We start from the raw sequence: 72,089 nt of genomic DNA on the forward strand, positions 1-72,089 counted from the left end.
CTCCATCTTTGGCTGCAGAGCACAGTTAATCTGATTTCTATGTTGACCGTCTGGTGATGTCCATGTGTAGAGCCGTCTCTTGGGTTGTTGGAAAAGAGTGTTTGTTATGACCATCGTATTCTCTTGACGAATTTCTATCAGCCTGTGCCCTGCTTCATTTTGTTCTCCAAGGCCAAACTTGCCTGTTATTCCGGTTAACTTTTGGCTTCCTACTTTAGCATTCCAATCCCCCATGATGATAAGGACATCATTTTTGGGTGTTAATTCTATAAGGTGCTGTAGGGCTTCATAGAACCAGTCAATTTCATCCTCTTCAGCACCAGTGGTTGGGGCATAGATTTGGACTACTGTGATATTGAAAGGTTTGCCTTGGATTCAAATTGAGATCATTCTGTCATTTTGGGGATTGTATCCCAGTATTGCTTTTCCTATTCTTTTATTGACTATACAGGCTACTCCATTTCTTCTGAGGGATTCTTGCCCGCAATAGTATACCTGATAGTCATCTGAGTTAAATTCACCCATTCCTGTCCATTTTAGTTCGCTGATTCCTAAGATGTCGATGTTCAGTCTTGTCATCTCTTGTTTGACTACGTCTAGCTTGCCTTGATTCATGGATCTTACATTCCAGGTTCCTATGGAGAAAATATCTTTACAGCATCGGACTTTCACCACCAGATATATCCACAGCTGAGCGTCCTTTCGGCTTTGGCCCAGTCGCTTCATTCTTTCTGGCGCTACTAGTACTAGCCCTCTGCTCTTCCCCAGTAGCATATTGGACACCTTCCGACCTGAGGGGCTCATCTTCCAGCGTCATATCTTTTTGCCTTTTAGTACTGTCCATGGGGTTTCATGGCAAAGATACTGGAGTGGTTTGCCATTTCCTTCTCCAGTGGATCACATTTTGTCAGAACTCTCTACTATGACCTGTCCGTCTTGGGTGGCCCTGCACAGCATAGCTCATAGCTTCATTGAGTTACGCAAGCCCCTTTGCCACGACAAGGCAGTAATCCATAAAGGGGCTTAATATGCCTACAGGATTTAAAGTCTAACTTCATCAAGGCATTATTATGCTTACTAGAATTTAAGCTTAACAGCACCTGAAAAACTAGACTATTTTAATCTTGACTTGCAACCTCCATTCCAGAATGAGATAAGCATATATGTGCAGATAGGAAATATATGTGATAGGAAAAAAAGGAGAGTGTTATATGTCATTGGCTGCTTTCTTTCACAATCAGTGGCAAAATTGCCTGACCAATAACCGGCCATAACACAGTGAAGATCTTGTTTCGTTTATTGTAATAAGCAGAGAGAAGCTATCATAGCTTGGTTCTCTCCAAAGTTTCAACTCAAACAATTCCCTTCTTTACACAACTCTGTCCTGGCAGCCACATCCCTCCTTGTTCCCCATTGGCTTAGGTACTATGAGGTTACATTCTCTCCGACCGCCACCTACATTTTCCCCAAGACCTTCCTTAAACCTACTACATCACATGTGCATTATGATTAAATTATATATGCAAGGCATGTCAATATTTTAAGTATGTGCTTTGCTTACTACTGTGACCCACTTTTTACTTCTTACAAAAACGACTTATTTTTCGGAATATTTGCCACAATTTATATGCCTCTCGCCTGTGGCTAAGCTAGCAATTTCTTGCAGCTATTTTTGCAGCTCAAATGTTTCCATGCCTCACTCTGAAGCCCCTTCTGGTGGTTATACTATGGGTTCTTGGAGTTGTTGGTACAGTACCTTCCTGTTGTTCTAATTACGAGAGCAGTTCGAAAATAAACCTTTGGTTGGTTATCAATGACATTCACAGATGCAGAACTTTTATTATACACATTTGAAAACTACAACATTACATTACTTTTCAACATAATCACCATTCAAATTGAGGCACTTGTCATAATGTCTTATAAGGTTTGAAATTCCTTAGTAGTAGTTGCTCGGCGCCAAATCTGGTCTATAGGGGGAGTGATCAAAAACATCCCAATGGAACTGCTTCAAAAGTTCTTGGGTATGTCTAGCGGTGTGCGGTGAGCATTATCGTGAATCAACACACCAGAAGTCAGCATGCCCTGATGCTTGTTATGGATGGCTCTTCTGTTTTCATAACGTTTCACAATAGACTTCTGAATTGATGTTCGAACCATGCTCCATGAACTTCACTAGCACTACTCCTTTGGCATCTTCACATTTGACAGGATTTTCTCTGGCACCATTTCCGGTAAGGTGTTGGTTCACGATAATGCTTGCCTGCACACCGCTAGATGCACTCAAGAACGTTTGAAGCAGTTCCATTGGGATGTTTTTGATCACTCCCCTTATAGACCAGATTTGGCGCTGAGCGTTATGACAAGTGCCTCAATTTGAATGGTGATTATGTTGAAAAGTAATGTTGTAGCCCAGATTTGCTACTGAGCGACTACTAAGAAATTTCAAACCTTGTAAGAAGTTATGACAAGTGCCTCAATTTGAATGGCAATTATGTTGAAAAGTAATATAATGTAGTTTTCTAATGCGTACAATAGAAGTTCTGTATCTGTGTCTGTCATTGATAACCAAACAGAGGTTTATTTCTGAACTGCCCTCGTATTTACTATTTCCTCTTGCAGCTTGGTACTTTCTGAAGCCCCATCATCACCTATTAAGAGGGAGCAAAAAGCCATTTTTTTCTACCATTATTTTACTCCCCTTTTTTCCTATCAAAAGATCGATTCACCTTTTTTATGTTCCTGCACATCTCATGTTGGCTAGGGAATTCTGCAACTTGGAAATCCACAAGTCTTAAAAAGTTGCCAAAGTTGGACACCTCTGGTCTAAATATTTCAGAATACAATCTCAATTAACCAGTGCCAGAATAGCTACAAATCTGGAGGACATGAAGCTGAGGGAAAAATGATGCACACAAAAGACTTTCCCAAGAAAAGCCAAGTTGCCTTAGCTTAACCTAAGCTCTAAGAAGATAAAAAAAGCAATGAAATCCTTGGATAGGTAAGGATCACATGAATGTCATGCGATGCTTGTGTTCAACCCCAACCTCTGCCATAGTTGCTTCTGTAATACTCATTGATAATTGAGATTTGTAATCCCATCCCACACTGGGCACGACGAGATAGGAAAACCTTTCTTACATAGTTTGGTAGAGAAGCCCTCGATATTATTCTTGGTCAGTTTTGCACAGGATACTCATTTTTTTTCTGCTTCCAACTAGCGCCTACCTTCTTTCCTAAAAACCATCAGCAACTACTTTTAGTTCATCAGTGAGAGTTTTTTTCTAAGAGGGCCACAAATTCTCGCTCGCATACATTGCGACGACCGCTAGGTAGCAGGAGAGCAACTCCAAATTTACTAATCTTAATTCGTAATGAATTTAAAATGTCCACTGCAAATTATTAAGGAGCAAAGCTTGATTTATACAACTGCATCCAGAACAACTCAAGGTTTCACAAAGAAACGCCTCACTGCTTTTTCGCGCCCAGTGAAAATGCTCGTTCCCGCCCTTTTTTTCTCACCATCCAATAGACATTGAGATCTTCCGAGCTTCCTCCCCGGCCGGTATGCGACAGAAAAAGAGGAAATGGTCTCCTATTTTCTTCTAACGGAAACACTCACGAGACGGAGGACTGTGGTAACCAATGACATACGCCGGCAGCCTAACGAGAGGTCAGAGCAACCAATGGGAAACGAGCGCGCACTGTCGCTTGCCTAGCCCTTAGAATTCACACTAGTTGTTGCAGGAGGCGGCAAAGATGGCGGCCTCTGCTAAGCGTAAATCTGAAGGAACTGAGGCGGGGAGCAGCGGGGGCAAGAATCGCCTCAGTAAACGAACCTCGAAGGAAAGCCAGCCGCGATCGGGCGATCGGCGAAGCGCCAATACATCGTTCGTCGAGGGCGCTATCGTGAAAATCTCCATGGAAAACTTCCTGTGAGTGGGAAAGACACATGGGCAGCGGCTGTACGGCTGGCCAATAACGGCGGGGGGAGAAGAATGAGGCGCGGTGGGCGTGGCCTCTTTCAAGGCCGAGAGGCGGGGTTTTCTATTTTGTCGGGAAACTTTTTTCCCCGCTACCAGAGGGCTCGCGGTGGCCCCCGCGGGTTCGGTGGGTTCCTCGGCATCCCTATATGGTGTTTTGCTCCCATTCTTGCTTCCCCTAAATCCAAGAAGGACCTTAATGACTTCTTTTATTATCAGCAGTAGTTGCCCCATCAGAAAATCAGGTTCATCTTTATACACTTTACCTCAGATCCTAAGAGCAGTCTAGACCAGGGGTCCTCAACCTTGGCAACTTTAAGACTTGTGGACTTCAACTCCCAGAATCCCTCAGCCAGCTTTGCTGGCTGAGGGATTCTGGGAGTTGAAGTCCACAAGTCTTAAAGTTGCCAAGGTTGAGGACCCCTGGTCTAGATGTTCTATTGCATTTAGACGGAGAGGGAGTCATTGAAGTCGCAAAGAGAGTCGTAGTGCCTAGTAGTGTCTATGTAGCCTACGGTTTCTGATTTCCCCTTGCCGCCTTTACAGTCATGCCCCCATTGGTCATCTATACAAAACTCTCAACTTCCCTCAGGAAGGGGGGAACAGGGAGTCAGTCAATCAGAATAAAGCTGGAAGGGACCTTAGAGATTTTCTAGTCCACCCCCCTGCTCAAGCAGGAGACCCTAAACCAGGGGTAGGCAACCTTGGCTCTTTTATGACTCGTGGACTTCAACTCCCAGAATTCCTGAGCCGGCATGGCTCAGCTTGGAAACCTCTCTCTTTTCCCTCAGCATGGCTGGCTCAGGAATTCTGGGAGTTGAAGTCCACCAGTCATAAAAGAGCCAAGGTTGCCTACCCCTGCCCTAAACCATTTCAGACAAGTGGCTGTCTTCTTAAAAAACCTCCAATGATGGAGCGCCCACGATTTCCGAAGGCAAAGCTGTTCCACTGGTTAATTGTTCTCACTGTTAGGAAGTTTCTCCTTGATTCCAGGTTGCTTCTCTCCTTGATTAGTTTCCATTCATTGTTTCTTGTGCTTTGCGTTCTGGTGCTTTGGAAAATAACTTGAACCCCCCCCCTCCCCTCTTCTTTGTGGCATTTAAACATTTTCATCCTCTACTAGCTAACCAAATATTCACTCTTAGTCTCTAATCAAAGCTAAATAATACCTATTTTCTGCTCCTATTTTTCAGTAATTGGTATTGAGAGGCATATTGCCCCTGGTACTGGAGCTAATAATTAGCCATAATGATTGACTAACAACCTTTATTAAAGTTATTAAAGTTGCCCAAGTGTGTGCCCAGTGTTATCCTATGAGAGTGAATTGACAAATGATTTGCAATGAAAAAGTTCTTGTTCACTTTATTCACACCATATAAGTATTACATCCCCCTACATTTATCTTTTCCCTTAAAAGATGTAGATATAACTCTCACCTACAAGGGAGGTGTTACAAACATTTGATGGTTAACAGATTGGCATTGAAAAGTTAGCTTTAGATGGGATTCTTGTTTCAGTTAAGACATTAATTTCTTTGTTCTTTGATAAACTTTGTAGGATAGGATTTTATTTTTCTCTGTTTCTGAGCTAAAATTTAAAAGTCAGATTATCTTAAATATTAGTTTCTTTCTTTGCTTTATACCCTGTCTCTACTTTGGTGAGCACTCAAAACAGTAATGAAAAAAAATGGGGGGGAAAATAGAACTATTGATAACATAAATTCTGCTTCTTTTTTATTTTTATAAATAACTTTCTTATAAACATTTCTTTTAAAAAAATTGATTTTCAGAACCTATGATAACTGTGTGGTGTTTCCAGGCCCTCATCTAAATATGATAGTGGGAGCTAATGGGTCAGGTAAATCAAGCATTGTATGTGCGATATGCCTTGGATTGGCAGGAAAACCTTCCTTTATAGGACGAGCTGACAAGGTGAGGATTTGGTTTGGTTCTGTTTGGAATCATATGATATAATTTGGACTTCTGTTAGGGTACATATCTTTAAGTTGTATAAAATAACTTCAATCTAATATATTGCAAATAAATGATGGTCCTTTGTATAATAAGTTTAATGCATTATGTTTCAGGCATAAGTTTTGACTGAAAAGATAGCATCATCGGGATGTAAAGTAACCCAACCCTTTTGCCACCAGCAGAAATAAAACAGATAAAAAGGATCCCTTCTCACTCTAAACCGAGGTCTGGTGGAAAAACCATGTTTTTAATGATCTGTAAAAGTCATTATATTAGGGGTCATCTGAACTTCAAGGGGAATGCTGTTCTCGGGGGTAGTTGCCACAACAAAGGCAACCTACTATCTAGTTCCTGCTAGAAGGCATTACTTGATTAACAAAACCAGGAGAGAGACTGGTTTATTTTGTGTAGTTCTTTTTCTAAATAACTTTCATCTCTGGAATGTTTGTTGTCCTAGATGTTACTCCTTAATTCTCCTCTCGCCTTTGTTATGCCAATACTGTATTGCATCTGCTGGATTGTTTTAACTGTAATGATTTCAAAGGGGACTAAATATTAAATTCTGGTCTTTTTACTTTTATGCCCTTTACTAAATAGCATATTTTGCTGTAAATACTGCACTGTACTGGCAATTATGATTTCTGCCATGAGTTAGAGAGCTAGGTGCTGCTCGATTGTATGTTGAGTTTAGGTAACCAAAAATGATACCTCATTATGCTTACTTTCCTCTGCATTCTTTTTTCATTTCACTAATATCCTGTCCCAATTTGTACTAAACAGCTCTACTGTTTAGGCATTTCATAATTGATATGCAATATTTATAAATTAAGGCTCTCTCTATGTATCTTTTCCTTTTCTTCAGGTTGGTCATTATGTGAAGCGAGGTTGCAGTAAAGGAATAGTTGAAATTGTGGTGTGAGTAATGAGACTTGTTTATATGCCTGTTTTCACAAGTGTACAGGTAGTCCTTGACTTACAACAGTTTAGTGACTTTTTGAAGTTACAATGGCACTGAAAAAAGTGACTTATGACTGTTTTTCACACTTATGACCATTGTAGCATCCACATGGTCACGTAATCAAAATTCAGAACCTTGGCAACTGACTCATATTTATGACGGTTGCAGTGTCCTGGGGTCATATGATCACCTTTTATGTCCGTCTGACTAGCAAAGTCAATAGGGAAGCCAGATTCACTTAACAGTAATGTTACTAACTTAACAACTGCAGTAATTCACTTAATAACTGTGGCAAGAAAGGTCATAAAATGAAGCAAAACTCACTTAATAAATGTCCCAATTAGCAACAGAAATTTTAAGCTCAGTTGTGGTTGTAAGTCAAGGACTACCTGTACTTGAAAAATAATGTTATTGAAACATTATTTTAATGTTTATTTTAATAGTCCGTATACAGTACTATTATACAATAGTACCATGGCCTAAGGTAATATGTAACAATTGTTTTCTGGTCATTAGGCATAAGAAGCCCAACAATATTACTATCACACGAGAAATTTCTGTAACAAACAACCAGTCAACTTGGTTTCTTAATAAAGCCCCCTGCACTCTCAAAATAGTGGAGGAACAAGTCTCAGCTTTAAATATTCAAGTGGGCAATCTGTGCCAGTTTCTTCCACAGGTACGAATACTTTTCATTTTAAAGAAAATATAAATATTAACAGTTTCAATAAATGAAATAATGAAGGATGTAATGATATGAAAAATCCTGTGCAAGATAAATGCTTACTTCCTGATATTAGCTATTAGATACAATAGGGTAAGTTATGAAAACAATAATCTTTATAGTACCACCACTTTCATTCCAATGTGTGCATGACATGATAATAGAATTAAAGGACAGGAAAGTGATTATGAATAAATGTTAGGAAAAATTGTCGTAATATAAAAGTAGCTTGACAGGGAAACCAGTTAGACAAACTAGTTGCTTCCCTTCACTGGGTGTTTTCAAGCAGAAATTGAATAGCCTTCTTTTTGAATTGTTTTAATTTGAATCCCTGCATCAGTAGGGAATTGAATAACATAAATGGCTCCTTCCAGCTTTATGGTTCTTTGATTTATTAGACTTCTCTCATTTATATTAGTATAATTGAAGTATTTTCTGTGAATGGTACTACCATAAATAGAAGATTTCTTGTATAACGAACTTCTGCAGTAGATATGTCTTGGGTTCAATCTAGTGCTCTGTGAGAAGTGTGAAATCATTCACAGAGCATCCTGTTATTTAACCTCAGCTGAGTGACTTACCTATGTGTGAAATATGCTGCTGCTATCTCACAGTGAAAACTATAGGACCATCTGTAGCAGCTGAAACAGCGTTCTGCCCACAACCTTTGCTGGTTTGTCTCTGATTCCAGCATCCCAAAGCTGCGTGGGAACTATATTTTGGCAATAGAATACCTTCTGCTGGCAAGGTGGAGAATCAGTGTTCAAAAGCCTTGTTTAGGGTAAATGTGTTAACATATAGATGCAAAGGTTGTTGCCCAGAGCCTACCAAAACTGCTGTGTGGTGGCTACTAGTCTGGAAGAACTAAAAATAGCTGGATATTTATATTAGTTCAAAGTTCGTGTCTTTTAATGTAAAATATAATTGAATGCATTTATACGCATAAAATACTGCACATCTGCTTTGCAGGATAAAGTTGGAGAATTTGCAAAATTGTCCAGAATTGAGTTGCTTGAAGCTACAGAGAAATCAATTGGTCCACCAGAGATGTACAAATTTCACTGTGATCTGAAAAACTTCAGGCAGAGGGAGCGAGAACTTGAAGTATGAGTCTGATATGTATTGTATAAGATAAATATTGGGTTTGTTAAGTTCTAAGAATGTACAAGATAAATTTCCTTCTTTTATTGAAAATGTTTTATGACTTTACTCGGAAGAGCAGGCATGGTATTATCTTGGCTTATTGGCTTTGTTTCTTGCAGCTTTTATTTATTCTTTGCTTATTGTGTATCTTCTTTCTAGCTTTATCTTTTTTTAACTATCTTAGATTAAAAAAAACCCAAAATAATTGACGTTTCTTTAATGATTGCTGATTCTGTCCTTGTTCCTCAGAAAAACTTTTCTTTCTTTTTCTTTTTTCCTGTTTATTGTATTTTATAACAAAAAAAAATCACAAAAAATACAGAAGAAATGAAACACAAAAGACAATAACACTAAAAATAACTGTATAGGATAAAGAATAAAATATACCCACAAAAAAGCAAATACTAAAATCTAAAGATATATAGTTGATGAGTAGAAATAATTAGTTTACAAAAAACTTGTAAATCTGTATTATTATCAAATAAGAAAAAAAACTGGTAAGTTTTCAGAAAGACTTAAATGTTTTCTTTCCTTTACATCTTAGTCCCTAGGAATAAGTAGTGAGTAAATGTCCAGGGATATATAGCAGCACTGTACTACTGTTTGTTTATAGTATTTTTGCTTTATGTTACAGTAACGCTTTCAAAATGTCTTGCAGTACAGCAAAACTGTATGACATTCATTTTAATTGTCAATATATATGGATCGATCTGTTATGTTTTGCAGTAATTTACTGGGAAGGTTTTCTAGAGATAACCATGATTACTTGAAGTTTGATGAGGGGGAATGCATAATCTCTGCAAATGAGTATGTTGCATTTTATTTAAACAAATATGTTGGATGGTTGGAAATCATGGTTATTAGATTTTATATTTTATATTAATTACAATTATTCTATTGAAATATCCTTTTGCTATTATTTTGATAATTATGAAACAGCTTGATATATTTTTAATGTTTTTCTACAATGTAAAAATTGTATTTATTTATTTAAGGTATTATTTATAGCTATCCACATCAATAGATTCTTGTAAAAACTATTTTGTATTTATTTACTATTTATTTCATAGATTTAAAAAATTAGTCATTTTACCCAACTTTTTTTTTAAAAAATAAGATGAAATTAAATTAAACACGCCATTTTTAAAAAGTAATCATAGTTCTTATTAGTAATGCTGCCAAGTAGAATCTCAATTATGTTAACATAACTATCAATATAGTATTTAAATATAGTTAAAGTTGGGGGTGAGAATTTGGTTGAGGGGATATCTTGTTAATTCAGTTATAAATTATTAAGATACAGAATTAAGAATTATGTTAATTTTTAATGGGAAAATAAAAAAGGAAATATAAATGTCCGTTAATAAATAGAAAATACAGGTAGTCCTTGGTTTGCAACCATTTGTTTAGTGATGGTTCAACAACAACACTGAAAAAAGTGACTTATGACTGGTTTTCCCACTTAGGACCGTTGCAGCATTTCCCTGGTCACATGTTCAAAATTCAGGCACTTGGCAACTGGCCTGTCCTTAACGACAATTGCACTGGCCCTGGTCATGCCATCACCCTTTGTAACTTTCCCAGCAGGCTTCCGACAAGCAAAGTCAATGGGGGAAGACAGATTTGCTTAACGATCGCATGATTCATTTAACAACTGTAGCAAAGTTCACTTAACAACTGCCTACTGAGCAATGAAAGTTTTGGGCTCAGTTGTGGTTGTAAGTTGAGGACTGCCTGCATATATAATATTATTGATTGAACGTTTTCATTCAGTAAATATTTGGCTTCTGTTAGCACATTTCTATGGATCTGAGCTGACTCAAAGCAAAGACCAGGAACTCTAGTTACAATGAATTTTTCTGCATTATATTCAACGGTATATTGGGTTGTATCAAGTGGTGTCCCTTTGCTGAATGTTCATTGGTCCAGTGAAGATTTCCCTCAATGCCAGTAGGGAATGGAGGACTCCTCCAAATAGAGGGAGAATTGTTAAAAATTGCCTCTCCCATTCAGCGGGTGGAAATTGAGAGCAAATAATTGACTACAATCTAGTGATAATTTCTGTGACTACAACCCCAGTGACATTTCTGTTTTTAACTTGCACACTGCAAAATAAGTTGTATTTTTGGAGATAAAATTCCCATTTGTATTAATACTAATACTAATTGAATGAAGTAGATGGTAGAACAATAACCTGAGAGTTAACTTGGTTAATTTAGTCATGTAAATAATTTAAAATATATGTGCTGGCAGAATTCATGCACGGAAAAAAATAGCAGTCTAGAAAAAATGAAGCAAAAGAATGAAAGATATAAGCAAGATGTGGAGCGATATCATGAACGTCAGCACCATATAGATTCAATTGCAATGCTTGAGAAAAAAAGGCCATGGGTGGTAAGTTCTTAATTTTTAAAAAAGATTTGAAAATGTATTTTTAAACACAGATACACAGAGATATGCACATGTACAAAAGCAAGGCTAATATAGCAAGAAAGAATTGGAGCGAAGTGGGGAAGCTGATCAAATGTCAACTATCTGTAATCTGTATTTTGTCTAACAAATGTCTGCCTAAGGTAACAAAAAGGGAGATTACAAGCTGTTGGTAAATGTTTTAAATATACCTTTTTGCTAATTTCCATGATTATCAAATCTAGAATAAATTATAAATTAGTAACATTTTCAAAATGAAATTATGAAAAATTCACTTTTTTCTCCCCTCCGCCATAATAAGTAGCTCCTAAAATTCTTCTTGTCTTGGAATTGAGTTAAGATTTTTTTTTCATCCTGCAACTTAATTTGAGCATTTTAAAACAGGGTAGGAAAAAAATTAAATTGTTTAATAAATCACACAAAGGTAAAGTTGAACTCAGTTTCATGGGCACTGGTAATTCTATAATAGTAATTTATGGAATTGTTTGACTACTGCCTTCTTTGATGATTTCTTATTAATGTTTTGGAAACCCTTCTACTCTCTCTATATAAGGATCTCTTTTCAGTCTATTTCATGACAGTGAATTGTAAGAACAGAAATAAACAGCCTAAATTCCTTGCTGAAGACAGAGGTTCCCCTTTCTTGTGATTTAGATTTACAATGTTCTTTACAATGTTCTTAGTATCGATTCTCACTTGTTTTCTCTAGAGCAGGGGTAGGCAACCATGGCTCTTTTATGACTCATGGACTTCAACTCCCAGAATTCCTGAGCCAGCATGGCTCAGCATGGAAACCTCCATTTCTCCTCAGCATGGCTGGCTCAGGAATTCTGGGAGTTGAAGTCCATGAGTCATAAAAGAGCCAAGGTTGCCTACCCCTGCTCTAGAGCCATATGTTGCAAAAGTGAGATGATTTTTCTGTTGTGGCAAGCCAAAACAGATTAACCCACCATCTGTTTCAATTCTCTGATTGTATTAGGGTTTTTTTTAATTCAAGAAAAACATTATGCTGCTCCCACTTTAAATAGCCTGAACACAAATTTAAAGTCATAGTGTTTCATTTTGTTGTAATATTTTAAAACTTGATTTCTATGATTCAACATTCATGCAAACTGAGATATGCCTATTTAAGTAAACATTATTGAATACTCCCCAAAAAAGTCTGAGAGCCCAGAATTTGATTAGCTACATTAAATTTAATCCTTGAATATGATTTGTATAGCATCAATCTGCTGTTCTTTTTTTTAAAAAGTAAGAAAAATACCTTTGAAATGATAATCCCCAAATTAAATTCATGATACTTTTAAAATGCTACATTGTTTCCTTCAGCTTGTTTGAGAAATGTATTGATATTTAATGCATCATCTTGACAGAAATAAACTGTTTTAAACATCAGAAAAAGGAAAGTTTCCAAGACATCCGTATTTGTTGTGTATATATACCAACAAGTGGTTCATGTTAAAAAGCAAACAATTGTGCAAGTATTACAAATAGCAGTCTCACTGTAAAATTGTTCAGGTGTTTAAATTTTGTGCAGCGTTGTAATTCTGATCATAATGTCAAATACAAATTTAGCTAATAGTGCAGTATAAAGCAGCATTCCTCCATCTGGTAGTCCCCTGATGTCAGTTGTGTTTTTCTTTTGCTAAGTAATGCCTGGTTAGGCTATTCTGGTTCAAACTAATGTATAGTAATTATATAAATATTAAATGTGAGCAAAGTAGCAAAATCAGCTAGCATCATCCTATAGTTTGTGCAGTGTCACTAATTACTTTGCATGCCTTGCTTTTTAGATATATGAAGAAACACGGAAGCTGTATGAAGAGGCTAAAAGAACCCGAGATAGACAGAAAGAAGAATTAAGAACATTGAGACAGACCCAGGCTCCTATGGTTCATGAGATCAGAGAAGCTGAGAAACAATGTGCAGAACTGGAAGACAAAATCCAGGAAAAGGCATGTTTTACATTTATTGTATCACTTTTGCATGAAATCTTATAGAAGTCAAAATGATTAATATACATAGAAAAGTTATAGGAATGTAGCCTGTTTGTCATGAAATTTAAAATTTAAAATTAAAAGCTTATAAAAAACTGTCAGGGTTAAAATAAAAGAAGCAAAGATTTCATGCAATTTAACTTTCCATCAAGTCCCCATTTCAAGACTAATGCACTATGGAAAAGCATTCTGGATCAGAGATTAATCCTACTTCCACTGGATGACATTGAAAATCTCTAATTAATCACAGTACTTGAACATTGCTAGGATAAAGCAATAACTATTTTTAGCAGAATTTAAACCACCAAATGTTCTCTACAGCCCTGGGACTTGGAAATCATAGATTGACTGAATTTTTAATTCAACAAACCAGAAGATCTGCTCTTTAAATAAGGTAGAAAGGCATAGGTTTTCTGTTCCGTACCAGTGTCCTTGTCCCATTCAGCATCTGGAGCAAATATAACTTAGGACAGCTAACTAATTCCAATTTTTAGTATTGAGAGTGCTGGTTGAAAGCTTAGAACCTTGAACAAATGCATGTAAACTTCTGCCAACCATTCTTTTAAAAGTGTTCAGTGTTATTTTCCTATTTGTGGAAGTCTATGATATCTCCGTGCAGTACTGAATGTGAAGAAAACAGAAACTTGGTTGCAGTCCAGTAACTGTAACTGTTACCAAAATAGAAATCATTTCTTAATAAATATTTCCAGTATATGTTGAATTCTTAAAATGGTTCCATAAGACTTCAGCTGTTCAAATTGCAGTTGATAAACTCTACAATAATAGTCTACAGTTTTGTATCAAGTGGCGATTATTCTCCATGAACTATAAAGAACTGTAAAGAACAAACTATATGCAGTCTGTTCACATTAAAAATGTGGCAAGCTCATGCTTTCTGGTGCTATACTAGTTGATAAATTCACTAACTAGAACACAGTGCTAAGTTAAAATTCTCTTATATATAGATTGCAGCCATCAAAGAAACATCTCAGAAATGTAAACAGCAACAAGATGCTTTGGAGAAAAAAGACAAACAGGTAAGTTTTTTTCTCCCTTAAAGATTTTGACTTTAAGGTCATTGCAGGTAGTCTCACTTAACACTGGTAATTGGGACTGGCAACTCCAATGTGACCACGCCAGCTTGTGGCAGTTGCGGTAGTTCCAGTTGCCATCATTAGGTGAATCTTGTGTAATTGCAGCATTCTGTGGTCATGTGATCACCATTTGTGATCACCCATTGATTTTGCTTGTTGGAAGCCAGCAGTGAAGATCACAAATGGCAATCTCATGACCACAGGATGCAGCAATTTTCATAAGTGTGAGTTGGTTACCAAGCACCTAAATTGTACTCACATAACTGGCAAGGATGCTGTGACAGGTGCAACCCTGTGGTAAGATGAGCAATCAAAAATTAATTAATTAATTAATTATACACACACACACATAACATAATTATGAGGAAGCATTGTAAGTCCCCTTGTTCAGCGCCATTGTAACTTTGAAAAATCACTGAATGGGTGGCTTTTAAAGAGAGACTAGTTGTAGTAGCATGGTTTTGCTGACAGACCTGACAAAATAGGTTCTTGTTCCTCTCCAATCTCACTTATCACCCAAACTTCAACCTCAGTGGAGTGAAGTGGGAAGAAGAGGAGTCCAATTTATGAATGGCAGTCTGCAGTATTAATCATTCAGTCTTGTCACAATATTCAAGAATATAAATGTTGAATTTTACTGTAATAATAATCACTGCAAATGTTACTTCAGGAGTCTTAAAGTGTAATACGGGCCCCCCTAAAATGATAGATGAGTTTATGTACATCACCCAGGCAAAGCACTTTTTAATTCTATCAACTTGCTCTAGTCTTTATTTCCCCTTGTCTGGGCAAGCTTACTGTGGGCTGGCGCAGACAGAGTTTGTACAGCACTTAGGATTTCCTGCTTCTCTAGACCAAGTCCACTGAAACTGCACCCTAACAAAGTTGGAGCAGGTTTTGATAATGCTGCTCCTTTTCCAGTTTAAGCCTGATTGGCCAAAAAGATGTTTGCATCCAGTCCTCCAGTTGTTTGACCCCTTGGATGATCACAGTTCACAATTTGAGAATCTCCAACTTAGGTGATTTTTATCAATCATTTTATTCCACACACAGTATCTATTGTAGAGTATATTGACTTATTTTTTTAAAAATATATATATTTTAGATAAGAAGTGGGCACCTTGGAATTATAAAATAGTGGTCCCCAATCCCCTGCCTGTGAACCGACACCAGTCCATAGCATGCTAGAAACCGGTCCACGCAAAAAAGTGAACCACCATCTGTGGGATGTAGGGAGCACACGAAACCACGACCCCTCCAGTCCACGGAACTGGTCCCTGGTGTCCAAAAGGTTGGGGGCCATTGTTATAGAAGACAGATGCTTGCTTTGAATATTTGGCTGTATCATTTCCCATAGTCATTGTTTACTGTACTTTAGTTTGCAAATAATAAGTTTGGGATCACCCATATTTGAAATTTTGGAATTGTGTGACATAGAACAACTTCCATTGTGGTAACAAGAGTAACTAAAATAACAAGTCTTTGCTATTTTATAATGGAAACTTACTTTTTTATTGGCATTTCTGGAAAGTGTTTCTATGCATTTTTTTTAGATTGAAGATATTAAACTAGCTTTAAGGATGAAAAGAGAGGCAGAAATGGATCGGCAGAAGAGAATACAAAACATTCGTAAGATGATAGAAGACTGGACCAATGAGCTTAGAAACACAGAGAATGCTGAGAACATTCAGCCTTTAATGAATTCTCTTAATGTCAACCTTAGACAGTTGGAAGAAGAGAAGGCAAATATTGATGGTGAATTAAATGATCTGCGCAGAGAAAGGGAGAACTTGCTAAAAGAAAGAAAAGGTAAAGGTGCTAAAGTATATTTTTGCTATTCATACAACCTGAGTTCCAAACAAATAAACAGATATTGATAATTAACAACTGGCCCACTCTGTCCAGAGGGAAAATATTATGTTCCTCTTACCTGTTCCATGGCAGGATCCAAGCAGTTTATTTACTAAACTTTGGATCCTGGTATCAACCAAGCATTTCTGTCTGAATATCTTTAATATTCATTTTTTCATATTATGATTCTTTATCGAACATTCGTAGAAATTCTAAGACTTGCTAGATGTTGGGGAATAGTTTTGGGGAACGAGATTTATATAAGCGTATAAATACACCTTTGGATTTTGTCTTATTCTCTAGTTATAATTTATACTAACAGAAAGATTGATGTTGAGGAAAAGGGTGGCTATTGCTATGAGAGCTACACATCTTTTGAATAGCACTTGCTATACGTTTGTTTTCTGGTGGAAATTCAGCAACTCTTGTTGGATGATCTCACAGGAATAGTTCATAAGTCTCCATTAAGTTCTTGTAAACAGTAGCCTCTGTTAGAAGAGCAGAAAAATACCCAATTAAGTATGTCTTCGCAGTCTATTAGTAAAATGGGAGGGGGGCTATATTTGTAATCATATATTACAGTAAATATTTCAGGGGTTATTAAAATTACAGGTATAGCAGACCGCATTGCTCAATTTGAAAATCTGATGAATATGAAGGAAGAAAAGCTCAGAGGGAGATTCCGAGATACACATGATGCTCTTATGTGGCTAAGACAGAATAGAGGGCAATTTAAAAGAAGCGTCTGTGACCCTGTGTTGCTTTCAGTAAGCTGATTCACTTTAATATTATTACTAAAATTTAATCATTACTTCCGTTATAATCTTATTTTTAAAACCTTTTCTAAGCAATCCATTATTTTATTATCAACGGGGATATGTGCATTTTGACGTCTTAGGTTAGCTATGTCAGTATAATTTGTCTCGTGAAACTTAAGTACAGAAAATATAGAACCAAAGATTTTTGTTCTGATGCTTTATTATATGCCTGTGTTATAAAGAGTATTCACAAAAATGTCAGAATTCGGATACATTAACATTTTTAATTATTTAATTTTGAGATGATATCATGCTTATTACGTGAAGGTAATAATAACAATATGCTCACAAATTGCAACCTGTTGAGTACTTGGGGAGAGGGCTTTGTTGCATTCGTGGTTGCAATATATACGAAGTATAACAATTTTCCTTAGTGGGTACTGTTCGGTATAGGTCTTGTTGGAGAACAGGTTGCTTTTCACAGTCATGAATGATTGCTCTATAGCAGCATATTATGTGGAGGGAATGGTGCACATTATTTTAAAAAAAAACGGGTTTTGGATTTTCTAAATGCAATTCTTTTTGTAACTGTAGTTTCTTTTCTACAGATCAATATGAAAGATAATAAACACGCTAAATATGTAGAAAATCACATTTCTGCTAATGACATGAAGGCCTTTGTCTTTGAAATGAAGGAAGATATGGAAATATTTTTAAAAGAGGTAAAAGTCTGTTCACATTATTAGAAACTGGTGGTGTAGGAGACTTAATAATAAGTAGGCTCTGTGGCATCCAGCACCATGTGTCATTACTGGCATTATAATAGCACTAAGAATACTTAATTAAATAGCATTCCCACCTATGCAATATAATTATATATTTTAGAAATTTATCTTGTTGGGCAAGTAGAATGGGGCAGGGGACTCTATTCTGTTCAACAGTAAAGATGAATATTTGAAGCTTCAGGCCTCTCTCTCTCTCTCTCTCTCTCTTTCTCTCTCTCTCTCAGGCCTCTCTCTCTCTCTCTCTCTCTCTCTCTCTCTCTCTCACACACACACACACACACACACACACACACACACACACNATTTCTTCTTTAGAATAATCATGCTTTGAGTGGCCAATAAATAATTCAAAGGACATAAGATAGACACTACCAGAATCACCAGCCAGGTGATCAGTAATGAGAGATACTTGGAACTATAGTGCAGCAATAGCCATTCAAACTATGTTCTGATAACAAACTCTTGCTTAGTGGAAGATATAGCTTCTTTTCAATAGTGTCAAAACACAATAATAGAGTCCACTGTCTCCAGAGTAACCTTCTTTATTTCTTTACACCTGTACAATGTTTGCAGTCAGAATTGGATGCATTTCTTGATATGATTCATTTAGCACAGAATAAAGTAGAACCTATTTCCTACATTATGTGCTTTTATTAATGGTTAGATTGCAGTAGATTTTTAAATGGATATTTAATCATTGCTGGCTTTTGTTCAAGTTACAAGCCATTTTATGAATACTGTTCTAAGGCAGGTCTCCAATCTTAATAGAACTCTCTCCTTAATAGACGTAAAAGTGCTCTTTCTGATATAGAGTTAATAGTAACTCTCAAATACTTGTGAACCATTTTTTGTTAATAATATTACCTTTTGAAAAGAAAGCAAAAATACCCATATAATTTAGCAATTTAATTATCTTACACAGGTAATCCTTGCTTCACGGCCACAATTGGTACCAGCAACTGTGTCACTAAGTGCCATGATTGCTACGTGAAATATCTCATGACCGTGATGTGCTTATGACCTCACTACTGCTTTGGTTGTTAAATGAATCCCCATGGTCGTTAAGCAAGACATTACATGACTGTGACTTAGATTTTACTTCCACATTCTTTATTAACTCTGCTTGTCAGAGATCAGGTGTGAAGCACATAAGTGGAAATCGTGCCTGCGAGGTGCTGCGATGGTCACAAATGCGAAGATTGGTCGCAAAACTTTTTTTTTTTTACATCAACACAACTTCAAATAGTTGCTAAATGAAGCAAGTGGTAATCGAGGACTGCCTGTATAGAGTGGCAATGCAGAAAGAATATCCTTAGTTAGATTCAGAAGGCAATATTATAATACACCCTAATAATAATCAAATTTATTATTTTAAGATAAATGAATTCACATTTTCGTTATTGGTGCAACCTATTGTAGATGCGGGATAATCGCAAACTAAGAGTGAATGCTGTATGTGCACCTAGTGAATCATTTGCTGAAAAAAGACCTTCAAAACCAATTGAAGAACTGTAGTAAGTAGTATACAGCCCTATGTTAAAATCAGACATTACTTAAATTAATGTGTGTGTGTAAAAATAATATATAGTGCTTAACTTGGTGGGGTTTTTTTTTATCTTTTTTATCTTTTTGTTTCTACTTGCTTGCTTATTTTTTAGCTTGTTTGTATCCCACCTTTATTATTTTTACAAGTAACATGGTGGCAAACATACACAACACACCTTCCTCCTCCTGTATTCCCCACAGCAACAACAGTGAGGTGGGTTATGCTGAGAGAGAGTGAATGGCCCAAGGTCATCCAGCTGGCTTTCTTCACTGTCTATAAATACTCCAAGAATGGCCTTATGCCTTCTTTTCTACTGTTGTTTTCTTTTGAAATTAAAGAGGTTTTTTTTTTACTTGTAAATAAAATCAACTTATTTGATTAGAAAAATCAACACAACTGCCTATGGTACAATTAAAATCTTTAAAAAGGTGCTCCCTTTGGTTTTTGTACTGCATACACCTAATTTTTATTTTAGTAAATGTAAAATGCTTCCTGCCACACATTTCTATCTCAGCTTCATTGCTTGGGGAATATGTTTATTATTAGTAACAGAAAAGCTGTCTACCTGTATCTCTTTCTTTCTTTCTTTCAGCCGATACGGATTTTTCTCTTACTTAAGAGAGTTATTCGATGCTCCCCTCCCTGTGATGAATTACCTGTGTCATCAGTATCATGTTTATGAGGTTCCTGTAGGAACAGAGAAGACTAGGAATATGATTGAAAGGGTGAGAAGTATTCCTGAACGGCTCTTTTGCCAGCTGAGAGAAAAAAAAACATGGTGAACCATGGTGAAATGCCCCCCCCCAAAAAAGATATTATTAACCAAACTTTAAGAGAGTAACAAAGAAAGATACACACCATCCACCGCCTTTCAGTCTGTCAGGAAGTTCCTCAGCTGGCAGCAGCTAGACTTCCTGGAAATAACTTCTCTACTTCCTGTTATATTCATCTTTTCACTTGTTTCATGTACAGGTAATAAAGGAAACAAAACTTAAACAAATCTACACAGCAGAAGAAAGGTACACAGTAAAAATATCGCGTTACACAAATCAGTCTGTTTCCACTAACACATCACTGAGGCCAGCACAGTATCTTACTGTTACAGTGGATGCAGATAAAAGAAGAGAGTTAGAAGATAAAAAAAATGTAAGTTAATTTCTGTAATGTTTCAAGAACGCGAGATTTCATTTTTATTTGAAGTTTTGGGTGTTTTTAATTTTAAAATGTCTTTGTCCTTAGCAATTTTTCTTTTCCTTTATATCTATGTCACGGAGCATTTCTGTTTTAAAAAAATAATAGTTTTATTAGCAGTATTAGTTAATTCTCTTCCTAATGGTAAATGTTTAATCTTTTCATATGTGGACTGAGTCTACAGTTTTTCTGAGCAGAGTTCCAGAAAATGCACCACTATAGAAAAAGCTATGTATATCTTGCTTCTGAAAATGGTGGCACATCCAGAATAGACGCAGTAACAAAACACACATATTCAATATAGAATGATATAAAATGACAAACCATAGGAAAGATGCATAAAATCTAACATATGATGATAAAATCATATGCTACAATGAAGAACAATAAAACAGATGCAACATACAAATTCTGTCAGGATATGAAAAAATATTTTCAGAATTGGATAACTTTAAACTAGCTTATTTTTCATCTTCAGTCATGCCTTTGTCCTGAAAATAGCAGAGAAACCTAACAACTGTCCAGGTTCAAATATTACTCACTCACTCACTCACTCACTCACTCACTCACTCACTCACTCACTCACTCACTCATAAACAAACAAATAAATAAATAAATGTGCTGATTTATTCACTTTCTCTTTTTGGAAAAGTGCTGTCACGCTTGATCTTTCATTCAGTTACTAGCAGTATGTCTTTCACCTTACTACAAATCAAATCATTACAACCTATGACTTCTAGTAGTCATTATTGTGTTGAAAATATATTGGCAATCTAGGTTATGAATTTTAGATTTTAAATCTGTTCTTTCTCACTAACTTATTAATGTACACCAATCTGTACTTCTTAAAAAGCTCAGGGTAGAATATCTTTTGAGAAATTTGGAGAGCATATAGATACAATAGAGGAGATATTGTGTGTATATCCATTTTAAAGCTAATGCAAGTTTTTAAAAGCAAGGAATGTCGATAGTTTGATAGTAAAAGAATTAAATGGATTGTACTAGAATGTATGTAGATCAAAGTTGATGATGTTATCTAGTTAGGTAATGAAACATCCTCAAACAACAACCAAGCTTAGAAAGCACCAAGGACTTCTTAAATAAATAGATTACAAAAATTCTTAATATTAACAAGAATATATAATAATTGAAGAATGATCTATCTTATTTGTTAGTAAGATAATATGTAGGAGAAAAAGTTTTAGTAGGTGGCTGAAATTTAAGTAACACATGTTCCAGAAGGTGCTTAATGCAGGAAGATAATTCACTAGGTTAATAAATGAATAGACTGAAGTTGCATTTCTGTACATTCTATACATCTTAGTTAGGATTCATTGAACTCAGTGGGACTTAATTTTGATTGACTATGCAATTGTATTGTTAATAGAAAACTCAAAGATGCTTTTTCTAGAGGCAATTGGACTTTCTTGTTTTTCTTTGAAGACGTTTCGCTTCTTATCCAAGAAGCTTCTTCAGCTCTGACTTGATGGTGGGGAATGGAAGGATTTATATTCCTTGCAGCAAGCTGATCATTTGCATTCTTTTAGAGAGTCATTGAGGCCACTTGGAAGTTTATCTGTGTCCTCAAGGTCACCTGAGTGGTGCAAATGGGTATGGAACCATCTTTGAACTGCTGAAAAGTGAAAAAGCACTTTTGGGACAACCATGACCTGGATCTCAGAATCTCCGTAGGCAGAGTTAATAGAAAAACTTCTGTCCAAAACACACATAGTTGTGTGTGTGTGTGTGTGTGTGTGTGTGTGTGTCTGAAAAGAACAGATCCGTTTACTTGAATCCAATAGTAACTTGTTACTTTATTGAACACGAGAGTAAAATATGTATAATTTAAAGCAGTCAGTACAAACATCCTTAATAAGATTGCACAGTAAAATGGGATTTTTCTTCTATGCTACTTATTTCAGGAAATTAACAGGCAGTTGCAATCATTGGATTCTCAAATGGCATTACTCTCTGAGAAGCAGAAATGCCTAGAATGCAAAGACAACCAACTCCGTCAACAGAAAAAGGAACTCTTGGAACGAAAAAATAAAAGGAAACAAATAGAATCAAAAATTAGTATGAAATGTGATAGGTATGGACTTTAAATATTATATAAAATCATTTAAAATCTATGTAGAAAAATAGAAGTTAGAAAGCAAAACCAAAACATCATCTAGTTCTTATGCAATGCAATATGCCTTTCAGGAAAAGAGGTGACTGCCACAACTTTATGATAATGAATAGATAGAACAGTAGTTCTGTTTCCTTTATGGGAAAACAAAATCTTACAAGAAAACTGTTAAAACTGAAAAACAAATATTACTAAGTTAGATTATACTTACATATTCATTTTCTCTTTAATTTTTGGATTCTCTTCAATTGTTTTCCCTTGATTGTTTCTTCCCTTCAGCAGCATTCACCTTATGGCTGTTATTTTTGCTTAAATCTTTTCTCTCTTCACCCAATCTTCCCCTCATAGTGCTTACAGATAGTCCTTGACTTACAAGCACAGTTGAGCTTGAAAATGTTGGTTGTTGACTAAAGTGGTCATTAAACGAGGCATCATGTCTCATAGAGCTACCTGCCGGAGGGACTCTGCCCTGCGCAGGGCCAAAATCCCAGCAGGCAGCCCTTTCACTCTGAAACAGGCTGGCTGAAAAAGGTCTGTCCCAAAATCCAAGCAAGATTTTGACATGGAGTATTTGCAACACAAGGCATTTGCAGCCCTGGTTTCTGGGGACTGGCTGCAAATTCCCTATCCTGCAATTTGTAGTTGCTTTGTTGTAAATCCAGGATACAATTTAGGAGCTGCTGCTGCCACCAAGACACTTGTGCAAAACTATAGGATCTCAAGTTTTTGTGTTTGTGTCTGGGAGGGATAATGGCATTATTTGAGATAGAGAAAAGGGGTGACGGTGTCAAATAGTTTAAGAACCACTGTTTCACAGATAGTTCTTGACCGCAATTGAGCCTCCAATTACTGTTGCTAAGTGAGGCAGTTGTTAAGTGAGTTTTGCCCCGTTTTACAGCCTTTTTTGCCACAGTTGTTAAGCGAATCACTGTCATTAAGTGAATCATGCGGTCATTAAACAATTCTGACTTCCCCCATTGATTTTTGCTTGTCGGAAGCCAACTGGGAAGGTTACAAATGGTGATCACATGATCCTGGGACAGTGCAACTGTCATAATTACATGCCAGTTGCCAAGTGTCCCAATTTTGATCATGTGACTGGTTATAAGTGTGAAAAATGGTCATACGTCACTTTTTTCAATGCCATTGTCACTTCAAATGGTTACTAAATGAATGGTGGTAAGTCGAGGACTATCTGTATGGCAACGATCCTTGGGATTTTAACTGTCAGGGTAATTAACATTGTAGGTAATACAATGTGTAATTTTATTTTTTTATAATGTCTTTGCTGTGATCCTGAGCCTACACATTGTGTAAACATTCAACTAAATACAGTTTGAGAAAACTGAGACAAGGATGTCTTATACTGTTGTGATGTCTAGGTGGAGAAACATGTGCTAGTTTTAAACAAGTTTCACTTAGTTGGTGGAAAGGTGATAGGGTAGATTTATTAAAGACATTAGTGAGAATTAGTGCTACTAGTGTGCAGTTAGCAAATGGTGTTAAACTAAACTTCAAAAGTTCAAGGTCATCTGTATAGCATGTTCCAATGACGATGATGATGATGATGATTTTCTACTTTCAAAGTAGCAATCTTGTTTTGTAATTTTCCACAATATTGCTGAAACATATTTTTGTAATGTTGAACTAAGAGTGTAATAATTATTCCCAAAATATTCCTCTTAAATCTTTTTTATACAGTTTAAGACAGATGGAACAGGATGGCATCAATCTGGAAGAAGAATCTGAGCAAGCAGATGCTAAAATTAAGAAACTTAACACTCAGAAAGTAAAACTTGTAATTGATTTTATGCAACTAATAAAGGTAAATATAGTTTCTAAAACAAAAGAGATACTCTTATTGCAATTGTATATTATAAAAATATTGAAACTATGAATTACTCTTTTTCATCCTCTGACCTTTTTCCTCCTCTGCTATTTTATATGGTGATTGGCACAACTTGGATAATATTTAACTGTTAATATTAACAGTTAATGTTTCATATCTTAAATTCTTGTCACTGACTGCTTTCCATTGAGAAGCATTACACTGAGTGACATTCAATAATACAAATGCTTTTGATTTAATGATGGACATTCAGTGTGTGATTCATCATGTTAATTGCCATGTGATAAGTATTGAGTTCAGTTTAAGTTAATAAATCCTGCTGTTGATCTGAACTCCAGTATTTGTATTACAACAGCACAGATGTTAAGTAATTTGCCCATTGAGACCTGTGTTGCAAGATGATGTTTGAGTAGTTTTGCAAATTGGTAAGAGAGAATTACTTTGCCCGGCCAAAATCTAAGTAACTGTCAGACTAAATATCCTCAGCAAATAAACAGTGTTCTGTTCTTGACACTGTTTTCAGCCTAGCACATGTGCTGTGATAAAACTAAAGGAGGCTGCCTTATAATGGCTTTCCTGTGGAAATTGTGGGTGCTCCGTCACTGGAGAATTTCAAGAAGAGACTGGACAGCCATTGGTCTGGAATAATATAGGATCACCTGCCATGGACAGGGGGTTGGACTAGAAGACCTCCAAGGTTCCTTCCAACTTTATTATTCTAGAACAGAAAATAATAACAGAGTTGGAAGAGACCTTGGAGGTCTTCTAGTCTAGGGGTCCCCAACCTCTGGGCTGCAGCCCACTGCTGAGCCTTGAGCCTTTCGGGATCGGGCTGCAGAAATGTCAGGTGAGCGTGTGTGCGCACTCCATTTGTGTGAGCAGCGGGTTGAGGAACTCTGTTCTAGTCCAATCCCTTGCTCAGGAAGGAAACCCTATACCAGGGGTAGGCAACCTTGGTTCTTTTATGACTAGTGGACTTCTGGCAGTTGAAGTCCACAAGTCATAAAAGAGTCAAGGTTGCCTACCCCTGCCCCATACCATTTCAGACAAATGGTTGTCCAGTCTCTTCTTAAAAACCTCCAGGGTTGGAGCATCACAACTTCTGGAGGCGATCATTCTATAATCTAATGAGCCAAACCATTTAACTCAATCTTGGCAGTGCTTTCTGACAGGCATTCTCCCTGATTGCAGGCTATAATTTTTGCAGCCTTGCCTGGAGAAGCTGGACATTCAACACTCATAGCATCTACTCTACAAATAATCTATGTCTGCCCCTTACAATTTGCAATGTAGAGTGTTGTAGAAAGAATGAGCCTTCCTGCCTCTCTTTCAAACTTCTTAAAAAGTTTATTGATTTTTTTTAAAATTCACAACAGACTTTATAACCTCAACTGCTCTCTCCTTTTCCTGATGCAACACGTTTCATTGGATGGGTAGGAATAATCAGTTATTGATATCTAAAAAGAGAATGACGGGGGGGGGAAGGAAAGCAAGATGAGTTCAGATATGAAGGTGAAGATAACATAGAAATGGTGTACTATTAGCAGGGTAAATAAAAACGGTGTCTTGTGATTTATAAAGAGGAAGGAAGGATTCCTAAATTTGTAGGAAATTCTTATATTTCTGTTTCTGGAGAAATGTAACTCATTCTTTAGAAATGTGTCCAAAAGTTAGCTCTGGTTCAAATTCAGTGGGAAGAGGCGTCTTAGCTTTCTAAAATTGCCAGAGAATTACATTACATCTGCTATAATTCATGGTACATATAAACTGAGAGCCAGTTTGGACTAGGCATCAGACTAGAACCTGGGAGATCATGAGTTCTAGTCCCATCTTAGCACAAAGCCAGTTGGGTGATCTTGGGCCAGTGCCCCCCCCTGTCTCAACCCTAGAAAGGAGGCAGTGGCAAACCACTTCCAAAAGACCTTGAGAAGAAACTGCAATATTAGTCCAGGCAGTTGACAGGAGTTACTGATACAAAGGCACAACAACAAATACCTCAAACTCCCCCAAATATTCTTTCTGGAAGTTTCCTTTCTGGAGCTCATTCTCCTTTTTCTGTTATTTGCACTCTTGCCCTTGACAAGTGTAATTGTGGGTTGGGGTCAGGAAATGAAAAACATTCTTTGATTTGCAGGTCATTGATTATGGAGGAAAATATTTTGCTTGATGATATTTGGATGCATTCATGAGGGGGAGAACATTTTACTTTTAAAGAAGTGTTAAGTGGGGCATACATTTTCAGTTGACAGAAGAAAAAAAGCAAGAGTTATATTTGTTTCAGTGATATGGTAGGTTCTAGATAATAGAAAATCATGAATACCTAATATAGATAACACTACATTGGATCAATTTTCATATGAAGTGGAGTAATATAATCAGAATACCTAAATTTCTGAAGCTTGAAACACTTGCAAACTTTTCTAAACAGCATTTGCATTTATTTTCTGCAGAGTTGCATGGCCCTTAATGAAGACAAAACAAATTTGGTGCTAGAGAACACAGTAGCTACTTTTCACAAGAGCAGGCTTGATGCTGAATATAGAACTGCAACTGTACAACTACGAGCTATGGATGTAAGCCTTCCATTTTGCTACTTGACAAATGAACTTGAAAATATATCTAATATATGTATAGTTATTTATAAGAGAGTTGCTCACATAGATTATAGTTCCTAGATAATATCTAGGTTAGCGTTTCCTTTCCTTTGTATGGACAAAATAATGAACATAAAAATAACTCCTATAATGGATTTCTTTGCTTCCTAAAAGAATNTAATAGTAAAGTTGGAAGGGACCTTGAAGGTCATCTAGTCCAACCCCCTGCTCAGGCAGGAAACCCTATACCATTTCGGACAAATGGCTGTCCAGTCTCTTCTTAAAAACTTCCAGTGTTGGAGCATTCACCGCTTCTGGAGGCAGGTTGTTCCACTGGTTAATTGTTCTCACTTGACTTGTCTTATGATAGTATTTTAATTAATAAAGATGAATATTTGTAGCTCAGGGTTGAAATGAGAGGTCCTTGGTGCTCTCTGAGGTTGGTTGTTTTCTTGCAGACGTTTCATTACCCAAACTGGGTAACATCATCAGTACTGTTAGTATTTTTGTGGGAATCAGATGCTGCAGACATGCCTTCTGCATATTTGTCAAGCTAGAAATGTATTCAAAAGTGCATGTTATCATACACATGATGTAAAAGTATCACATGAATATTAGCAGCTCTCCTACCTCTGGTTTTCAATGTGGGACTTTAGGTCATAAATTCTCATTTATTCATTGCCTATATGAACACTAAAATCGACTCAACATTGGCCAGGATGCAGAGCGACGAGTGAATTATCCACAAAGGCTATAATTTATGGGATTCCCATATGTTCTTTATGTTACCTTTGGGTCAGATATACAAAAATGAGGCCAATTATTTTTTTCAAATGAATGAATCTCATTTATAAACTTATTTATATATTATTGTACTATTTTGAAAGTTGGTGTAAGAGCATTGGGCCTTTGTAAGGATGATTTTTTATTTCCCTATGTTATTACTCCAAATTCATGGGAAAACGTTATTTTTTTTTGCTGTACAGTTTATCTTTAAGTAAGTCAAAATTCTTTGTGTTTTCCATATTCGGGAATACTATATATGAAGTTTAGTGAATGAGAATAATCTAAGATCATACTATGATTTTAACAAAGTATAGATACTCAGTTATTTGGGGACACAGCTACTAGATTAAAATTCAAGATCTCTACTTCAGGTTTTTTTCCGTATATATGGAAAAAGATCCCGGTTACAATTTATTAATATACAATAGTGTTAAATAATGTTTTGTTTACGTCTATACTAACCTAAACTGAGCTTGAAATAAATCATTTGTCATTGTCATCTATAGAGGCATTTTAATATTATTTTTTCTGGCAGCTCTTCATAATATATTTGAATCGATTCAAATAGATTGGCCTGATAATAGATAAACCAAATTGTTGGTTTATTAATTTATCTGTTGGCAATAAACAAATAGCTAAACTATTCTCTTTTGTCCACTAGAGGGCTCCTATTTATACTTCATTTATACAACGAAATTCTGTCACAATTTTCTTGACTCATGAAACCCAGAGTTAGAATGGATCAGCCATATGAAGACCATCTAGAACTCAAAAACTTTTCAGGATAATTGTTCTGTTGTCAAATTGTTTGTATTGTAGAACTAATGTTCAACCAAAATCTGACAGTTTCTAATGTAAGCCCTTTAATCAAAGCCTTTTCCTCCGTGCTGGCAGAGAGCACATCTGGGAGACAGCTGCTTGGTATTTGTCTTATTGTTATATTTTATACCAGGTTATCCGCATATCCTTCTTAAAATGTAGCATCCAGAATTGGGCAAGGTACTCGGGGGAACATCTGACTGATACGGCAAAAATAAAATAAATTCCTCAGTGACTTCTGAGGATTTGATTTTGGTTGGGTGCCAGTAAGTCAGTGCCAACTCTTAACAACCACACAGACCTGTTCCCGGATAATTTGTCTCCAACCTGACCCTTCAGGTCTTTCAGTGGTTCATCCATCACCCAGTGTAATTGATTTCTTGTTTCTGGTTGTCCTCTTTTTCACTTTCCTTTCACCTTAGCTAGCATTATAGGCTTTTCAAGAAAGTTAGGCCTTCGCACGTGTCCAAAATATGATAATTTGAGTCTGGTCACTTGTGCCTCAAGTGAGACCTTGCGATTGACTTGTTCTAAAGTTGTATTAGAAATTTTTCATTTAAAAATTTGCAGTTATAATCCCAGTGTCTTTTTCATGTGTGTGTGTGTGTGTGAGTGTAACTGCCAAGCATACAATCCTCACCTTTTATATGTGAGCTAGAATTTTCTAACTCCCAAATTAAAAACAAAAACAAAACTTGCATTAATTGCCTGCTTGTTTTAGCTTAGATAGTATAGTTTTCTGTTAAGCAAAAAAGTGGAAAAAAAACCAGAAAAGAAAGAAGAAAGATACAAATCAGTAGCCTCTGATCTTCTCTACAGCAATTAAAAGTAAAATTCTAAATTTGCCTCTTGCTCTATGGCAGTGTTTCTCAACCTTGACAATTTTAAGGCATGTGGACTTCAACTCCCAGAATTCCACAGCCAGCAATGCTGGCTGTGGAATTCTGGGAGTTGAAGTCCACATGCCTTAAAATTGTCAAGGTTGAGAAACACTGCTCTATGGTTACAACTCCTTTCTACAGTCTGTCCTATGTAATCATAAAAACTACAAATCATATGTTCATTTTGGGGGATGATGCAAAAAGTCCCAAAGGGGTTTCGATGTTAATGAAATTGGGTATTTCTTGTTATGTGTGTGTGGGCGGGGGAGGGAAGACGATGGTTTTAAAAGATGCCTAAAAGTTGATTTAGTAATAAGTTAGTTATCATTATCTCCCTGTAGCCTGAAAAAAATCATATGGTATGATCTGTTTTTAAAATATTAAATGGCCTATAGTTTTCCATACTGCTTTTTCAAAAAATTCATCCAAGACAAAAAATTTCAATGGATTGTCTGTTTTGAATGAAAGCTGAATGTGAGCCAGCCCATACAAACAAGAACTAAGTAGTGAGAAGCAGAGAATGTAGATTGCACTTCTACTTTTAATAGATGCATCTATACATTTTAAACTCGATTTAGTTGGTGGGCTTGGGGCTCCAGTGGGGCGTTCTTCACTGGAGATGGTTGGCAGGATAAGAAGACTTTGTCCCTATGCTGTCGGTCCCTTTGGTTTTAATTTTTATGTAACCCTTCTTAATTTAATTTAATTGTATTTATATTTAATTTAATTGTTTAATTAAATTTAATTGTTTTTATATTTATCTTTTTTACCATTTATTAAGCCGCCCACAGTTGCCTTATCAGTAAGCTAGAGGGCATATAAATTTAATAAATAAATGAATAAAAATAAAATACACCAGGAGGTGACATGGATCGAATAATCAGGTGACCAGGTTAACAGACCCAAGGATCCTGTCTACTGCATCAAGAGTTACAGGATCTAATTTTTTCCAACTAACTGAATAGTATTGTGATTCATTTGTGTTAAGTAGGCATGCCCAGTCGGAGTACAGCTCCTAGCAGTTTCAAATGATTTAATCTGTCATTCAAGAAAATTCTTCACCCAGCCTTTAGATGTTTTTGTGGTCCATCTCTTCCTAGAAGAGAATGGGGCATCTTAAAAAATACCGCTGGCATGTATCTGTCGAGGCAATAAGGCTGACCCCAGAGAACCACTGCCAATACATAAATGTTGGGCTAAGTGATCAAATAGCCTGCCTTGGCTTGAGGGAACTTCATCTGTAATTTCTATCGTTGAAGAATAGTCTGAATTATCAAATGTTTATCTTATATCACGGATATTGTAGTTTGTCAAGTGCTTGTCATCTCAGATTGATAACAAACTGACATGGCAGCCATCAGATGTTACTGCTGGACTTGTATCAATTGGTGTATTGTACATTCTGGAGGCTTAACTCTGATTAATGTTTTATTGGATTTTCTTGAAGCCAGTAAAGCTTTCATAAACACAGTTTAGCCTTTTGTTTTAATCTCTTTTATTTATTCCAGCAACAAATTTCTGACCTGGACGTAAAGAAGAATTCTCTTTTGATGAAGTGTAAAAGTTTACTGAGCACTGCTAAAAAAGTTTGTAACCTTGGTATGGATCAAAACCTTCCAGAAGATGTCTATAAGGTAAATATCACAGTAAAAAGATGATACACACACACATACACACACACAAACACACATATATATAAAGACACATATGCATAGTACTCTTCAACCTTTTTCTCCAGGTCACATGATCAAAATTCGGGCACTTAGCAACTGGTATGTATTTATGATAGTTGCACTGTCTTGGAGTCATGTGATCACCATTTGTAATCTTCCCAGCCGGTTTCCGACAAGCAAAGTCAATGGAGGAAGTCAGATTGCTTAAGAACCGCAGGATTTATTTAACAGCTAGCGGAAAAAAGGTCATCAAATGGGGCTCAATTTACTTAAAAACTCTGTTGCTTAGCAGTGGAAATTTTGGGCTCAGTTTTGGTCATGAATTGTATAGGATTTTAAACATTAAAACTAGCGGTATGGATCATGTTCAGATTGATTAAAAGCCCATGAAGCCCCAGAAGTACCTACTAGACAGGTCCTCAGCATCTGGCTGATAGTTGATTTACAGTATTGGGAAACTTCATTTCGGCACATTTTTCAAAGACAAACCTTTCTCTTATTCAACACAAATAATCCAAAGGAGTGCCGCAGTTTGTAGATTACCTGTAGTTCTCATATTATCTCTAGGTCACAAAGGCTACTTGAGGCTGTTTTTCAAATTCATGAATGTTTCCAGTTGCCAATTCAATACTTTTATGCTCTCATCTAATTGAAAAGTCAAGGAGACATAGAATTTAATGTTATCGGATTTCAGAAGTTTCTAAAACATCATTCTCCATTAGTATTTCTTCAAATTGCATTCAAATCCTTGCACTTGTTGCCCACAAAGCCTCCAGTGGATGAGTAGATTTTAATCAGCTAGCATTACTTTCTTAGGAAAGAAGAGAAAACATAAACATTTCTGTGTCCTTATCTTTATTAAGAGGGATTTGTCACTGGAACCATACATTTAGATTTTGGTCAAAGAAGGATGCTATAATACATTTTATTCCTTGTCTACTACTGAAGATTTCCTTGAAATATTGTAGGCATTATTGCAAAATAATGCCCTTTTATTTTTCTATTTTCTCTTGAACCTTGCACAAACACCTCTTTATTTTTCTATTAGTCATGATCAATTGTATTTTTGTGTATGTAGCAGGAGTCCAAAAACATTTATCTGGGAGCGTAACTTATCCAAAAAGTTGTGGAATCAATAGCTTATCAGAAATTCACCATGTCACTTACCACGCTTACTACTTTGTTCCTTTATTCTTTGAAGAACATGATAAGAAGCATCACAACTTTGCAACTGGATAATAGCATGTTGCTAAAGTTGTATTGGATGGTAGCATTGCACAATTATGGGAACAATCCCCCTTTTCACTTCAAGCAATAGAGGAAGCTTGAAGTTGTCCTTTGGTAATGGGATGCTACAATAAATCAATTTCCACTCCCTTTTTTGCTTGAAAGTGAGTAGTGAAAATCTATCACAGTTGTTCCCTTCTGCCATCTCATGTTTATGAAAGGTTATCTGTATCAAGGCAGCGAGACACAAACTAGAAGCAAACAGCTAGGGCCTTGTAGCAAAAAGGCCATGCGTGCACAAAGGAACATACTAAACATCAACAGATGTTTGTGCAGAGTAATTATTTTACACAAATTTTACTCCATCTTTTTAGGCATTCCTGGACCTTCCAAGTACAGTAGATGAAATTGATGCTCTGCTGAATGAGGAGAAAACAAGAGCTTCATGTTTCACAGGCCTCAATGCTTCAGTATGTACTCCCAGTATTGCATTATACTATATTATGTGCATTATGTAAAAATTAATAATCATAGTCTTTGGTGGCGGCGGCAGCTAAGTAGCAGGAATAATGTGTTGTAAATACCATTAGAATTCCAAGTAATTTGTTCAAGGTCAAATATACTCTGTGCTGCTGTTCTTTTAAAAATGAAGAAGAAAAAACAGGTTAGGAAATGAGGAAAAAAGAGCTCTAGTTTACTAGATCCAGTTTTACTTTAAAGGCAATTACCTCTTCGCAGCACCTTCCCCCAATCATATTTGAATGACAGATACGTTTCCACAGTTGAAGAAAACAAACAGTATTCAGTTATAATATATTGTACAGAACTAAAGAAATGTGGGCAGAAGTTAGCTTTTTAATCCTACATTTCCTTTAATTCAAAAAAATTATTGCTGCAACCATGTTGTATTTGATCAGAGCAGATCCTATTTAGAACATATAAGTCAACGTTAAGTATGGTCATACTCTCATAAGACACAACCTTGGATTCTTCTTGCTTGAGATAATAATATGCAAACAAGCTACCAAGTTTAATATAATCTTACTGTGTGTGGAAGTAATCAGTATTTTTACTTCAGATGTGGATAGTTAAAGTTCTGCATTGTCCATTCAAAAGATAATGCCCTTTAACCAAACCAGGTTTTTTCTTCCCAGGTTATTGAAGAGTATAATAAAAGAGTTAAAGAAATAGCACAGACGACAATAGAACTGGAGGAAAAGAAAAAGGAGCTGGACAGCTATAGGCGAAATATTTCACAGGTACTCATTATTACTGTTACTTTCACTATTCTCTTTGTCCTGAAATAAATATCCATGAAGGAATTATATTGTAAGATACAGCATAAATGATAATTGGCTGTAAAATTCTGTCATTTGTTGTGTGCTGCCTGGAATCGCTTTTAGTGAGACAGGTGGATATATAAATTAAAATCATAAACAAATATAAAAGCATACAGGGAAAAATTGTTTGTAAGTTGCCCAGAGGGTAAATAGATGGCCATTTTTTTTCCTTTGAACGACTCTATCCCTTGCATCGGTGTGGAGTCGGGGCAACTGAATGGAGCTCAAGCGTTTACTGGCTGGATGACCTTCCTGACACCTATGCTAAGTTTGCAGCAGACATTTATTCATTGCGCCCAGAGAGAGAAATATCTCCCGCTGCCTAGGGTTGAATTCACAACTTTCTGATTGTGAAGCGAGAGCTCCATCTCTAGGCCACTATGCCACTCTAGTAGGTGGGTGGCCAGATAAATCCAGTCAATCAATCAATCAATCAATCAATCAATAGTATCATAGCTGTATCAGAAGCACTGAGATGCTTCTGGGTTGAAAGGATTAGCCAATGACATCACCGTTGCCCAGGGGACACCTATTTGGGAGCTCCTTTCATGTCCCCGGCAGGAGCTGGAGTGAAAGACGGGAGCTCACCCTGCCCTATGGCAGCACTTAGGTCTCAAACACCGGCTTGCTAACCTCCAACCCATCGTCCTAACCACGTGAACCACCATGCTCCTTATTAAATAAATAAAGGCCAAAAGAACCAAATAAGGTAAATTATAATTGTCTACCCAAGCATTTCAGCTTGCCTCCTGAAGCCAGGATGACTTTTCAATTTTAATGCCTTTTGGAAAGCTGTTAAAGCCTGACTCTTCTGAAAACCTTTTACGGATTGATCGCAAAGCCATTGATTCCAAAATTAGTGTGGAATTGCAGCCTATTCCAGCCATAATGTGGTAACACTAGCATTCATTCCTACTAGGTAGCGGGAGGATTGGAAATGATGGCAGCCAACTGAAGAGCAAATTTGAGCAATATGGCCTTGTGTACATCAGTATGTCTAAACAGAGATGGGATGGGAGTTTCACCCACCTAGTGGCCCCTGATAAATAAATTAACCTGATGATGGTATCTATTGATGCCCATGAAGATTACCAAAATGCACTGTGAGGATGCGGAATCAACATGGTACAAGACAACATTGCCTACATTTACTTTCCATGAAGCAATGTTGATGCATGGAATAATTTGAAATAAGTAATTCAGAGCCTGGATACATCTATAATTTCTGATCACTGTGCAGGTAGATAAGTAATTAAGACCACTATTAATTAATGATATATTGAATGCTTAATTCCAGCATCTTCTGTACTACTGGTGATGGAATCTTTATTGTCATTTCTCTTATGACCAGTCTTTTTTTTTTTTAGGTTAAGGATAGGTGGCTGAACCCTTTGAAACAGATGATTGAACAAATAAATGAAAAGTTCAGCAGCTTTTTTAGCTCTATGCAATGTGCAGGGGAGATAGATCTTCATACAGAAAATGAGGTATGATTATAAAAGTGATACATTCCTTTATAAGGGGAAAACACCTCCCACATGCATACATTTTCAATTAAACAATGGGCAGTAGAGTGCATATTTTTGAAGTTTGTATACTGTCATTTAGAAAAAAACTATCCAAGGCAATAGCTTGTTTCCTTGGAATATATAAACACTTTAAAAAAAGTAAATTATCATATTCCTAGTTAAATTCTGGCAGTCCATGCATAAGGTCTGTGAATAACGTTGACACGATGCAACTTTAACTGGTTTCAACTGCAACACTTAATATACTCCCTCTACATTAAAAACTAACAGAGCTCTACCTAGTAGCACATCAATTTGGGGGACAGATGTTTTGGACTGTATTTTCCACAATCTTTTGCCCCTGGCCATATTGGCAGAACTGATGCAAATTGTATTCTAAAGCATCTGTGGGACATCAGTGCCCATCTTTTGCCATAAGTAAAAAGTAATGATGCATAGAGCATACTGAAAGAAGTAGGGTAATCCAAATATAGTCTGGCTCACTTTGCCTAATTGAGTTCTGTTGAGCAAAGTAAATAGATGCAGCTACATATATACATAATTCTATATCTAGAATATAACTAAGGAAAAAAGCTCATTGTCAACCCAAATATATGAGGCAAAGAAGGCAGGTCCAGCTTCAGTGGTATCTCTGATTGTACCTTCCTTCTGTATTATTGAATGGCTGCCATGTACACTTTCAGTCACTAGAGCAAGCATGGGCAGCTATGGCAACCTTATGACCTGTGGACTTCAGCTCCCAGAATTCCTGAGCCAGCTCAGGAATTCTGGGAGTTGAAGTCCAACAGGTCATAAAATTGCCATAGTTGCCCAACCCTGCACTAGAAGACTGGATTGCAAACTTCATTGGGTGACTCTGAATCTACCCAGCTTCTCTCACCAAATTGTTATGTTACTGTGGTTCTGATAAATTAGGGAATTGTTCATATACGTAAGCCACTCTGAGTTGAAAGAGAAATGTTAGCATAAAAATACAATGAATAAATAAACAGGTTTAAGTCAGATTGGTATGCTTTTCAAGTCAAACCAAGAATGCTTCTTAGCCTCAGCCCCATTTCTAGCAATAAGAAGCTCTTGGGAGAATCCATAAGTACTTAATGAGTATACACGTGCTATTTACTATCATCTACCTGCCATATTAATAAGCATTTCATTTTGGGAGGACAATAAAGTTCATTCATCATAGCAAATTTTCTGATTACTTGAAAATAAAAAGTAGTGCACATAGTGGTATTGATCAAAGCCTGGAGACTCCAAAAATCTAGAAATGTTCATACTTTCTCCATATGTGTCAGCACAGAGTCTTAATCTACTATAACTCAGAAGTCTTGGAAGAAAGCACGTACTATAAGTTGTCTGCTCTACAGTATTTTTTTGAGCATTGGAGTAACAATATCAGAAGAATTCTGTACACTTTGTAGAAAACTGGGCGTTTCATTCACTTTTTTCTCATGGTATTTATCATCATTTGGACTCTGATTTGGGGTCCTCCCAGGTGCTTCATTCAAACTGTCTGAAATCTTTGGCTTTGTGGATTGCATTCCACTTCTGCCTAGCTTGCAAAAGTCAGTTCCTGCTAATAGACAGCCAGTTTCTCTTCCTTGTGGCCACCACTGGCAAAAATTGACCGGATATAGCATAATCACTCTTCTGTAATCATGGTCCTTCTCTGGGGAAAAGCCTTCTTAGCAGTAGTGCCTGATTCCTTAGAATCTCTGGGCACATCCTTCTTGGACTTAAGCAGCCATTATCTGCATGGCACATAGCTTTGGTATCATCCATTGGGTTGGCCTAACAGTCCTTTGCACCTCATTGGATTGGTTGACTGAAACACCGCAGGGACCAAAGAAATACAAAACTAAGGGTCTCTTGCTGGATGGCTAAATCTGAGTTTAAAAAGAGAAACTATCTAAGTTTATCTCTCGGTTACATCCATCATCTCAATTCCTCCTCACTTGGATATTATAATTCAGCAATAACACATGACTTTCCCCAAGATATCAGGACCATCACTACTTCAGCCACCTTTTTCCACCTATTGCTCATCCCAGACTTTCCCGTATGTACTGCTCTCTTTTAGAATTAATGCATCTTAAAATGCCGTTATGCTTCTTGTGATCCATATAACTAGCAGTGATGCCTGCTGAGCCAATTCTGCTTCAGAACAGGGCGTGCAATCCTTTATTTTTGCAAGGTGCATGTGTCTGACCTAAAGTCCAGGACATCACTCTGTATATAAGATTTTCCACAATTCCTTCTTGCCTTTCTACCCTCTGCTTTTCTACCGGTCTTCCTTGCTGCCATCACCACCAGGTGACTCTGCTAATTTCCTGATAGCACTTTGGTGATTGAGCTTATCATACCTGTTCCATCTGTTTCACAGAACATTCACCTATTTACCAATAGAGCAGATTTTGTACTTCAGAGCAAAAGGAAATACAGTACATATCAACAAATCTCTATTTCCTCTATCTCACTGTGTGGTTCCTTTGTTCTAGTTTCACAGCAGACATCACACTGGTCTTACAATTAATCTTTTTTGCCATGATCAGTGATAGACAGTCAAAGTTCTGTCATCTTAACTTAATTTTCTGTTTTCTTCTCTCCTAAAAGTACTAAAAATTACTCCTATTGTCTGTAAAAGTTTACCTCATGGCCATTTCCTCCAGCCATTGCTCCATTCAGAATTTGTTGGTGTTTTCATAGTTGACACAAACTGTTTTCTCAAGCCTTTTGCCAATCTCAACCCATTTTAATCTCCTTTGCCACCACCCTAAAATCAGTCTCTGATTCTCACAACTGTATCACATATTTTTTGGAAACAATGCCACAGTATATACAGTATTTTTACCATCCGAAACCCAGCCTGGAGTTGCTGTTGCTGAGAAGTCTGAACTTTTCATGCTCCATCCCTATACCTGAATAATTTAGATGTCTGTCTTTTGCCTATGATGCTGAATTTTTTTCCAATATAATCTTGGTAAAAGTCTCCCTATCAGCAGCTATACTACTGGAAATAATTTTACAATCTTTAAATGTCCAGTGTAACTGGTGTACTGGGGTACGCATTATATAGCCCAGTTTTTTTTTTATTACAGCCCATCTTTGTCTGCTTCTTGGAATGGAAGAGGTCTTATCATGATAATTTGTCAATTGAATAGTCAAAACAATCTTCCTATCTTATCAGTTGTTGAAGGAATTGCCCTTTGTAGGCATCAGAACTCATTCAAATTGTGACATCCGTCTGATACAATTGTGGTCTGTAGTCATGGTGTCAACTTACCAACTTCATTAGTACCAGTGTCCATGTAACTGAGATGTTTCCTATGGCCATATAGAGATATATGGAGGTAGCCTTGAACAAGGGATGTAAGAGTGATTAATTAAATACCTTGTCAGCCCTGAGAAAGACAAGGGAGTGAGAAAGAAACTCGAGATAACTTCACTTTATCTTTTTTATAAGACAAACTAGACAAAACCCAGTGAAACTTTCAAGCTTTTGTTGTTGGTTTATAGAGTTTCAGCTTTTGTCTGTTTTCTGACCTTGTCAACATATAGGAGTAAGGAGCTTATTGGTCCTAAAAGCAGTATTAAATTAATGGTGTTACTTGCCCCTAGTCATTAAAAAAAAACTTTCTATCCATCCATCCATACCATAAAAATGTACAGGCTGCTGGGTCTTCAAGTAGTAATCCGTGCATTCATGAAACCATCCTCCTTCCCATCTCAAGTACTTTCTGAGTATCTGTTACCTTACAGTTCCCTTTGCAGTGACCTTAAGGGCATTGAGGCAAGAACCAGAATGGGACCACTCACCACGGCCAATTCCCCACGGACACGTCAACACAGCCAACTTGCTCTGGCCAATTCTCTGCAGCCAACTTGCCACGGCCAACTTGCTGCAGGACAACTTGCCAGGGGATTCACTTAGTTCTTTTTGTTGACCACATTTTCATCAACATTATTTTATCTCTTGTATCAAAGGAAATCATTCCTATGACTACCAGCTTTTGTAATGTTTTGATGAATAATAAAAGGAACTTGTCCTGTGGCAAGCTGGCCCATGGCACATTGGCCACGGCAAGTTGTCCTGCAGCAAGTTAGCTACAGAGAGTAGGCTACCGTGAGTTGCCCATGGCAAGCTGTTATAGACCTGGCAAGAATAGCATTCCATTCATACATAGTAGGTTCCTGTCTCCAGTTATAAAGTCCACCTCAGCTATCAAAGAGGGTTGTGCACAAACAAATAATCCATATGTATGAATACATAGATGATACTTCAGAAAACCACAGTTAGAAATAAGCAATCTGTTCTTCTAAAGAAAAATAACGCATTTTGACATAATTTCCATTTATTTTACTGGAGGAACTGCTAGCAAATTTACAAACCATCTGACTGACATAAGACTTGCTCGAGAGTACCCAGTGAGATACCTGGCTTTGATAACAAGCAAGGTGAATTGTTTTTCCATGCTGGATTTTTCTTCAGCAGGTGAAGAAAACACTAGCAACAGTGCCAACACTTCTTCCCCTGTTCTGTTGCCCCAGCAACAACTTAAGGCACCAACCTAAGAGAAAAATAAAGGGAGTACTTATTGCGAAAATTATGCAAAATAGGGAAATATTTTTATTGTTCAAGAGTTTAAAGATTGGTTTGAGGAAACATTTGAACAATATGCAAAATATGTGTTTATTTTTTTTTGTTGCTAATACAGGTAGTCTTCAACTTACTTTTGAGTCCAAAATTATTGCTAAGTGAGAAACCTGTTGAGTTTTGCCCCATTTTACGACAACACAGTTGTTTAAGTGAATCACCACAGTTGTTAAACTAGTAATACCATTGTTAAGTGAATCTGGCTTTCCCATTGACTTTGCTTGTCAGAAGGTCACAAAAGGGGATCACGTGATCCTGGCTCACTGGCAACCATCATCAATATGAACCACTTGTTAAGCATCTGAATGTAAATCAAGTGACCATGGGGATGCTGCAACAGTCCTAAGTGTGAAATACGGTCATAAGCCACTTTTCTCAGTGCCATTATAACTTCGAATGGTCACTGAATGAACTGTTGTATGTCAAGGTCTACCTGTAGTGCATTGTTTCTTAATTGTGCTTGTGTCCTTTTTGTCCTTCCATAGGAGTTTAAAGCAGCTTCAACATAGATCTCCAGCTATTCTATTCCATTGATAGAAGCCCTGCTTAGTATTGGGTGTAAAGGGCACACTGACTTCATCACCTGGTTCCCTAATCTTGTCCTTCATTCACATTCACATGAATGAAGTCTTCCTGCAGGATTGAAACTTAGCACAGCATAGAGACTAGGGAGTGGCTTGGAGTAAGACAACAATGTTGTGTATGGTCCAGTGTTGCTTATAATTTCAATACCTTGCCCACATTGAATACCTAAACAGGAATTTAGGGGAAGCATAACTATAATTTAACTGGGATATCAGAACTGACAAACCATGATTTGCCACCCGACTTTGAAATCATGTCTGCAGGGTCTGAACAGTGAACCATAGTCATGTTTCTTTCTGGACCTGCAGAGGCACAATCATCAGTTAGCTCAGTCATCAGGAATTAAAATGAGAGCAAATTAGAGATTGATATCAAGATGTGCGGCTGTTGTTTACCACATGCTTGGAAGCTCAGCGCTTGATCTGGCTTCTCAGTTATGGTTATGGTTAGTGCAAACCTTGCTTCGGTGTGGTATTTTGTCTTTTCAATTGATTAAGTCAGGGACTATATATATTTAAAGATCTCTGACCACAGGCATTTGTGTTTTGACAGGAAGAATATGACAAGTACGGGATTCGGATTAGGGTCAAATTCCGGAGCAGCACCCAACTTCATGAGTTGACTCACTACCATCAGAGTGGAGGAGAGAAAAGCGTTTCCACAATATTGTATTTAATGGCTTTGCAAGAACTCAACAGATGCCCTTTCAGAGTCGTTGATGAAATAAATCAGGTAAATATATGCTGATACTGGAAACAAAAGCTTCCTTCACTCTATTCAGTAGCAGAGAAGAAATATTGCTCTTTATTTCTTTACAGGGAATGGATCCAGTTAATGAAAGGAGAGTCTTTGATGTGGTAGTAGAAAATGCCTGCAAAAAGAGCACTTCACAATACTTCTTTATTACACCAAAGGTGTGTAGCTGAAAACTCTGCATCTTATGTAGATTTTGTATAGACAAACCCGTCTATAGCTTATCTTTTTCCATTTTGCACAAATCAAATTATAAATCAGCTTTATTCTATCCGCAGCTGCTTAAATAGTATGTACATTCATACTCACCCTTAATGTAATTTTTAATGTTTAATCTTTCCTTTAGGTAAGTTTTTTTTTTTTGTAATTTTGAAGCTAGAACTGAACCAATTTAATTTGGAGAAGAGTGTATATTGATTATTATCTGTGCACAATAATGTGAAGTCACAGCTGCCAGTTCTTTACTGGTGTTGGCCTTCATACTCATTGAGTTCTGCCCAAGAATCTAGGATGTCATAGGATCAGCGTAGTGTATTTACGCTGTGCGGCCTTTTGCAATTGACAGATTGAAATTTTGTCAATTTGCAGATTTTCTGATTAATTATTATTATTATTTTATCCCACCTAATAATACTATGTATTAGTCTAAAAATAGGGAATGATCACTCTGTTAAAAATTACAGACAATGAAAGTTATTCTCATTTCTGATTCTAAATTTGGATTTGCTTATTAGAAAATAAGTAATACTGATAGCCAAAAACATATAAAGCTTAGCTTTAAGTCAGGAGTGTCCAACCTTGGCAATTTTAAGACTTGTGGACTTCAACTCCCAGAATTCCCCAGCCAAGCATCATGGCTTGGTGGCAAATTAGAAGAAAGAAAATTAAATAATGAGAAATTGACAAGCAGAGTCTGAACAGTTCTTTCCTTTTCTCTTGATGTCATTCTCCTCCATGGTATTTGTTTAGGGCCACTTCTTTGATAGCAAGGCAGATAATAGTGGCCTCCACAGGAATAACATCATCTCGTAAATGCAAAATCTTCCTGACCCAAATGGATAGGTTACAACATTTATGTGATGATATCCCCAAGCATATTACATCATCTCCTCTCCCCCACCCCAGCCAAGAGATGCTCAAAGGCTGCATACTGAAAATGTTTGCTAAAACTCCAGCTGTTTTATAAACTAAATGTAAGCAATCAGAAGTAACCATCCCTGAATGTAATAAAATTAACTCTCAGGTAACTATGTATAGGTAGTCCTTGCTTAGTAACTGTCCTGTTTAGTAACCATTTGAAGTTATGACAGTGCTGAAAAAGGAACTTTATGACAGGTCCTCACACTTATGACTGTCACAGCATCCCTGCAGCCACACTTAATTGAGATCCGGGCACTTTACAACGGGTGGGCGTTTATTAACCGTTGCTGTGTCCTGAAGTCATATGATTTCTATTTTACATGTTTCACAGCTGGCTTCCAACAAGCAGTCAATGGAGATACAGGAAAACAGCAGTTGCTGTCTTATGTTGTCAGTCCCAGTCATAATTGTTAAACGAGGACTGCCTATATACCCTAACAATTCTGCCCCATGAATATATGCGTAAACAATTATTGTTGGTGTATTTGGAGAGGAAATAAGACTATCAGTTAAAGGAGCAATAAATTTGGCAAAAAGTTGATGGAGGGTATAGCTTCCCACAAGATAATTTGTTTATATACAAACTGAAACAAATTATCTGTGGGAAGCTATACCCTCCATCAACTTTTTGCCAAATTTATTGTTCCTTTTACTGATAGTCTTATGAATGTCCACTTATCATAATACTGGTTTCAAACTATTTTGAAGCTTCTTTGTTTTCTAGCAAGAATTTTAGGAAACATGTTTACTGGCATTACTCCAATTTCTTTTTCTTTTTTAAAAAGAATCTTAATAGTATGTATTTCTTCCTAGCCTTTTATTTTATTAATCTTTGCTTGTGCATATACAGGTAGTCCTCGACTTACAGCAGTTCATTTAGTAATTGTTTAAAGTTACAATGGCACTGAAAAAAGTGACTTATGACCATTTTTCACAGTTACAACCTTTGTAGCATCCCCATGGTCACATAATCAAAATTCAGATGCTTGGCAACTGGTTCATACTTATGACCGTTGCTGTGTCCCAAGATCATATGATAACCTTTTGACAAGCAAAGTCAATGGGGAAGCCCAATTATTAACTTATCAACTGCAGTTATTCACTTAACAACTGTGGCAAGAAAGGTTGTAAAATGGGACAAAACTCACTTAACAAATGTTTCTCTTAACAACAGAAATGTTGTGCTCAAATGTCATAAGTCGAGGACTACCTGTATACTATTTTTTCGATTAAAGGTAGCTCAACAACCAAGCTCAGAGAGCACCAAAGATCTCTCATAGTTTTTTTTTCTTTATTTATATATTCTGCAAACAGCAAAAAATCTCTTGGCTGTAACTGTTAATATCTTAATATAGTAGTGTTTATTTAATTGATCCAGCCCTGGAGCTGAAAATTAGTAGTGACAATAGAGAAACTGTTCACAATTTATTCTGCATATATTATCTTAACCTAGCTAGCAATATTGTCTATACTGTTGAACCAAATAGAATAGCAATACCAGAGAAAAACGGAATGTAGCTGCTATGGGGAACATTCAGTATATAACAACTAATAACCAAGCATGCTCGTTAAAGAATAAGTAATAAGATTGTTTAACAAAATACTTTTTCCTTGCTTCTTAACAGCTGTTGCAGAATCTCAGTTACGGAGACAAAATGACCGTATTATTGGTCTACAATGGATCACCTATGCTAGAATCAAACAAGTGGGACTTAAAAGCTTTCTTTAGAAGGAGGCGGAGATTTCAGCCATGATTAGCAGTAAAATATATATTCCTTTTTGAAACTGAAAAGAAAAATATTTGGAAAGATCAAGAATGAATGTATTTCTTAAAAGCACAATTTCTCTCTTGTAAAAGCCATTGATAGCCAATGTTTTATAAGACTGAAACACTAACCTTTTCTTTTATGCTCATTTTTCTCTGAAGAACTGTAGATATCAATTTGGAGGATAAATTGATAAAGGATATATTTTCTTATCAGCGATCAATTGTTTTAGATGAATTTGAGAAAAAAATGTTTTGCCAGTTGTTCACAACTTGGAAACCTTAATTACTTTGTTATAATACGCCTTATAAATACAGCCTTTGAATTAACTGGTAAACTGGTAGGTTCACCAAATCTGTTCAACAAAGTTTAACTGTTTAAATATCTGTTCTCCATAACTATGAGATACTGAACTATGAAAAGTAGTCTTTCCAATTGCTGCTAAATGATGATCTTAATTGTGTTCTGGAAGACTAAAATAATTTCAAGAATTTCTGAAATATATAAAATATGCAGTGTCTTTTTATCCTAATCTTAGGAGCAACCACTTGCTTGACTGGGTAATTTTATACAAGGTACCATTCTTACAACATGGGATATATTTACATTTTGTTCCATATGTTTGTCTTTTTTATAGGGAAAAATGCCAAATCTCTTTTTATATAATAAATATATATGGGAAATAGTAATTTATTTTCAGTTTTTTAACCCCTATTAAAATGGCAATAGAAATTGACTCAGTTTTTGGGTATTTCTAATAATCAAAAATATCCACTAAGTATGTCAGTCTTCAAATCATTTTTGATTAGCATATCAAAAGCATAAAGACTTTGAGACTGTTTTCATCAACAAGAAACATGAAATTTGTCTTTGAGAACCTAAGGAGCAAAATCTGTCTCCAGTAGAGAATATTATAGAGGAATAAGAGAAATGTGTAATTTCCATAATAATTATTTAAACTGCATTTTAAAAGTGAGACTCATGAGACACCATGATTATTTAATTCTGAGTACTTAATGTTTATTGTAATTTGAATGTTTAATGCAAGAATGCAATAAGTTCAGAGGTATGGGTATTCAAGAGTAAATACTTTATTGGGTTTAGTTAGTTATTTCTCAAGTGACCTCCTTTTTATTTATTTACACACCACACACATGGGGGGGGGACAGAGAGAGGGGGAAATGGTGGCAAATGTTTAAGAACTGGCTTTTGCCTGCTCCATTCCTGCAGAACAGCTGATCAACATGCTAAGTGTATTGGCTCAGCTCCACTCTCAACCACCTTGTAAACTTCTAGAAAATACAACAATCAGCTCTCATGTGCTGGCTGTAGCACCCTGTGGTGTATATATGATTCCTTCTTATAAGGTTACATTTTAAGCCATGAAGTTTGCAACTAGACCAAAACATTTGTTAAATATGAACCCTAGCTGCTCTTTTGTGGATTTGTTTTTATTTTAATTATTATTTTTCCCATAGGCTGGTATGAATGTGCAGAGTTTCGATTCTGATTGTGGCCATTCTCCTATTTAAAAAAATGTGAATAGTAAAAGAAGCCCTTTTAATTAGATCTCTATGATTAGTGCAGTAATTTCATACTGAGATGCTAGGAGCAGAGGGGCTAATAATGTTCCTTGTTTAAAACTATTGTTTTATGAAAGTGACTAAAAAAAACTAAGATAATTAACTCTACATAGGAAAGGAAAACACTGACCCTTTTCTCCTGAAGAGTTAAATAGCAAGTATAGACCTTTCCAATCAGTTGATTTTCATTTAATAAAAACCCAAAAGTTTAAGTTTGGGCTTTGGGACCAGGCAGGTGGAGTTCATTTTTTTTTTCTGCATTGTCACTTGATGCTGAGAACTTTTCTGTTTACTTACATCACTTCCTTTTCCTGGAACTCTAGAGAGCTTATTACTCCCATACAGAGACACAGTGTGTAGCATTGTGTGTGCCCTTGCAACATAGATTAGCTACAGTGTTCTTTCATCATGCAGCTCAGTAACTATCTGTGTGGGAGAGGTAACAATGAAACTCCAGCCAAGTTGCTGAAGAAAGTGTAATTGTAAGAGTCTGGATACTTGGATGGATTAAAAATGTTTACAGCAACCAGTAGTAGTTTTTGAAGGTGTAGGGAAAGAATTTGAATTAGGTTCATTTCAGTTCTCTTACTCAAATTGCTGTGCTCAGAGTGTTTGAATTCTATGTATAGGTTTTCTTTAATATTGAACTGACTCTAGTTTACCGCCAGAGGCCACTCTAATACCAGCTGCAGGAGATTTGCTTTGCCATGTGGACTTGGAAGCTTTTAAAGGAAGTTAATGCCTTCAATTTCAGAATGAAAGGAAGGCCTCTTTTCTAACTGAAAACTATTTGGGACTGCACCTTCTCTATAGCAAGTGTCTATTGGCTGTGGGGAATGTAGACCAGTTACACCAGGCGTCTTCAAACTTGGCCCTTTTATGACTTGTGGACTTCAACTCCCAGAATTCCTCAGCCAGCGTGCCTAGCTGAGGGATTCTGGGAGTTGAAGACCACAAGTCATAAAAGGGCCAAGTTTGAAGACCCCTGAGTTACACCAATGGTGGACACTTTTGGAAATCTCAGACAGGAAAACAAAACAAAAAGAAGGAAACACTGGTCCTGTGGAAATAGTAATATCATCAAGGGTTGCTAAATTGCAGATAAGGTAGAAGCAGGATTCCACCAACACTTTGAACTCCTGGAAAGACCCTTATCTTTCTGCTTGAAATAGATAAATAATGACTGATTTACTTTATTACAACTTAGAGAAGGAATGGGGTTCTAGGCTGTTTGGATGGAGAGAGTTGCAAACAGGATTGCAGGTGACAGGTTCAGCAATAATCTGTAAAATAACCTAATCAGCCTTTGTAATGTTGGGTAACATTTTGCCATCCAGGTGTTGTTGAAGTATAATTCCCATATTCCTTTACCATTGAGCATGTTGGCTGGAATTGCAGGGAGTTCGGACTTCAGTATCATCCAGACAGTACCAAAAACTGCATGACCTAAGCTTATGATTTCCTGTGAGGGTCTATGTGGTGCTTACAGTCGTTCCCAACTTTATATACCACAGTAATTCTCAGCTAAAGGATCTAACATATTTGAAGAAACTGAAATTATGAAAGATTGCCCTAAAGTTACATCCTCTTGTGCAATCATTGTCTGTTTTTTTTTTCTCATCAAACTTTTGCATTCCTGTTTTTGGCCATTATAAACAAAGTTATTCCAACTGGATGCACTTATGCCCCAAAAAATCAAGGAGTTCTTGTTACAGTATTAACACACACAAGCTTACATTTCACATTATATGAAGAACATATATATGACTTAAATAAGCTAGATTTTAAGTGTAGGCACTTGGAATTATTCTTTGTACATTGTCTGAAGCTGCAATGTTTAGGTCATAGACATTTTTTTAAAAATGGATGATATTTTACAGTTACATGTGAGTAGATTCATTTAATACAATAAAGCTTATTTCTGCGTAAGCCACAGGGTTTCTGTAAGGCTCAAAAGGATTCTGACTTCTGCATATTGTCCTGTTGACTTTCTTGGTGCTCAAGTGTTAAAATTCTTGCTTCTTTATTTATGGCTAGGATTATTTTTAATGTTAAGTTTTTATGGCAATCTTCACGGACTTATTATTCCCTGACTTGCAAGTAATGGAAGATGGCTCAGGAACAAATAAAAAATGAGTATCATTTGAATGGGCAATCTGAGTTATGTTGGGAAAAGGCTGATAACATTGTGATGCTGTTGTATAAAATATATCTTGCCAAAAATATGAAGAAGGCATTAAAGCAATATTCAAAATATTAAGCAAGAATGAATGTTTGGTGTTGCTAGTATTGAAAGCAGATTACGTAAAATAATGTAATAATAGATTTTTAAAAGTATTGGTTTAATATCCATTTTCCCCTTAGGCTTAATCCTATTTGTTCTGGTAGGAAAACACTGAAGTTGAAAGAGCTGTTGATAAGTTGTTATCTTATGGGCTGTTCCCCGCATTCTTTACCCCTCTAGAACAAGACCAGGCTAATCAGATTTTCCTGCAAGGAGTTAAAGATACCAAATACCACAATAAATTAGACACCACAGAATGTTAAGGTTTGAGTTAAATATTCCACCTGGGAGCCAGAAATTTACCTTTGCTCACTTTTTCAAAATCACAAAAAGAGTTTTCAAGGTCCAGATAGGAACTATTTCCATCTGCATTTCTAGCAGGTAAATACACATTCCTGGAAAAGGATACATTAGATTTCACTATTCTGTATCTACATAGGACCAAATTTGATTTTTTTTTTTAGCATAAATAAAGAGAATGGGTCCTTTTAAGCCTAAAGTGAAATGTACTTATTCTTTGCCTTAATACAAACCCAAAATAAATGCCAAAAAGTTCCAGTCTAATAACAATACAGGATCACCCCAACTCTCCTTCTTCCGTCCCCCCTGTACTATCCATCATGGCCAATTCTCCTATCTCCCAAAGGTCAGGCTGGGAGCTGGCTAGGGAACTAGGAGAGTTGGGCTAATACTTCTGGAAGACAGTAGATTTGGAGCCTTGACTTTGCAAAACATAAGATCAAAAGTAACATAATCAAAGCAGAGTATGTCACAATATCTCTTTACATAAGTGAAACAAAGAATTATTGCTTAATTTGATGCTTTCTTCAACGTATACTTGCCTCTGTACCCATAGGAAATTCAAAGTGAGTAATGGTATGAAATAAAATAGCATAAGTAGATGGCACAGGTGACAAAGGGTGCACCTTTTCCTAACAATTAGGTTATGATTGGTAGAGGACTGTCCTTAAATCTGGTGTTGAAATTTAATGTTCATCTTTGGCAATTTCTGCCCTATTGAAGCAGCATCCTGTTGTTGCAAACTTGCATGAGAACCCCTGAAAAATAACTCCAGAAACCAAGACTAAAAAATAAATGACTCATCTTGGCACACACTCCTTTTTCTGTGTGTCAGACAGAACAGCCAGCGCATCAGAGCTTTCCATACTTCCGAGGGTGGTAAAATGAGGACCCAGATTGTTGGGGGCAATATGCTGACTCTAAACCGCTTAGGGCTGCGAAGCACTGTGAAGCAGTTTATAAATCTAAGTACTATTGCTATGGCTATAGGAAAAGATGAGAAGGAACAAACCAACACTGTTTCACATTTAATGCACTCAAAATGCATGCTGAATTTTACAAATCCAACTTAGAAGTGAGGGTTAGTTCTGGACTAGTTGCTCTACCTTGAGGATTGAGTTGCCGGGTTGGAGTAGGAAGGTTGGTATCAAAGGATTGCCCTTACACCTATCTTGACTTTGGTAACAGAAGCTGCTGCATCAACAAGATACTTTGACCAACAGGCTCTCGGATAAGATATGTGTAGCATGTAGGAAGATCTTGAAAGTTTATGCAAAGTGTTCAAAATAAGAACTGTTGCTTGGGTTCTTGCTTGCAACTACCAGAACCCCCATCCTATCAGAATGAAAACAAGGCTGCTGCCTTCCAGGCACCATTGTTTTCTTAGTACAATTCAAAATATTCAAAGTATCATTCAGAGGACCATGGAATCTCTTTTGAGTATTGAGATTGAGATCTGCATAAAGGGCTCTTCCTACACCTCCACAGTTGAGATGGGGCAGCTGCAGAAAGAGCCTTTATACTGGCACTTCCCAGATTCTGCAACAGATTTATCAAAAACTTCTTAGTGTGTGCCAGGGACTAAGGGCAAGGATGAAGAATCAGGGGCCTTCCGGATGTTGGTATCCAAACCCATACATTCTTCTGTGTGGCCAATTGTCGGATGGTGAGAATTGTACTCCAAACACCTAGAGCAGAAGTGCCCAACCTTGGTAACTTTTAAGACGTGTGGACTTCACCTTCACTAAAGTCCACTGGTCTTAAAAGTTGCCAAGATTGGACATCCCTGATCTAGAGGGTCAATACTTTCCCGAACCTTGGTATGTGTGTGTGTGTGTTCTTTTATTCTGATATATTAAATCTGCCTTCTTAAAACATTGGGATGTTTTAACTATAAACTTCTCTGGTTTTTTTGTTTCTCTCTTGCTTCACCATTTTTTTTAAACTTTTAAAAAAGTTATCCATCTTGCAGTTCTGCCATTTTAATTGCTTGTTTTACTTTTATTTATCTAAATCAACTTTGCGCAACATAATGGCCTCTCTATATATTGAATTTCAACTCCAAAGGCTTTAAGGGACTGGAAGATTAAGGAGTTGTCTTGCTGATCTGGAAGAATCAGAATGGGGAGAGTGATTCAACTCCATTGTTAATAGATATTTCCTCTCATTATTTGCTGTACTATCCAATTTTGACCAATCAAACTCTGGTACAAATCATCCCAAGCAGTTTTTTTCCATTTTGTTTCATTTTATTTTTTTTAAGTATTTGGACATTTTATATACATATGTACAAAAACACCTATTCCTACTTTTTTATTTTTCTTTTCTTTTCTTTTTTTTTTACAATTTCATATGATTTACAAAACAGGACAGCAAAATAACTTAGAAAGGATACGAATACTGTACAAAAATAAAATGGATTAAAGTTGTAAAGATTGGTAATTTTACAGTGTTACAGATTTGTTAACCTGCAATAAAACAGCATTTGAAAAGTATGTCTGGTGCATACTGGGCTAAGTCCATCAACAAACAGGAGAGACCTGTATAGAAGTCATCAAAATTGTTCACAAAAGATGTTGTATAGCTGTTGTTTAAAGCCATGGCTTCTCTAGGAAAGTCTTTCTGAATGGAGGCGAGGAGCTGCTTTCACGTCAGCAGTCTTTTGAGAATTTCCAGAGTGGCCTGGCAAAGAAGTTCACCAAGAACTTGATTTTTCCTTCTGGTCAACACCTGCTGTAGCCTCTGCTCAAATTCCGATTTGCTAAAAGATCGCAACCTATTTCACTGCGCTGTCAAGTCTGCAAGTGAAGTTCACTGCTTACTCTTAACACCACATCTGACAAACTTGTCCGGTTTTATTTTGTTAGTGGTTAATAAACTTTGGGTAGTTTCTGACGTTACTTTTGGAAGACTCCTAAAAAGCATATTTTACATCCTGTTGCTTACCAGATTTATATGAAAGCGAGTTTCATTCATTTGAAGGAATGCTGCTTTCAAGTAAGCATGCTGAGATTAAAACCCTAATAAACATTCCCTGCTTCTGAGAGTAACCCTCATGAAACTCCTGGATGCTTGAGCCCTACGTCTCTTTTCTGGGGCACAGCCATGGGAGTTACAGTTCCCACAGAAAAAAAAACATTTTAACAATGATAGTGCAGCTGGGTGCAGTTGTCAGCAAGCAAGGTTGAAGAAATCCTTGCTTCTGCTGCAAAGTGAAAACAGTTTGCTGGGACAAGGATCTTGTACTATATACATGCTTAATCCTGTTCAATTGCCCTTCAAATTACCAACTGATTTCAGCCTAAGGAAGAGATTTGTTTGGGAAGAAGAAAACTCTGAATGGGTAAGAATTAAGCACCTTATTTTTCCTTTTGCCCCCAACAACTGCAAATGAGGCGTCTTACATGACTTATGCAGCAGACAAATCATGCCCAAGATTCTCAACCCTGTTTGCTGTCAAATGCCAGACCAGCCCTTTTAAGACCTGGTTATGCACACATTGTCTAAAACTAATATAGGAAGCAGGCCAGTGTCAATCGGTAGCCTAACTATTGGTATGCATGACAGCCCCAATTAAAAGTTATCGTGGCAGTTGCTTCCCCTGCATCATAGCTGGAGAAATTCATGGCTGTTTGCAGAAAGTGGGTGATCTGACATGTTTAATGGTTACCAAGCCAGAAGTTTTATCATCTCTCAATACACATTAGTGGAGACATCCTCAGTAGCTTATAATGGGTTTATACCTACATGTCAGTCAGCCTACTCACTGCAAACTGGTGGCCACTCCAATACTAGAAATAATACACATTATCTAGTGAAGGCAGGATCGTGCACACCTCATTGTAATGACCAGAATATCACAAAGGTGAATCCCAAGTGTATTGGGGATTCACTCTTTTTTTTTATAGCTGGAAGAGCCGTTAAGAAAAATCAACCTAGTCATTATTTTATACATTATTTTATGGTTGGATTTGTCCATAAGAATCCTTTTAGGAATGAGAAGAGCAGTTCCTATGATTTGTTGTTCAAATAATAAATGCTGCCAATTAGGTCACGGCAAACTATTCTGCAAACGGTTTGGCTGGTGGGGTGAAGGCAAAGCCATCATTTCTATACCCTGAAGTCCACAAGGGAGCAACATGAATAGCACCATTTGGTCGTCTAGGACTTTCCAGCCCAAGGGACCAACGTAGAACCTTCGGGTGGACTGGAGGTGGCCACGTGTCATATGAGATCAAAAAAAAAGAAAAAAAGTCCACAGCTGTCAGGGGACGGGCAAGTGCCCTAGCCACCATTTCACCAAACCTAATTATTCTCATCTGCCTTTGTGACCTGATAAGGAGGGTGCCATTTAAGTGCCTATGGCTTGCTTTGTACAAAAGGTGGAAAAACAGCATTCAGCTTTTGGGCTCTCTTTTGCTAAAACTGCACTTGTCCTATCCCAAAACAACAGTAAAGATCTGGCAAACTGTTTAGTAGGACTCAGACTATAGAGCTTAGGCTCCGGAGGGTTGGTTTCATATAGAAAGGGAGGACGATTGGAATAGTACCACATTTGCGAGCTGCTGACCAACCACATAGTCCTCACCCTTATTAAACAAGGCAGCATTAACAGTACTGATAAAAGCAGAATACTTTCTCTCTTTCTTTTTTTTTTTTTTACACTCAAGCAATAGAAAGAGCCAGGCTACCTATTTTTATAAGGAAGAACAAACATCCCTACAATTTATTTTGGACACCAGAAATTAATTTTGGTTTATCATAAAACAAACGTTTCAAGAAGTTGAAACGGAGGTAGAAAGTGTGCTTGGTTTCCTGACATGTCTTCACTGAAGAACACTCATTCCTTTTTGCTTCTGAAATGCCATTAAGTTGTTCATTGCCCCAACACCTTTATTTAAAAGCTGTTCTTTTCGCATAGACAGGTTTTATAATGAGCCACACAAGTAAAAATGCTTGATGCACACTGAGTTCTAGTGCTGGAAGCCACAGACAATTGTAGAATATTCTACTCTCTGAGATGTTTTATTTTATTTTTCTAGGAAGCTAGCTTTCTATCGGATGAAACAAGAACAAGATACTGTCATAGCAGGTATACTTTACAAGGTCGTATGTACAGATTCTTTACAAAGTTGGGCAAACTGATCCTGGTGTAATCCCTCTGGCTATCGTGTGATTTCCTCACCCACAAAGTTAGCCCTACATAGGACAGTTGCACCACGCCTTCCATCATGAGAAAGAAGAGTCAAGGACAGAGGGGGCAGGAGGGAAGTCTGTAAACATGATTCTCCATCATCACGAGAGATGGGGGAGGGAACGTCCATGGATTTACAACCTTCATCAGGTTCATGCTTTCAACATTAACAAAGATGACACAGCTTGGCTAGATGCAAGAGCTTTTCTCCAATGTGGATGGTGCCTCTGTTCCGAAGAGCAAACTGTAGCATTTGAAACAGATGAAATATTGCCATTATCATTAAACTGTATCAAGCCTGATACGGAGGATTGAGATTGCAAGGTATGTAGTGGTGAGGCCGTGTCGTGAAAAGCATTTTGACACGCCTCCTGCATCTGAGTCTGAATTCCTACTTGCAGTTAGTTTGGTTGTTATTCCCCAGACTCTGTACAACAGCTGCAATTTATGAAAAAGAAGACTTGTTAAAAAGTAGTTTAAAAAAATTAGTGTTAGTTGCCTTCGTCCACGTAGAGAATGTTCTGTTGGAGAAAATAAAACAAGAAAAGGTTCTCTACCAACTCCAAATGCGCATAGTTCTGTTAGCTGAGACAGAATTCTGGCGAGAGGGGAAGAAAATGCACCATTGAGAAAAGAGAGAAAGAGTCGTAAGAGGGAGAAAAAAAACTTTTTATAAAAGTGGTAGCTTATCAAGATGGTAGCTGCTGTTATGCATTCATTCCAACAAAACCCAGCAGAATAAAGCACTGGTAGTGGTATTCATATAGTACAGTACAGTATATGGTTGCTTTTCAGATGAAAGTCTAGGAACAGCTAAAGGAGAAAAAAAATAGTCTCGTATTTCTGCCACATTTCTTTGCACGATTTAGGTTGCATTGTTTCTTTTCTACACGGCAAAGAATAGCCTCTTGTGTGTGATGCCAGCTGATTTCTTGTTTTCCTTTTGGTTTCATAATTGGTTTCTGTGCATGTTTCCACTGGGGGGGAAAAAGAGCAGCTCAAAAAGGATAACTTGGTAAAAATTACAGTTTCCTTCCACCAATCTGGTACTGTGAATGATGATTTTTTTTTCCCTTAACAGTCTTGTACAGGGTGGACCACTGAGAAAGAAACGTGAAATTCCATCTATCATGTGCTACGATGTTTTTGTTTTGCTTTACTTGAAAAATACTTAAGTGAGTTGGAAAGTGGTTTCACTAAACTGGATTTTTTTGTTTTGTTTTGTTTTAAAATACAAGCAGCATTACATTAGTCAACAAAACATCTCCATGACACAGCAATCACAAAGAGCTTGGAATCACTACTGTGGTGTCACAGGTCAAATCACCCAGTCACATATAACTATATACAGATGTGTGTGTGTGTGTCTGTGTTCACACACATGCACCCACACACCAGTGTTGATTCTTTAAACTATAAAAAGTTGCATTATTTCTGCTCATCCCCATACAGTCCCCCCACCCAACCCCCCACGCCCACCCAGCAGCCCCTGGTTTAAGACTGTGGTTGGTAGCACAGCAGGGTGGACAGAACAAAAATGTTAATCTTTAAATTTCCAGCTACATGTGCTTTAAAAATGCAAGTTGGGGGGGGGGATCTTACTGTACAGTGGTGGACATATTTGTGCTGATCCATTCTGCCTTTTTCACTGATGGCCATCTCCCCACCCTCACCCCTGTTGTAGTCTTTCCTTCAAAAGGAGGCAGAGCTGGTCTTTTTAGATCGCTTGATCATGCTAGGGTGGAATTCAGTATGGCGACGGGCATGCTTGGTGAGATGGTCGCTCCGCATGAACCGCTTCTCACAAAGTGGGCATCGAAACTGCTTCTCCCCAGTGTGGGTTCGGTAGTGCCTTGTTAGCTCATCGGAGCGAGAGAACTTTTTAAGGCACTCTGGCCATGTACAAGGAAAAGGTCGTTCACCTGAAGGAAGAAAAAAAAAAGGAGAGGAATGATCAACGTGATCAATTCAAAACATACGGGAAGAATTCAGCCCAGGTGGAATTTCAAGGAATGTCAAAGGAACGATGAAACAAAAGAAGAAAGTGTCTGCACAACGCTAAAACCAACTCAATACGGCCAATAAAAACTCAGTTAAGAACACCTAATCCAACATACCCGATACTCCAATTCTAATCCTACCTCCCAAGCACATTTATCTTCATGCAGAATAGTTGCCCACTCCATTGGTCAGAGATTCTTCAGCAGCAGTATTAAAAGAATGAATTGCACCACTGAGTAACTGCCTTTCCCATCCATATTTAGATCCTAACTTTTACCATCTTTTGTGCCCTTAGCCTTAACAATGTTGAAATGGCATATATTTCTATTATTAAGCAGTACCCAAAGTGACTCCTTTGAATACAGGTGCCATCTTTTAATCAGACCACCAAAAAAAAAGAGGAAAGAGACCAACCAGATCAAAAAAAGAGGAAAAGACAAAGACAAAGAAAAATGCAGCAGCATTAAGTTGGTAAAAGGAAAAAAGCATGTCATCAAGAACTATTTTAAACCATACTGTTTGTGGTATTTTATTAATTTATTATCCAAGAGATAAAAGCCCGAAGATTATCATAGTGAGCTACAGAGTCTTCACAATAGATCTGAGCTGTAGAGCAGATATAAGAAAGAAAGGATTATTTTGAAATAGTTTTCTGTAAAACAACTTTCCCTTCCTAAGTTTTCCTTTTATTATTTACTTGATTCTAAAGCAGTGGTTCTCAACCTTTTTAATGTCGCGACCCCCGACCGGTCGTAAGTCGAGGACTAACCCGGTCGTAAGTCGAGGACTACCCAACCGGTCGTAAGTCGAGGACTTTCCCTGCCCGGGAGCGCCGCGCATGCGTGGTTCTTCCCCCTGCGCCGGCCAAGGCATAGCTGGCAAGCGGCAGAGAGGGAGCAGGCCGACCACCAGCTGGCCCAGCTCAAGGGAGGTAAGGCACCCACCGGAAAAGGGAAAAAAAATGGCGGACAGCCTTGCTTGGCGACCCCCGTGAAATGGTTGATCGACCCCAAATGGGGTCGCGACCCATAGATTGAGAACCGCTGTTCTAAAGGCAATGTGTGCAGTTAAGTTATTTTGAAGGCAGGCTGACAGAAACACAAAATGTGGGAACAGTTCTTTGGAAGAAATATGACTAAACAGCATATTGGGATTCTCCAGAGATGAGGTTTTCCTGACTTGAAGTACTGCTGGAATGTCCACTAGAGAAAAGGGTTACCTGGTTTTGCAGAAGCACTACCAAACAGCTATGTCTCCCATGCCTCCTGTGTAAGAAATATTTCACTAACAAACTGTACGTTCTATTAAAATCAGGTCAGCTTGCAAACTCGAGAATTCTTGTTCAAAGACCAGGCCAAATGATTCAGTTGGCAGTGTACTATAACTTTACAAACTGTTTCAGGAAATGCTGCTGAAGCCAAAGTACAGGCCTGTCTAACACAGAGGTGTGGACCATTTACATTCCCCCAAAGGAAAGCTGACTATAAAAATTAAATGTGAAGAATTGTGCATTGGTATGTGGCTGATGTAAGGCATTACGTGTAACTCTATGCACACCCTTGTGCTAAAGAAGCCTCATTCAACAGTGGATCTGCTGTTTAAAACTATACGTGATTAACTGTTGCTTTCACAAGTAAACCTATTAGTAGATATCCTATAGGTGACTGACAGTAATTCTCCCATTGTGACACTGTTTGCATGGGGCGTTGTGATAGATATCTGAAACCACAGATGCAGTTGCTAATGGCAAAACCCACCATGCATATCCTTCCTCATCCTACTGATTTTTATTATTTCAGTGCCCATCGAATATATATATATTCCCCAATCCCTGCCAAGATGAGTGGTATTTGTTGTTAGAGGAGGAATGGAACGCTGGTCAGAACATTATTTATTGCAAAGCTTTCAGAGTATTTCATTTGAACATTTGCAAGTGGGTAGGAATCCAGAAATGCAAACAAGGAGAGCTTAGTTTTCTATGAATCATCTTTATAAGTGCACGCCAATGTACTTCCCCTTTTCTTTTCCATGTGGAAAAGCAGCTTGTATGATGTGATTATTTTTGTATGTACACGATGGCTAAAATCCCTTGCTTGACAATCCATCTTAATAAAGTGTAACTGTGGAGAACGTTTTGTTTTTTCTTAAAAGGGCCTAACACCCAAAATAGAAGAAAAAATAACTTTGTCTCTCTTCTTGTCTAGCTGATTTGATTAAGAAAGCAGAGCCCTCCAATCACCTTTGATGTGTCAGAAACTACCAAATATAAAGGTTTCCCTATCCAGTCGTGTCCGGCTCTAGGGCCAGTGGTGGAATTCAGCCAGTTCGCACCAGTTTGACAGAACCGGTAGCTAATTTTTTGTTGCCCAGGCCCAGGATGGACTTCCAGAAGCGGCATCCACACAGAGAACCGGTTGTTCACCTATTTGAATGCCACCACTGTTTGGGCTCAGTTGTCACCTCCGTTTTCCTGGCTGTGAAAGCCAGCATTGTCTGAAGACATTTGCCATGGTCATAGGGCCAGCATGACTGTTCTGTTCTGTGCATTGGTAAGGCATTGAGACGAGGCAGTAGTAACAACAGTTGCTTCTTTATTAAAGCTTCAACAGAACCAACACAAAATGGCGCGGATCCCTTTTATACCCTTTTGCAGGGACAGCGTCAGCCAATAAATGCAACGTATTCTCCCACTTTGCGCGTGTGCAATAGGCTGGAGACAGCCTGTCTGGCCCGGGCAGCCACGTGGTCCGCCCGGGACTCTCTATAGCTTCCTGCACCTGCTCTGTCAATCACAGGCCTAGGACATAACACCCCTCCCCTCTTAGTTCAAAAAAACATACACAACTATTTTGTTAACTACTCCAAAGTTACCCTTTCGAGAGTGTTCTTATTTCTAGAGAAATACTAGGCCCGCCCGCTTACAGACAGTAATCTTACATAATCCTGTAAAAACTTTGGAGGGCCTCTGACCCGCTCCGAGCATCTCGGAGCTGCTGCAAGTGCCCGGTCTGCAAGCTCGCCTGCCAGGCTCATCAGACCGGGACTTTGAGGCCCAGTAGATACAGGTGAACCCGCATCTTGCTGACTGGCCTGGTCCGGTAAACCCAACCCTTTGTCCCACTGACTTCGGCTGGCTATTTCTGGCAAGCCCAGACCAGAGTTCCTTGGTGGGGTAGAACTCCGCAGGTCTGCAAAAGACCCCTGTTGGGAGCACTGTCTTGTAGGCACAAGGCCTGCAGTAGATGTGGCATGAAAAGCCGGTTGCGTGCAATGTCCCATGGACCCAGTGCCAGAGTCAGGACCCGCCTCGTTGGCAAAACCCCTATTTGAAGAATGCAAACCCCCGCTTCTGCAGAGAGACTGAGATCCACGATCGTGATCGTGGTCCTCTTTCTTCCCCCCCCCCGAGAGCAGAGTCAGGAGCAGAAGGGTGACTAGGTAGTCTCCATCGCAGCTGGTCAATATGCCGACACAGCACGTGACCATCTTCCAAGGCCACTTCGTATGACAGTGGCCCAGTGACCTTGCAGACCACTGCTGTCACCCAGAGATGTCCAGGTCCATAGTTCCTTGCCCAAACCGGATCGCCCACCTGTAGTCTCCTCGGTGCCCACGGCTGTGATACCTGTGAAGCCACCCGGTCTGGGTGTAACCTGTACAGTTTGGTAATTAGCCGGCGACCCCAGCGGAGTTCAGCTGGGCTTTTGCCTGTAGCTGTGCAAGGTGTGATGCGGTGGCAAAGGAGAAAATCAGCTAACCTGTGGTGCCAGCTCCCATAATTGAGCCTCTTCAAGGTGTCTTTGGTTGTGCGCATCATGCGCTCAGCTTGGCTGTTAGAAGCCGGATGAAAGGGTACCGAAGTAGCATGATGAATCATGTTGGCTTGCAGGAAAGTCTGGAACTCCGAAGAGGTGAATTGTGGTCCGTTGTCGGAGACAAGGACATCTGGCAGCCCATGAGAGGCGAAGATCCCTCTCAGCACCTGGATGGTCCTGGCAGTAGTCGTGGTGGACACTGGAACGACCTCTAGCCATTTAGAGTGACTGTCCACAACAATGAGGAAGAATTGCCCATGAAAGGGGCCAGCGTAGTCGATATGAACCCTCGACCAAGGAGCATGTGTGTCCTCCCACCTATGTACAGGAGCCTGTGGCATTTCAGGCCTGGACTGTTGGCAAATGTGGCACCCTTGGACCTAGGCCTCAATCTCCTTATCAAGCCCAGGCCACCAAAGATAACTGCGCGCAAGCGCCTTCATCCGGACTATTCCCGGATGTCCCTCATGCAGAGACTGCAAGACTCTAGTCCTCAATTGGATTGGGATCACTACCCTGCTACCCCACAGGACACAACCCTTAAAGGTGGAAAGCTCATGCTTCCTTTTCCAGAAACTCTGGAAATTGGTGCCAGGACACGTGTCAGGCCATCCTTACAGCACCCATGTCAACACGCGTGTTAGCGTGTGATCAGTGTGTGGCTGTTTCTGCAGCCACACCCCCTGCATTGATGGGAGACTCAGGCAAATCCTGGATAGCCAGGATGTGGTTAGCTGGAGCAGAATCAGATTCTACAAGCTGTAGAGGCAACCTACTAAGGCCATTTGCATGGCCCATTTCTTTGCCTGGTTTGTGAACCAGGGAGTAGTCATATGCAGAAAGGAAAATTGACCACCTCAGCATTCTAGGAGAAATTGCTTGTTCATTGTGAACAACCCCAGCAATGGCTTATGGTCTGTAAAGACCGTGAAATGGTGGCCATACAAAAAGTCATGGAACTTTTTTATGCCAGCCACTATGGCCAAGGCTTCTCTGTCTATCTGTGCGTAGTTACACTCAGCAGAAGACAGAGTCCTTGAATAGTATGCTACAGGAACTTGAGTTCCATCAGCCTTGAGGTGACTTAAGACAGCCCCGATCCCATAAGGGGATGCATCGCAGGCTATACACACTGGCAGCTGCTCATTGAAATGAGCGAGAACAGCATTTGAAGACAACAATGCCTTGACCTCAGCAAAACTCCTTTCATGGACTTGTGTCCACTTCCATGGAGCCTGTTTGTCCAAGAGCCAACGTAACGGCTCTGCCACTGTAGCTTTGTGGGGGAGGAAGGAATGGTAAAAATTTAGAAGCCCAAGGAAGGCTTGAAGCTCACTCTTCGACTTGGGACTTGGGGCCTGCTGAATCGCTTTGAGCTTAGATTCAGCAGGATGGATGCCTTCGACATCTATGCGAAACCCCAGGAATTCAGTGGAAGTTACTCCAATTTTGCATTTTTCCTGCTTAAGCTTCAGCCCTGCTTCGCGGAAACGCAGCAAAATGGACCAAAGCCTTTCAGCCAGGTTTTCGAGTGGTTCCCCAGCGATGAGGACATCATTGAAGTAAGGACAAACTCCCTGAATGTTACGGAGTGTTCACTCCATCATGCTTTGAAAAATGCCAGGGGCTACGTTAACCCTGAACTGCAGTCTTCTGACTTTGAAAGCTCCCCGGTGCATTACGATTGTCTGGGCCTCAGCCGTTGCATCATCAACCGGTAGCTGATAGGCCTGAGCCAAATCGAGTTTGGCGAAAACTCGGCCTCCTTTAAGTGAGGCCAAAATGTGGCTCACTACAGGCACCAGATAAGAATCCTGCTATAACACTTTGTTTAGTGTGCATTTATAGTCAGCGCAAATGCAGACTTCCCCTTTGGCCTTGAGTGGCGTGACTATGGGTGTTTCCCATGGACTGCTATCCACAGGTTCCAAAATACCTTGCTGTAGCAGTTTATCCAGCTCGGCATTAATCTTTTGCTTAAGCACAAAAGGCACCTGACAAGGCTTAATCCTAATTGGTGCAATGGAGGGATCTAACCGCAAAGCAATTGGAGGCCCCTTGTACAACCCTAGCTCTGGGCTGAACATATCAGCAAACTCCTTGCAAACTTCTGCAAGGCCGGCCATTTGCACGCTATGTAGCCCAGTCACTTGAATCCCAAGTGCCTTGAACCAATCGAGTCCGATTAGACTCGTGCGATCACCCTCAACCATGACAATGTCCAGAAACCCCTCGAAATGCTTACGCTGCACTCTGAGTGTGGCCTCCCCTTTCACACTCACTCGGGAATTCTGGAAGTCAGTTAAGATAAGATTCGACGGCCTGAGTGTAACTCTCTGGCCGCTCATATAGCAGATCTGCTTGAGGGTTTTCTGGGAAATGATTGACAGAGCTGAACCCATGTCCAGCTCCATCGTTAAGGGGACCCCCTGCAATTTGATATCAAGACGTAGCTTTTTTTTCAATGGCCGGAGAGCCCCTGTTCTCAAAACGCTCCTACAGGATGCGCAGAACCCCACCCTATTCTGGCTGGGGACCCTGATACCTTTCCGATTCTTCCAGAGGACAGTCTTTCTTGCGACCAAACAGACGGCGGCTATGTGGCCTTGCCGGCCACATGCCCGGCAAGTAGCAGAGCAGAAATGGCAGTCGGAGCGCTTGTGGCGTCCTCCACAACCAAAACACCAAGGGAATGGAACTGCCTTGTCAGACCTCTTGTCAGCTCGCTCTTGGGGCCTTCTCTTTGCTGGCTGCTGTAAACAGTCGACCTCATTGTCGGAATCCAGTTCGGATACCTCTTGAGCAACCTCTTGATGGACTGAGCTCGAACTCGTAGGGTTCTTGGAAAGCCGCACGGCCTTAACAGCTCTTCCCGCTGCTTCGTTGGCCGTGATCTCCCTGAGCACATCTTGGAAGGAAACGTCTTCCTTCACAAAAATCTCCTGCTGCAGCTCTCAGCTCCTCAAGCCACAAACTAGCCGATCACGCAGCCATTCTTCTAAGTCTTTGAATTCACAGGGCCTTGCATCTTGACGTAGAGCAGCAATAAAGTCCTCAGCAGACTCTCCTGGACGTTGGTCCCGCTGCTCAAATGCATGATGCCATGCAATCACCAAAAGCTTTGGTTCAAAATGCTCCCTTAACATTTTCTTAAGCTCAGTATAAGCGATGGATTCCAACGGGGCTGGGGCAACCAGATTCTCAGCAATATCAAATGTCTCTTGTCCACAGACACAAAGTAACGTTGCGGCTTTGAGCCCGTCCTCCCAAACGTGGTTTACCCAAAAGTAGTTTTCTACTCTGGCAACGTATGAACGCCAACGTTCAGGGTGTGCTGTATCGAATTTGGACAGACGCCCAATCTTAGCCATTATTCCTCCTTGGTGGCCTCATCAACGCCTCGTGCTGCTCCAGCTTGCAAAGGGGTTCCAGAACGAATCTTGCTGAGCTCTCCTCCAGCATTTTCATACTGGCAGGGAGAGTCAGAACGCCGAACTTCCAAGCCCTTCGGCCTTCCGTGGTGAGTCAGCCTAATATTCTTTGCAGCACGATCCCACCTTCATCGCCAATGTTCTGTTCTGTGCGTTGGTAAGGCATTGAGACGAGGCAGTAGTAACAACAGTTGCTTCTTTATTAAAGCTTCAACAGAACCTCAACAGAACCAACACAAAATGGTGCGGATCCCTTTTATACCCTTTTGCAGGGACAGCATCAGCCAATAAATGCACAGATCTCAAACCCGGGATGTCAGCTCTCCAGCTGACAAGCTCAGCATCTTTAACCACTGAACCATTGTGCCCTCACCCCAGAAAAGGCTAATGTGACTGAAAATCCATTTCCAACATTCTCAAAGCAAAGTATATATAACTAATCACGTAATGCTAAGAAAGTAGTTTACCTTGAGCAAATAACCATAGCTTTTTTTCCTCAGAGAGATACTAATATTTTACGTTAGGGATTTATAAAGATGATCTAACTTCCAAGATATTCATATACACTTGTTTTCCCTGAAGTTTTTCAAATCAGGTGGTGAGGATAACATTTCAGTGGAAGTCCTAAAGAGAGCAGCAAGCAGAAGGTACACAAAGAAGACATAGATGCTGGACTGTCTGATCTGGTTTCCAGGCAGGGTGTTGGTTTATTTGTAGCAAGTCATACATGACCAACCTGAATCAAATTATGTATGAATGTATTTGTGCTCTGAAACTAATGTTCAGACATATGTAGGACTTTCATAAAAGAGTTTACAGAGTTGTTGATTATAAGGAAAGTGCAGAACTGCCTACAGCTGTTTGTGCTTTGCCAGAATTTCCCAGCTATAACTGCAAATAGACTGAACCCCACCATATAAAGGTGTTCTAATATAATTACAGGTTGTCCTCACTTATCAAACATTTGAAGTTACAAATTTTTAGATTTATGGCTGGGCCTTGAAGGTGCAGCCATTACAGCATCCCCATAGTTCACATGATCACAATTCGAGCACTTGGCAACCAGGGTGCATTTATGGTGGTCACAGCTTCCCATGGTCATATAATCACCATGTACAACCTTCACAGGAGGCTTCCAACAAGCAAAGTCAACGGAGAAGCTGGCAGGAAGTTGCAAGTCTTGGTCATGTGACATCACACTTAACAAACTGTGGTGATTTGCTTAAATAACCAGAGCAGAAATTGTAACTCAACACATTCACATCACAATTCACATTACAACTATGTCACTTAGCAATGAAGTTGCTGGCCTCAAGTACTGCACAGTCAGTAAGTGAGGACCACCAATAATGGAAAGGCAGATCTATTTAAAAGGAATCCTGCATACGGCTGCAGCTTCTTTTGATCATCTCAGGGGTGTAGAGGAGGCTTCATTTCAGCTCAGAATCCCTGCAGCCAGGGGTAACACCGGACTTATATGATTACTTATACTCAAAATCTCTGGGCTAGAAGCTTCATTTTCCTTAAAAAAAAAGCCATACTATAAAAATGGATTATTAGAAATCTAGGTATTGCACTAGTCATCAAGCTTGAATATAATCTTTGATTAGAGAATGTTGCCAACTACGTCAAGATATTGATGCTTTTACTCTTGAATGAAGTAGTAAATGGAGGTACATATGCTAATTATTCAATCTTGAGAATGACTCACTAGTATCCCAACAATGCTCTCACTTAAAATCACTGGGGAAAAAATAGAAGTTGTTTTATTAAGCTTGAGTATGAAACATAGGAGAGAATATTGTACCATTTATTCATAAGTTAACTTAGCCACATAGCCACTTTGCCATATGACCTAATGAAGTAAGAGAGATAGAAAGATGTAAACTTATTATCTGTAGGTTTAAGGGAGTGAATCAGAGTGAACAGTTCCCAAACCTGAGCACTTTCTCCCAAAGAGTGTGTATCCTCAATTGCATAACAACAAAGTCTTCCAAAACAGACAAGTGTCTCATAAAATGTCAAGTGGTTGAGCCCTCTCTCCTCCCGGATCTAAACACAATAACATAAAGAGATGAAAAATGATCATGTTTGTTCTGAACTTGGGAGGCTAAACTAAAAAAAGGGAGGGGGGAGCAAAAAGAGGAGAATTGAATCTGCAGCATTGTTTGAGACAATCCTGCTAGTTCAACTTGGATAAAACATGAAAAAGGTCAGCCAAGTCTGGAACCACCTATTCCAAAGCAAGAATGAAGCTATAATTCCAAATCCTTCAGCAGATCCTTCCTTGAGGTTTCATGTGTCAGCAACAGGGTTATTACACTGATTCTGTTATTAACATTTCTGCAGCATTTCACCTATCTGCAGACTCCGTTTTCATGAGCTGCTGCAAGCAAACAACCTTGATGTTTCATCTCAAACTAAGTACCATTAATTTATAAAATGGGAATACAGTTATTGCTTGGTTGACTTTTTGAGATTTCTGGGAGATTTCAGTTGGATTATGACTTTAGTGAAACAACAGAAGATTCTGCTTTTCCAGAAGGCGATGGGAGAAAGGGACAGAGTAATGAAGGTACGTCTAACTGTACCTTCAAGCAAATGTTAAAAATTAAAGTGACCTAGATAAGTTCATGAACCTAAGATAATATCAAAATGATCTTTGTAACATTCTCTGATGATTAAAAAAAATGTCCTCCTTCTGAACTTCTCAAATACACATCCATTAAACTCCAAGTTCTACTTTCCATTGTGACTGATATCAATGCTAATATCATTGTTGTCCCAGATATCCCAAGGAAAATAGATGTACCGATAAAGGAGAATATTTGTAGCTCGGGGTTGAAACGAGGGGTCCTTGGTGCTCTCTGAGCTTCTTGCAGACATTTCACTGCCCAAACTAGGTAACATTATCAGTGCATTGATGATGTTACCCAGTTTGGTAATGAAATGTCTGCAAGAAAACCATCAAGCCTAGAGAGCTCCAAGGAGTTCTTAGAAATAGATATCATTACAAGCATCCCCCCCCCGCCATTGCTGCTTTAAACCTGTCTATTTTGTGCTTGCTGTTTGGCTCTGAATCTATCGTCTTGGAATGATTGTCATAGATTAGTGACATGTATCCTAGAGGCCTCTAAAAGCAAAGTAGAGAGGCAGAATAAAACATAGCTGTGAACAAAAGCAGGAACGTCCAATGCAGCAGCCATTTTGTTATATAAGCTTAGTGTGAGGGCTTCAGAGTAAGACCATGCTAGAAAGAAGATTTTAAGCCTTTACTGTCCCTTGACACAACAATCTTTTTACAAATGTATTGTTATTCATTTGTAGTATTTTAATCCCAATGCAAGATGGGAAATAATTTATTATATGTGATCAAGTTGTTGTTTTTTCCCTTAGCAATCACATAGATTTTTCCCCATGGTAATCTATCCCTAACTTGATCTTTCAGGTCTCCCAACATTGCACCCATTGCACTGATAATTGAGTACATCCACCTTGGTGCTGTTGTCGTCTTCTCCTCTTCCCTTCTCCCTTTCCTTAGAATTAGAATTTTCTCCAGAGAGCTAGGTCTTTGCATAATGTGTCTGAAATAGGATAATTTGACCCTGTTCATAGCTATGTTAGGCAGACTGATAAACTTATAAAAAGTTAGAGGGTATTCCCAAGAGCTTCCGGTGAGGATCATGCAAACTGGACGTCCCCAAAGAAGAGGGACAGTATAGGGCGGAGATTGGCAAACAGATTTTATTGATTTATATATTTATTTATATCCCACCTTTAATATTTTTACCAATAACGTAAGGCAGCAAACATATCCAACACACCTTCCTCCTCCTGTTTTCTGCACAACAACAACCCTGTGAGGTGAGTTGTTGTGACTGGCCCAGAGTCACCCAACTGGCTTTCAAGCCTAAGTATGACTTAAACTCATGGTCTCCCAATTTCCAGCAAGGGGGCCTTAACTACTAGACCAAACTGGCTCTCTTGGCACAGATCAGGCAATACAAGTCTTTCCAGACAAAGGAGAGATAGTGAGGATGTGCATTTCCTTTCTGGACAGTTGCTCCTCCTGAGTAGAATGCAGGAAATGAGGGTTTTGGAGCTGGATCTTGAGTTGAGCGGCTGGGTGTTGAGGGAATTCAATGAAGTTCATAGACTATTATATAGACACAAAGTTCACTCGTCCAATTTCTTAATCACTTTTGGATGTAATTAATTTATAGTTAAACAGAAATTGTCTAAGTCAGGGGTCTTCAAACTTGGCCCTTTTATGATTTGTGGACTTCAACTCCCAGAATTCATCAGCCAGGCATGCTGGTTGAGGAATTCTGGGAGATGAACTCCACAAGTCATAAAAGGGCCAAGTTTGAAGACCCCTGGTCTAAGTGATAGGATAAGACCCCACTTTATTTTTAATCTCAGTTTTACTATTTTTATAAATAACTCAAGGCAGTGAACATACCTAATACTCCTTCCTCCTTCTATTTTCACCACAACAATAGCCAAAATGAGTTGGGTCGAGAGAGAGTGACTAAGTCAAAATCATCCTCAGCAATTTATAATTCTTTTAAGATTACAAAGGTATAAAGAAAGGAAGGTGTTTCAAGGACTTAGAATTTTTGGCAAAAAGCTTAACAAGAACATGATCCAAGAAAGTTTAAAATGGATAAAGGAGACACTTATTTTAAAAGTTTATTTTTAGTGAAAGTATTTTTTAAATAAATTGGGATTAAATTAGACAAATTAACCAGACCTTCATGGCGATGTCTTCTGTTTACTATTGAAGAGTGCAGACAATTAGTGGATTTTGCAAAATAAAAGGTAAAGGTAATTTGAGTCAGACTTAATGGGATGGTAGCTATGGAGATGGAGATATGGCCTTTGATATTGATTGGAACTATGGAGTGCCATTAGAAATTAAATTATTCAAAGCAAAGAAACATTTTTAAAAATGGGGGAGATAGAAGAAATCTGGCCTTTTCTCTCTTTTTTGTTTGAGACACTTTCCTTTTTGAATTAAAATATTACAAAGCCAACCAAAAAAGTGGCGAAAAGAGAGGTTTGCTACAGCAACCTACAGAGAAAGTAATTACAGTAGATTTGTTCCAGCAAATGCTTGAGGAATTGGGAAATAAATTAGTAGAATCACTTGATTCTAAACTAACTTATTTGATATCAACTTGACATCATTTGAAAAAAGAACGTATAAAAGACTCATAAAGTTTAAAAAAGTTAAGATGATGGAAAGCTCTGTTAAACAATTGTCTGAAGAGGTAAATGTTAATGACAAAGTGGAAATTTTAGAGAGTAAGGCAAAAGTTACAGAAACTTGGAAAGAAAACTAGATAAACTAGTTGAACTGACACCCAGAGAGAAAGAATTTTGCTTGCGATTTAGAGTAATCCCAGAGAATTCTGATGAAGATATTAAAACAAAAGATTATTAAAGCCTTGACAAAATTTCTGGATTGAGAAGAGAAAGACACTGAGTCAAAAATTGATAAAATACATAAAATAAATCCCAGATTTGTAAGAACAAGAACTGTTACAAGGTATAGTTTAGGGTTACTTTGTCAGGAAGAAGACAAGATATGAGGTGTTACAACAGTATTTTAATACAAGATTGAAGATTGAGAATACAGGTATGATGTTCTTTAAAAAAAGTCTTGTTAAAATTTTTGTGTAAGAGAGGGGCTTTTTTGACCGAGATGTTAAAGCAGAAAAAGTTAAGCATTCAAAATGGGACAAATTGGAAGGTGTGATTTTTACTTCAAAACAGCTGAGGTCTTGACTGGATTCTATTTAAAGAGGGGATTTTTAGAAAAATAAAAATTGGAACTGGAAGAGTTCCAAATGGAGGTATCAGAGGAGACTACACAAAAACTCCAACAGGTGCAATAAAAAATGGAAAGAAATGATGATGATCTTTGTGACACATAGATTTTTTTTTCTAAACTTTTGGCTTGATGGTGGGTGATAAATACTTAATTTGGAATATAAATGGAGCAAATGCTCCTCAAAAGAGAGGGGGGAAATCATTATTTGAAAAAAATTAAAAGATGATATAATTTGTATACTTGTTATGTTAATGTTAACAAAAATACATAAAATATTTAATCCATAAAAATTTGGATGAATTTATTTCTGCAAAGGAATTGTTTTGCATATAAATCTCCAACTAAAACCAGAATTTGAATTGATTAATGGTAGATTTGCTAGTGAAAGTTAATTTAGATGGGGCTGGACTTTGATACTGGGAATTTATGCCTCAAATTGCTTTATAAGCAATGTATCTAGTGTTTTATAGTTTTTTCCTATGAAAATTGGTGGTTGATGAGGAATTGTAATGGAATGATTTCCCCACAAATGGATAGAACCTCTGGGGAAAAAAGGAATTACTCAGCAAATTATCATAATATGTTTTTAACTTGATGGACAATTTAGGGCTGGTTGATATATGAAAACAGAAAAAATGACAATTCAAGAGTTTACTCACAGATCTTTTTCAATAATAAACATGATTTGGATTTCAAAGGATTTGGCCACTGAGATTTCTAAAATAAAGATATTACCAAATACTTTCTTAGATCATAATCCTATGGGTTTGATTTATGAAAATCTAATCCTTTTAGATGAAGACTCAAGAAATGTTGCCACCGGTATATAAAGAAGCAATAATGAAATATTGTAAAAAGAAGCTAAAAGAATTATTGAAAATAATTCAGCTAAGGGCATTGATTTACAAATGGATTGGGATGCAAGTAATGCTTTTATTAGAGGCCTTAGCAGTGAACTTAAAAGAACAGTCAAAAGGAATCACAATCTATTTTGGATGAAATAAAGAGAAAAGAAGAATTAAAGAATTATCTGGAGAAGATAACTTTTTTTCAGCAAATTAAGTTCTACAATGGCAATTCTCTATGTTAACAGTAAGAGAAATAGAAATAAAAATGAATTGTGCAAAATTAAAAAAAAAGAGTTTGCAAATATACCAGTGAAACGACTAGTATATAAATTATGAAAAAATGGTATTGAAATTACATGAGGGAAATATTATATTAAGGGACAGTGAGGCTATATAAAAATCATTTCATCAATATTATTCTAGTTTGTATAAAGGAAGTGAAATCTCCCTAGAGAAAATAGATGAATATCTAAAGAAACAAAATTTACTAAAGATTATAGAACGAAGACAGATTACAAATGGACCTATAATAATAAGGGAAGTTTCTGAAGTTATAAAAAAGATTAAACTAGGAAAGGTTCCTGAACCAGATGGATTATCAGATCTCATTATAAATATTTTAAGGATGAACTTTTACAACCTTTATAAAACATGATTAACTTTACCCTACAGGGAGGAGGGATGATTGGAAAGAGGTCCATATAACATTAATATCCAAAGAAGGACAAGATATGACTTTAACAAGATATTATAGACCAATTATCATTATTGAACAATAACTACAAGTTGTTCACAACAATCCTGACTGATAAATCGAAAATGTTTCTGCAAGAATATATTCACAAGGAACACTGTGGGTTTTTACCTCAAAAAAAAAGTTTAAGGAACAATATCATAAATGTATTGGACATTTTGGAATACTTTGAACAACATAATAAAAACAAATACCACTGATCTTTCTAGAAATAGAAAAGGCCTTTGATAATCTGAACGGGGCATTCTTGTTTAAGATTATGAAAGTTATGAATTTTGGAGAGAACTTCATAAAATGAAGATAAAACCAGCTTTGCTGGCTGAGGAATTCTGGGAGTTGAAGTCCACAAGTCTTAAAGTTGCCAAGGTTGAGGACCCCTGCACTAAGACAGAAGCTTGTCCACCCCAAGGGTAAAACACCCAGATACAAACTGAGCAAAGTGGTATATCCAGTACAGTGCAGTGAGCCATGTGCAGATCTGTACACTGGGAAAACAAAACAACCACTTCATAAACGTATGGCACAACATAGGAGAACAAACCCATCAGGACAAGATTTAGCAGTCCTTCTGCATTTAAAAGACAAATGCCAAGCTTTGGAAGACAGCAAATTCCACATTTTGGACAGAGAGGACAGCTGATTTGAAAGAGGGGCCAAAGAGGTCATCTATGTCAAAATTGAACAGCCTTCTCTCAAAAGAGGGGGATGGATACCCCAGTCTATCTCCAGATCTATCTCCAGTCTACAACACAGTCCTTTCAACAGTTCCAAGAAAGCCCCACACCCATTTGCACTACTCGGGTGATCTTGATGACGCAGATAAGTCTCCAGGTGGCATCAACAACTCACTAAAAGAATGCAAATGACCAGCCGTCTGCAAGGAATATAAATCTTTCCATTCCCCACCATCCAGTCAGAGCTGAAGAAGCTTCTTGGATGAGGAGCGAAACATCTTCAAAGAGAAAAAAGAAAGTCCAATTACCTCGTGAAAAAGCACCTTAAGCAGTTTCAGAAGGATGCATCTGAATTTGTGCAGCGGGGAAAAATCTGTTAAGTTCTTACATTTAATTTCCACTGTTAAATAGAAAGTGTTACAAGATGCAAAGGACACTCTCAGTTCAATCCTCCTCATAGGGTTGTTACAGTGGGGGAAATAGGAGGAAGAAGGAGTAGTATGTATGTTCACCACCATGACTTATTTATTAAAAAATAATAAAGACAAGAAGGAAGGGAAGGAAAGGGAAGGGGAAGGAAGGAAGGAAGGAAGGAAGGAAGGAAGGAAGGAAGGAAGGAAGGAAGGAAGGAAGGAAGGAGGCTGAGTTTGCCTGATTTGAAACTATATTTTGCAGTTTGCTGTTTGGTTTGGGTGCTGTAGAGAAACAGAAGGCTTTTGGAGTTAGAAAGACATGACCTGAGATTTGAGTGGCATAAATATTTGTGATATAACAAGTCAAGGTCAGTGTAGATTAAAAAAAACTCTATTATGTTAGACATGCCATATTGAGAATATGGAAGAGATACGAAGCCATTTTGTGCTTGAAAATACCCCAGAGGCTCTCAGCACAAGAAGCATATCACAGATGAGAAATAATAAACAAACACAAATGGCTAACGTATTGTGAGATATTAGAATTTTTGTCAAAGGGAACGTAAAATAAAATCAAGAGAAAAACTAGTGGTGGAGAAATGTAACTATCAACGATTCTCTTATTTATAATTATTATAAAGATTTAAACTAGACAAAATAATTTATGGATTTGAACTTTCTGAGTTTCAAATAGAATTGTATAGAAGTGATGAATATGTAATTGCTAAAAAGTATAAATTGTTCTTGAAATTTGAAAGGGGAGAAGAACATGTGAAAGATTGTATGATAAAGTAGA

The 72,089-nt window shown here is 38.0% G+C and overlaps 2 protein-coding genes across 2 annotated transcripts in view; one reads left to right on the plus strand and one right to left on the minus strand.

Moving 5' to 3' along the window:
- Nucleotides 1-3,718: 3,718 nt before the first annotated feature.
- Nucleotides 3,719-44,801, plus strand: SMC5 (structural maintenance of chromosomes 5). Its single transcript, XM_015812478.1, has 24 exons — nt 3,719-3,935; nt 5,773-5,914; nt 6,819-6,871; nt 7,431-7,593; nt 8,608-8,742; nt 11,035-11,175; nt 13,005-13,166; nt 14,174-14,245; nt 15,856-16,111; nt 16,766-16,920; nt 17,520-17,633; nt 19,116-19,210; nt 19,835-19,967; nt 20,215-20,388; nt 22,356-22,525; nt 24,266-24,389; nt 26,864-26,986; nt 31,002-31,127; nt 32,768-32,863; nt 33,548-33,652; nt 35,101-35,220; nt 41,054-41,233; nt 41,320-41,415; nt 44,020-44,801. The coding sequence occupies exons 1-24, from the start codon at nt 3,760-3,762 to the stop codon at nt 44,146-44,148; spliced, it is 3,240 nt and encodes a 1,079-aa protein (XP_015667964.1). The 5' UTR covers nt 3,719-3,759; the 3' UTR covers nt 44,149-44,801.
- A 10,412-nt stretch (nt 44,802-55,213) lies between these two features.
- Nucleotides 55,214-72,089, minus strand: part of KLF9 (Kruppel like factor 9) — a 29,633-nt gene continuing 12,757 nt past the window's right edge. The window contains exon 2 of the mRNA XM_015812479.1: nt 55,214-55,443. Within this exon, the coding sequence (XP_015667965.1) occupies nt 55,214-55,443 (230 nt within the window). The remainder of the gene's footprint in view (nt 55,444-72,089) is intronic.

Source organism: Protobothrops mucrosquamatus, unplaced genomic scaffold (assembly GCF_001527695.2).
Source record: "Protobothrops mucrosquamatus isolate PMUCROS unplaced genomic scaffold, P.Mucros_1.0 scaffold87, whole genome shotgun sequence".
Taxonomy (NCBI): Eukaryota; Metazoa; Chordata; class Lepidosauria; order Squamata; family Viperidae; genus Protobothrops; species Protobothrops mucrosquamatus.

What these genes read in the sequence shown, in the direction of transcription:
- SMC5 (XM_015812478.1), top strand. Translation starts at nt 3,760, where the DNA reads ATGGCGGCCTCTGCTAAGCGTAAATCTGAAGGAACTGAGGCGGGGAGC. An exon ending in AAGACAAAATCCAGGAAAAG is followed by an intron (nt 13,167 to 14,173) that starts GCATGTTTTACA and finishes TCTTATATATAG; the next exon opens with ATTGCAGCCATCAAAGAAAC. An exon ending in GTGACCCTGTGTTGCTTTCA is followed by an intron (nt 16,921 to 17,519) that starts GTAAGCTGATTC and finishes TCTTTTCTACAG; the next exon opens with ATCAATATGAAAGATAATAA.